The sequence below is a fragment of the Dendrobium catenatum genome, unplaced genomic scaffold (assembly GCF_001605985.2).
Source record: "Dendrobium catenatum unplaced genomic scaffold, ASM160598v2 fragScaff_scaffold_1344, whole genome shotgun sequence".
Lineage (NCBI taxonomy): Eukaryota > Viridiplantae > Streptophyta > Magnoliopsida > Asparagales > Orchidaceae > Dendrobium > Dendrobium catenatum.
In genome coordinates, this window is record NW_021319806.1 from 510868 (window position 1) to 582956 (window position 72089).

The 72089-nt window shown below is 35.7% G+C and overlaps 5 protein-coding genes and 1 pseudogene across 5 annotated transcripts in view; 3 read left to right on the forward strand and 3 right to left on the reverse strand.

Annotated features, from left to right (window-relative positions):
• LOC110096875 (cytokinin riboside 5'-monophosphate phosphoribohydrolase LOG1-like) overlaps positions 1 to 1623 on the forward strand; it is a 1949-nt gene extending 326 nt beyond the window's left edge. The window contains exons 1-7 of the mRNA XM_028699584.1: positions 1 to 43; positions 143 to 240; positions 331 to 361; positions 440 to 539; positions 610 to 680; positions 769 to 912; positions 1424 to 1623. The exon at positions 1 to 43 is cut by the window's left edge and continues 326 nt beyond it. Of these exons, the coding sequence (XP_028555417.1) occupies positions 1 to 43; positions 143 to 240; positions 331 to 361; positions 440 to 539; positions 610 to 680; positions 769 to 912; positions 1424 to 1522 (586 nt within the window). The 3' untranslated portion in view covers positions 1523 to 1623. The remainder of the gene's footprint in view (positions 44 to 142; positions 241 to 330; positions 362 to 439; positions 540 to 609; positions 681 to 768; positions 913 to 1423) is intronic.
• A 10136-nt stretch (positions 1624 to 11759) lies between these two features.
• LOC110096868 (histone H3.2) lies at positions 11760 to 12491 on the forward strand. The gene has a single exon (XM_020822995.2). The coding sequence runs from the start codon at positions 11819 to 11821 to the stop codon at positions 12227 to 12229; it is 411 nt and encodes a 136-aa protein (XP_020678654.1). The 5' UTR covers positions 11760 to 11818; the 3' UTR covers positions 12230 to 12491.
• Positions 12492 to 14844: 2353 nt separating this feature from the next.
• On the reverse strand, positions 14845 to 31039 carry LOC110096867. The gene is made up of 3 exons (XM_020822994.2): positions 30368 to 31039; positions 15201 to 15272; positions 14845 to 15125 (listed from the first exon to the last, which is right to left on the reverse strand). Exons 1-3 carry the CDS (start codon positions 30983 to 30985, stop codon positions 15123 to 15125), a joined length of 693 nt encoding a protein of 230 aa, XP_020678653.1. The 5' UTR covers positions 30986 to 31039; the 3' UTR covers positions 14845 to 15122.
• An 11293-nt stretch (positions 31040 to 42332) lies between these two features.
• Positions 42333 to 44647, reverse strand: LOC110096870 (WAT1-related protein At3g18200). The gene is made up of 7 exons (XM_020822999.2): positions 44399 to 44647; positions 44224 to 44286; positions 43995 to 44111; positions 43659 to 43899; positions 43367 to 43525; positions 42873 to 43024; positions 42333 to 42752 (listed from the first exon to the last, which is right to left on the reverse strand). The coding sequence occupies exons 1-7, from the start codon at positions 44590 to 44592 to the stop codon at positions 42629 to 42631; spliced, it is 1050 nt and encodes a 349-aa protein (XP_020678658.1). The 5' UTR covers positions 44593 to 44647; the 3' UTR covers positions 42333 to 42628.
• Positions 44648 to 45922: 1275 nt separating this feature from the next.
• LOC110096873 lies at positions 45923 to 49174 on the reverse strand (annotated as a pseudogene).
• A 17202-nt stretch (positions 49175 to 66376) lies between these two features.
• Positions 66377 to 72089, forward strand: part of LOC110096879 (ubiquitin-NEDD8-like protein RUB1) — a 32787-nt gene continuing 27074 nt past the window's right edge. Inside the window, exon 1 of the mRNA XM_020823017.2 lies at positions 66377 to 66575. Within this exon, the coding sequence (XP_020678676.1) occupies positions 66483 to 66575 (93 nt within the window). The 5' untranslated portion in view covers positions 66377 to 66482. The remainder of the gene's footprint in view (positions 66576 to 72089) is intronic.

The window sequence follows — 72089 nt, forward strand, 5'->3', positions numbered from 1 at the left end:
GCCTTCTTTCAGTGCTGCAGCTCTTGAGCTTGGCAAACTACTGGTCAGAAACAAAAAAAACTTGCCAACTTTAGCTTCTTTGCTCTTACGATCTGTGCATTTTATGCAATTTGAAATTATTAAAATGCCATTCTGTCTTCAGGTTGATAGGAAGATAAATTTGATTTATGGTGGTGGGAGTATAGGTCTCATGGGTTTGATTTCTCAAACAGTCTTTGATGGTGGCTGTCATGTCTTAGGGTGATAACTTTCACTATATCTTATCGTTTTTAGTTCTGTTTGCTTCATATTTCATCAAACTAACCAAAATTTTCATTTATTTGTATACAGAATTATACCAAGAGCCTTACTACCTCATGAGGTAAAGAACTCTCAAGCTTTTAAAAACGCTTCTTCTTACAGAAAGAGTTACAGAAAAAACAAAAATAAATTTTTGTAGATTTTAGGAGAAACTATTGGAGAAGTTAAGACAGTTGCAGACATGCATGAGAGAAAGTCAGAAATGGCTAAACATGCTGATGCTTTCATTGCCCTTCCAGGTGAGCAAAAATGGAAACTCTTTATTTTTTTTATTTAAATATTTTAAAGTATTTGATTTTTAAACTTTAGGTGGGTATGGGACAATGGAGGAGCTGTTAGAAATGATAGCTTGGTCACAGCTTGGAATACATGAAAAACCTGTGAGTAGTACTTTTTCTTAACAAATTTCTATATATATATATATATGTGATTTGATTGATTACTTTACATATTTTATAAATTGGGAAGGTGGGATTATTGAATGTTGATGGCTACTACAACAGTCTTTTAGCATTGTTTGACAAAGGAGTTGAAGAAGGCTTCATAGAGAGCTCAGCAAGGCATATTGTGGTTTCAGCAGAGACTGCAGGGGAGCTCATTAGAAAAATGGAGGTAATTTAATTTAGTGAGTGAAAAATCTAACAAAAAATAGGAAAATTTTGCTACTACTGCCCAAAAAGTATATTTTTTAAAATAATTAAATATACTAAATTCATTATTCATATTTTGTTATTTATAAACCTATCTCAAAAATACTTAAATATACTAAATAAAGATTAAGGCTTCGTTTGTGATGTCTTTCTATAGCAACTTTTTAGTACCAATTTTTTTTGAAAATAGCGAAAGATCAAAGGCTGTCTCAAACTAGAGAAACTATTATGTGCGGATACCGGATGGTCCAGAGACTAATCAGAACATGCCACGTCATCCGGTACATAGCGGTATCGAGCATCGGTACGAGCAAAAAAATGATGCGGCGCGTTCTAGTTGGTCTATGGACGCCGTTCAGCATCCGCACAAAATAATTTTTTTCCCAAACGAAGCCAAATCCTCTTTACAGTGAAAATATATAAGAGTAAATTATTTAGAACTTATGGATTTTTTTTTGCTGTCATTGATGCAGAATTATGCAGCAATTCATGACAGTGTGGCACCCAGACAAAGTTGGCAAGTAGACCAATTATTAGAGTCTCCCCCTACTGATCATACTCCCAAGACTTGAAATTACTAAGTATTTTATATGCCTTTGTGTTCAAATAGCATATATTTTGTCAGTAATTTATGGAGAAATAGTCAAAAGTACATGATTTTGGAAGGATTTACATGGGGAAAAGGATGTGCTTTTTATATATTTCTCTATTTTCCTTCTGTGATGATTGTAAAATTGTGTTTTTTGTATGATTTTAATGTGTGGATTTGATTCTCTGTGATTAAACTGCAACTGTGAGGATGGGACCATTGAGAAAGAGATTGTTTTGTTGCTTGTGAGCAATTGGGCATTTAGATCTCTTCAACAAACTGTCTATGGTTTTAGTTAGGGATAATAATTAATCTAATTAATATGTGTACATAAATGTGGTCAACTATAGGATATTGTCAAGAATCTTAGCTAGAGGTAGCTTGACAAAGCTTAATCCTATTATCTACAAAACCTAATTAAGGTTAATCAAGGTTAGATTAAAAATATATGATGCATGTGAAAAATGATTTAAAATGGTTTTGTGGTGGGCCGCTAACTTGCGCAGGAACGTTGGTGATTGGTTCGCTGGTCTTTAATATGGGGCCTAATTATCGAGTAGTTACGGGCATATCGAAGGCAACATCGAAGTTGGGTTTGTATGCATATTATAAGGCACGGTTCTAGTTGAAATTATTTGAGGAAAGAATTAGATGAGGTTCATCTTCAATTCTAATTTTAATTTTACCAAAATATTAAAAAAAAAAAACTTATGCATTTTAAGATGAATATAATATAAGAGTTAATTGATTATTCGTGTTTTATATTCATCTAAAAGTGAATATAAAACTTTAAAATTTCATCAAATAAAGTACATAGAAATTATTTTATTTTATTTCTGTTATTTGCATATCCAATTTACAAACAACTAATATATCGTTCAATTTTAATTGTTGTTAGTATTATTATTATTATTATTATTATTATTTTATGCTTTTTAAGCATGGCATACCTCTATTAACGACTTGATTTCACAAACAAGTTCTTATGAAAAAAAAATGTTTGAAAATTCAGATCATGATGAGTTTTAAAGTCATTAATCTGCTTGGAAAATAATTACATTGTAAAACTAATCAATCAACAATTATAATATATTAATTATCTCAATAATAACAACAATAACAATATCAAGCTTTTATTCCACAATAAAATTCATACAAAATTATAACAATGTCGTTGTTAGGACTTAGGCCCTCGATGAGAAAAATTGAAAGATTATATTAGATAATGCACAACCAGCGTAAAATTTGTCGAACAATCTTGACGTGAATATCATGACAATATTAATTACCAAAAATAAATTAAAAAAAAAATACTATAATTTGTCTAATTATCAATTAAAAAGCAATAGTTTTATGTTCATTTTATTATTTCCAGTATTTTCTATGCTTTTATTTATCATTATTTTATTTTTTTTTTTCATATTAACCGCTACAAAGCTCCTATACTTGTATTCGTTGGAAAGGGAATTAGCTGTGATTTTAACCGGTGCTATTTTGTAATTAATTTAGTGGCATATGCATCAAAAGCATTTTATTATGATTTTAAAAAACCAATAAGAACATAATTAAAATACAAATTGAGTGAATATTATCATCATACGAATCTTGTATCCAACATCATACAATTAACGAGGAAATAATATTATAAGCAATGAAAACAACTTATTCATTACATTGTATTATTTGCATTTGTAATCAACCCTTAATCAAAGATGTTATGAGAAAAGCAAATCAAAATCTAAAAGTGGAATGTTGCAAATAAATAATATCAATGGCAAGATAGTGTCCATCATTTGTTTTTGTTTCAAGTAATTTGAGACTTAAAATTTTTGTGGTCCTTTGAAGTTACATAAATTAAGCATCACATCAAGTATTTATAATATAAAGGAGACATTAAGAATTTAATTGGCATTCAAATAAAACTAATTTTTTCATAAACTTCAAAAGTTTCAATGAGTCGTTTATAGTCATCTCTATTTCATTGTGTAGCATGCCAACATCTCTTCTTTAGATTTTTGGGTTTTAAGTAATCTTGGTAGTCTAGGAATCAAGGAAAAATATCGAACAATTTTAAGCAGCCTGCATTTGTGTTGTTTTTCCTTGTGTAATATTGCTCTTTTGGTTAAAATCTCATCTTGATGCTACACAAGCTGCCAATACATTTTAATTAGACTTATCACCCCAAAATAACATGCAATCGCTAGGGCATATGTGTATATATAACAAAGATAAAAAACCTTCATGAATTTTTTAATCTCTTATGTATTTTTGGTCAATTAAATCTCCTTGGAAATATTTCGATCAATAACTTTAACAACATATAGAAAGATCGTGCAATCCAGGAATCTAGACATTTCAAACAAATAATTGCAATATGAATGATATATTCAAAAATGTCTTGCATCCTGGATACAACTCTACTGCTGCACCTTCTAATAACTTTGAGAGTTTTTCACCTTCATTTGTTGAGTCTTGAGTAAGGTTTTGATGTTGATCTACTAAGTTAATTGAGTAATTGATTGGAGCAAATGCATGTATCTCTCAATAATCATTCAATATTATCTATATCAGATTGCTCAGTTTGAATATGTTTTGATATCAAATCAGAGGCACTACCAACATATTCATTTCCTGCATCCAGTGAATACTTGATGATCCTCTCCATGTCAATTCAAACAATATATCTAGTAAAAAATTCATTAGAGATAATGTAATTCTTGACATCTTTCATTGAATGAAAGTATATGTTGATGTATGATTTACATAAGCATAATATTTTTCCCAATGAATTCTTGCTTCAACTAATGAATTCTGAAAAAATTTCAACTCTATTATATTCGCGACTCCATCTTGATTTGATTATCCAACTCTTATCCATTTAAAAAGTAACCTGCAACCTTATACCATACACAATAATTAAGAAATTGCTTTAGTTAATATATAATTACTACAGGAAAACTCGGTATTACGGGAGAAACAAATCCGCCGGTAATACAGAAAATACGACGGAAAGTTATGTTTCCGACGCATTTCCGTCAGATTTTCATGCACAGGTTTGGCACGCGTTGGAAAAAGTTTTCCAACGTATCTAATACGTCGGAAACCCAAAAACCCTGCCTAGAACCCCTAACACTTCGTTCCTGCCAACCTTGCCATGCTTCTCTTGCGAGCATTTCTTAGCGCGAGGGCCAGCTGCAGATTCGCCCACTGGAGAGCGGTACGAACGCCAAGCTTACCGACGAATAAAAATCCACTGGAACCTCTGACGGTAACCGCGTGTTTTCCCATAGTGAATTCAATCAATCATTATAATCTCATATTTATAATACATTATAACTGCTACAAACTTAAGACCTGGAGGGCTAAATGTGCCCCCTACTTTGCCCTCTCAACTTTGCTAATGATGAATACAATAACCATTTATTTTCAAATGTCCTTAATGTAATACATCATGTTGATCAATATAATCAAACTAAAAGCTTAGTTATATGAGCTCAGGTAATGCTCATGAAAAAAATGCCTAGCTATAAGAGTCAAATCAGGAGCCCAATATAGAGCCCATATATAATTCATAATATTTTGAATTTAATTTATTTTTTATTATTTTATATTGCTTTTTTTTTCTTTAATCAAGCATAATATGGTTTACTAAGTTTCTAGAACTCATAATATGGTTTGGAATGAAGAAAATATTAAACATAGGTGGCTAGAACTCATCATTAATGACCATCAATTAACTTTTTCTCTGATTATTTTTCCTCCATTATTTCACTTCAATGGTGGTTGCCTAAGTGCCTTATAAATATGGGCTAGAATGGATCGTAATTTTCAACATTGAATAAAATATTTTGGTAAAAATGTGAGAATGAGTAGTAACTTTATGTTTTTTTAATTATTTACTTCTCTATAATACATGTTCTAAACTCCTTGCACATATCTAATCATTTTATAAGCATTTAGGACAAATTTCTTACAACTTTATAAAGCTATTTTTTAGTACAAATCTCTTTCTAAACTCTAAAAAAAAAAACAGTGACCTAAAACTATCTCAAACGAAACCTAAAAGCAAGCAACTTCAAACTATGGACCCACTGTGATGATGAGATGAATATTCTCCTTGCTAATTTGTTGTGTTTTCTTAGTTTATATTTCTTTTTGTTATGAGCACTCATTTTATTGATCGATCTTTTTATTTCCGTTTATAATTTGGTTTTACAAAATGCATTTTTTTTAGATTCTGATAACTTTTATCTGTGTAACTTTTGATATGATATCGATATGATTGTTCTGATCGTTTTAAGTATTTATTCGTATTTTTTTGCAGGTGATTTTTTAAAAGTAGGGATTTTTATCGATTTGGAAATTCATTCTTAAATAGCATTTTCTTTTGCATAAATGTTTTAAATGTTTCATTCTTATGCTTTGAAATATAAATCTAGACTTTTCTAAAAAAATCATCAATAAAGAAGATAAAATATCTTCCAACACCCAAAGTTAAAACAAGAGTAGATCCCCAAATATCTGAATGAATGTAATTGATAGTGCAACGTAGAAGTTTGATGTTCTTTTTTTTCAATACAGTTGGGCTTGCTCTCTTTTTTTTTTTTTCTAGAAAATAAAACATTGACTAAGATTATAGGGTTGGGCTTTGAAGAAAATGAATATTTGGCAAAAATCAAAGCCAAATTTCTGATAGAATTATTCTTAAATCTCCTAAAAAAAACTATTCAAACCCTTCAGGCATAAGATTATGATTTCGTTTGGGATAATTTTTTTACACTAAAAAGTTACTTTAAGAAGTAATAAGAAAGTCGTCACAAATAAAACCTATGTCAATTGATAAGATCAAAGTTTTCCTAGTTTGCTTTGGCTTGCCAATTATGACCATCGTCTGATGTTTGATGCTTTGACATTTTTTATGACAATCGTGATCTATTCATACCCATCTTTTCATAAAAATGCCACATCCTACTCCATTAAAAAGAAGAAATTATTCTGTATGGAGGCTGGACATATCTTTACGTTCAGAGGCGAATCAGGTGCAACAATGTCAGCAATGCCGAACGGTACTGAGAAGTACCGAGCCGCTGTACACAACAAATGAGTGACATGACACATTTTGATTGGTCTCCGGACGAGTTCAGCATCCATACATAATTATTAATCATTACAAAGAAAGGATTTTCACTCTAATCTATATCATTTACATTGCATAAATATCTTCTTCGGCTTTCTAAGATGGTGCCTTATTATAATAAAAGACTTATTAATAGAAGTTTCTAATGAAAATGCTTTGTAGTTTTCTCTTAGCGAGTTTTTCATACCAAAAAAAAAATCTGATGCTCCTTTTTCTTCTTCAATTGATAAAGAGTCCGGCTATTTATTAGCGTTGGGAAAAGAAACCACACCATGAAAAATAAACCAGAAATAAAAAGCAGCAAAAAAGATCATTGAATGCTAAAAATTTTAAAATAAGAAAAAAATTTGTTGATCCACATCACACCAAAAAAATTCATTATGAAAATGAGATAAATTGTGCGGTTCTCTCTTCTTATTACTTGATACATCATCAAAAAATCATCTTGATCGGGCACAACTCTCGAGACAAAATCAAGTTGTAAACTTTTAAATTACAATCTGAGCCCAAATGAGTTCAAGTTGAGGACTCAAAGCGCTACTAGATGGCTCAAACCACAATTTGGATTATCAAACGGTTCCAAAACATGGCATGCTTTTAGCCGAATCGAGCTACTCGATGAGACAAATCCAACGAGCCAAAGATCACTAAATTTTGAAATCACTAAGATATTTAGATGTCCAGTAAACGGTTTATGATCAAGGGAATCAACATCGGCCGTCCATCCAAACCACTCCAACTTACCATTGATTTTCCTTCTATTTACAAGACATGCCACTCTAGAAAATATATAAATAGAGCCCCAAATTCTCATGAAATTGGACCCAAAGCAAGGAATCAAGAGAAATATCGAAGATCGCTCTTGGCACCTCGCTCCTCCTCGACCACTGCCCGGACTTCTACTGGATCGCCACCCGACGCCGAAGTTCTGCCGGGCCACCATCCATCGGCGGACTTCCGTCAAGACCTCCACCTGACGTCGAACTTTCGCCGGACCGCCGCCCGATGCTAGATTTTCACCAGATCACTACCTAACACCGGAGTTTTGCCAAACCACCACCGTACCACCGACTAAGGCCCAAACATTCACCGAACCACCAACAGAAGTCAAAGTTCCGCCGAACCACCACCTGACGATGTACAACCGACTGAGGCCCGAACTTTCGCTGGACCACCGACATAAGTCAGCGTTTTTCCATATCAACGGATAATGTCCGAACTTCCGTCGGACCACCGCTTTATAACTATAGTCTTTTTGACTATGTCTCCTGCCGACTTTGGTCCTTCTGACCTCTGTCTCCTATTATGGTCCTTCCGACCTCCATCGCTAGAAAATGGTATTTCTGACCATTATCTCTTGCAGAATACAGTACTTCCGACCTCCGACGCCTTTTACGGTCCTTCCGATTTCCATCACCGGATAATGGTCTTTCTGGCCCCTATCTCCTGTCGACTATGGTCCTTCTGACCTTCGTCGCCTACTGTGGTCCTTCTAACCTCCATCATCAAACAACTGTCTTTTTTACCCCTGTGTCCTTCTGACCTCCATCGTCTACTACAGTCTTTCCGACCTCCTTCGCGAGACAATAGTTTTCTTGACCACTATCTCCCGCCGACTATGATCCTTCCGACCTCCCTCATCAAACAACTGTCTTTCTGACCACTATCTCCATCTGACAACAGTTCTTCTGACCTCTCTCACCCGACAACGATCCTTCCGACCACCGTCACCCGTGACTATGGTTCTACCGACTAAACGAACATTTCAATACCAATTCTTCCAAATCCCACCATGTAATATGATATAAATTTGCTACATCAACCCAAGGCCTTCCCCCTAAGGAAGGGCATCATTTGTAATCGACTGCAAATAATAGTTGATTTATTCAAACTGGGCTAAGCCTCATTGTTTTTCTTCCTTTTTAAGGGTTTCTACTTAAAAACTCTGATGTCTCTTATGAACGTCACACCCTCTCTTTTATTTGCTTGTGTGTTTGATCTTTGTTCAAAGCTAAGACATTAAATTTTATATTTCTCTACCACCGCGAATATTAGGACGCAACATTACTTTTTCCTTTTCACATTGTTTTACCAGATAAAAAGAGAATTTACAATTACAACAAAGGGCACAACCTTTCAAGTAAAATAAGAAAAAATACTCAGTCAGACTCGTAGTGCAGTGCCTTTGCACTGACTTCATTGTCGGTGTTGTGGCTCTGTGTTCTTTATCTCATAGGATTTTCACCGGCAACATCTTAACACAAGATTTACGACACCACGATGTTGTATAGAAAAACAATTTTTAAGATTTGAGTCAACAATACAACCCAATTTATTGATCCAATTAGAGTCCACACAATACTAACAACCAGAAGGCAAAATGGTAAGAGTCTCTCTCTCTCTCTTCGATTTATGTTGCACGCAACGATTTTAACCGTTTTTCCAACATTTGGAGTTTTTTTGAATCCCATCTATATCAAATATGACCAATGAGAAATTTAAGGGTGAATAAGAAATAAATACATAGCCATTTCTCTACAAACTGCTTGCGTGCCAGATCTCATGTGGAAAAGCAGCCACAAGTTATAGTTTGAAGATAACAGCAAGCAACAGGAATGTGTTAACTCTCATTTTGACATCCAATCCGGCGAAGCCACGTCACCCAAATACACTGAATCCCGGTGCATTTTGATGACGTGACAACACCAGACGCAATAATTCGCCCTCATTTTTCTTATCAATACTCCATCTTGCTGAACCTCCTCTTTATATTTTTCTTATCCAACAAAACACAGCTCAATCAGCTGCAGCAGAAATTAAAAAAAAAAAAAATTCAAAGCAGATCCCTTTATAATCTTATTCATGCTGAATCACAATACTTCGATCTTAATTATATACATGATCAATCATTAGCAAATCAAACAAAATCATAAAACATAACAAGCTCAAATTCAGATAAACTAAAAGTGCTTATCGATTGTAGAAATCCAAGCACAGTAAGCGCAAACTATCCTCTGAGAGATGTAGACATAGACAGCAAAAGAGAAGCTCATGAGAGCAACATCCTTCCAATCTCCTTTCTGCTTTGGGCTCATAGTCTCCTTCAACTCCTTGCCTAACTTCTCAGCCCGGCTGTATATTTGGGCTGGTGTCCAACGGCGTCGGCTCTCCTTTTCTTTCCTTTCTTTGCTTCCCGGCGGCGGTGAGAGGTGGCTCCGGCAAGGTAAGAAGCCCGGCTTGGTTCTTCGATCTGGTCTGCTGAGATGGATTGGATTGATGGTATGGAGAGAGTGGGAGAAAGAGAACGAGGCCATTGGGAGAGATTGGACGCTGAGATTGCCAAATAAGAGTGGATTAATTGATGAATCTGAATATCTGATTAAGAGCAGAGAGAAAGTTTTTATGAGTTGAAGATAAGAAAGAGAGAGCAGTAAAAAAAAAGGGTTGCTTGCAAAAATATCTTGGTGGTGGGGCAGGCGTGACTTTGTTTTTTATTTTTGAAATAATTACAAGTCATGGGATCATAATTTTTTTTAGTTTGATTATCATAAATTTGACCTCAAATCATAACTTAAATTCTTTTTATAATTTATTATTAGCCAAAGCAGTGGTGATGATCACTTATTTAAGGATTAGAGCTGAATACCTACAAAGTACCAACCCTTCGACATCCTCCTCTCGAGGATCCTTTCTTGGCCTCAATTCGCATCAAAACTTATTGGATTTTATGTAGTTCGTTTTTGGTATATGTGAAATTCATAAATTTTATGTCTTCTTGGGATGCTAATTAATGATATGATATGAAAATTTGATTCAAAGCAGGCACGAAAAATTTAAGTTCAGGGTCCTAAATCCTGACTTGTTTGAAAAATCATATCATGTCTAGGTAAACCCGCTAACCCGAAATGACATGAATTTGACTAGTGTCCCACATTGCGTCATGCTCACCTATCTCGACCCCACACCCCGCAGTCCCACATTATAGCTCGAGCTTGCACTCACGGCCTTGTAGGCTTGCACTTGTGCTTGCGTTACGTTCGTACCCTTGTTGGCATAGTCGCGTTGTTCGCCCGCTTGCAACCACGCACTCACCCGCATTTGTTGCCCATGCTCGACACTTGCACTTGCATGTTAGCTGGTATGGTTGAGTCAAACAGATAACCCAACGGGTTGGTTTATGAATGAATTTATGACTTATTTATCTAATTGGGTCGGGTTAAGGCTTGATCAGTAGAGGACGCGTCAATTTCAAATTAGACCCCAACCCAACCTGAAAACTCATTTTAATACTTCTATGCCCTTTAAAGAATCTTATGGTGTTAGATTGTTTTCAAGAAAATATTACTAGAACAAAAGTTAGAGATGTGCGACCAAATTGTACGAAAAAATATGCTTCGAGTTATGAATAAATTATGAAAGGATGATTATACATGCTAACACATCAAAGAAATAGAGAATGATCTATCCCAATCTGATATGTGAATTGCTCGCAACATGTTTAATTCCTAATAAAGCTTCAATAAGTTGATTCTATTATGACATGAGATATGAAGATGTAGACTTTATTTGGGACGATTTTATTACTGTTTCTTAAAGCAATTTTTTAATACAATAAATAAAATTTTTATACTAAAAAGTTACTTTAAGAAACAAAAAAAGTCATCCCAAACTAAGCTATAATAAAATAACTTATTAAACCACTCTTTTAGGTCAAGTAGAATAGGAATCACTATTAAATTCATAAAATAAAATGACATTTCACTATTATAGTAATTTTTTTAATCCATGTTATGTAGAAATGCAAACCAATATCAGGCCTTAGTAGAAGTGGAGGCCCAAAGGCCTCAAATCCGGTCCTTATTCACATTTCACTATTCCAGCTTCAAGCCTCGCCGGCGAGAATCCCGCCAATCCAAGGATCTCCACGCTGCCGATCCGCGTGACTTATCAATCTAACATCTAAACCGTCCATTCAACCTAAATCCAACGTTCAAAAAACTTCTTCCTCAATCCCGCCATAATTTTCCCATCGCATTAAAAATAGATGCGCCCTATAAAATTCCCTTAACACTTTCTTCCTAAAGAAACAGAATTCAAGAACTAAAGCGATCGCATTATCGTTTCCAAACCCTAATTACATTAATGGCGAGGACGAAGCAAACTGCTCGCAAGTCTACCGGCGGCAAGGCCCCGAGGAAGCAGTTGGCCACCAAGGCGGCGAGGAAGTCTGCGCCGGCGACCGGCGGCGTTAAGAAACCTCATCGTTTCCGTCCTGGAACAGTAGCGCTGAGGGAGATCAGGAAGTACCAGAAGAGTACCGAGCTCCTTATCCGCAAACTACCCTTCCAGCGCTTGGTCCGTGAAATTGCTCAGGATTTCAAGACTGATCTCCGATTCCAGAGTTCCGCCGTTGCCGCCCTTCAGGAGGCTGCGGAGTCTTACCTAGTCGGTCTTTTCGAGGATACAAATCTCTGCGCTATCCATGCAAAGAGGGTTACTATTATGCCCAAGGATATTCAACTGGCTCGCCGGATCCGGGGCGAGAGGGCTTGATATCTTGATGATTGATGTCAGGGGCTTTCTTTCCCGTTAAGGTTATTTTGCTCTGTAATATTTGTTTTTAAAAATCTTTCTGGTCGTTTTATTATCTAGTAATGTAGCAATGAACGCAAGGGTGGTTGCTTGGTTGAAATTTCTGGTAATTGGAATGGTGTTAGATTGTTGTCGTTGTTCAGGACTCAGTGCCAATTATATGGAATCAAAATTTCTGGTTATAATGTTGTATAAGATCGTATTCTTCCCTTTGCTTCAGTTATTAGTTTGTTTTCCATCTGATCAACTAAAAATCGTCTTTTTAAACGATTAATTTAATCGGATATTGGAATTAAGTTTTTTGTACTATGTTTATAAATTGATAGTTCATTAGTTCAATTTTGATTGTATTAGCATTTCTTGTTATGCTAGCTTTTGATGATTTAACTAGTAGCTTAGACAATGTATTTCTATTTTCATTATTATATGCAGTGTGCATTTTTGTATATCAGATTTTGTTTTTGAATTTTTTTTTTAAAACTATTACTTTAGCTAAAAATAGTATACTCAGTGCTAATACTGTACAAATGAGAATACTTAAGCTCAATTGAAGAACTTTTACAATATATATAGTAACAACAACAAAATTTGGGCATACTAATATAAGGAAAAACAAACCCAATGACTTCAAATAACATCAGCACAAAAACATTCAATTAGACATTTCTAATTATCATGTGTATGTGAGCTTAGACTCTTGTTTGAGTTGGATAATATTTGAAGTGGTACTTTAACTCCTTGAATATATTGTCATCCTTCTGCATTCAAGAACTCAATATCTTGTTTCACAACTATTCTCATTAGCTTCTTAGGGCATCTCCAATCGAATGCTAAACGAGTGTATGAAGTTGTTTCTCATTAGCTTCGCATTGTTCACTCACGCCATTTTTTACTCTTAATTGAAAAAATGCGCGAAAGGGAGAGCAATTGTTACCTTCTTAAAAACATCTAAAATGGTGTTCGATTGGAGCATCACTGCGACATTTTGAAGTTTTGCGTTACTTTGCCATGAAAAATGAAGTTTTTTTCGATTGGAGATGCCCTTATAAGAATTTATCCTCTCCACGACATCATGTGTGATATAGAATATTCTGATCTATATTGGCCATTGAGCTTTCAATGATCTTCAAAACACAATCTTTTTTGTCGTGTTGATTTCATGAATCCTCTTGAGAAAGTGCAATGAAACCCAATGCCCACTATTATTCAGGAACATATGTTGTATATATTTCCACCTAACATCTCTAAGGTCATTATCCGCTATGTACAACATAACTTTCATAACTTTGTCATACATGTCAAAATATGCAATCTTTATCTTTGCTTCAAAATTGCATATAACATCAAAAAAATTTCATTAGATTTGGCTTTTGCTTTGAGGATGCCATTTAGTATATAGCACTAATCTTATCAAGTGATTATTACCCTTTTAGATAATTTGATTCGTGGGTGTTGTCCAAATTAAATTTATAATCGGTTAATATATTGTGAAGTACTGTATAAGAAGTTATAGAATTTTTTCAAACTAACTTAAGCATGGGAGAGCCTTTTATATTTATACTCAAATGAAATATTGTTGAGCAAAAGTGCTTAAATTAAAAAATATATATAATAATTGGCAACAAAAAATATAATGACAAAAATAATAAAGATAACATTGAAAATATTTATTGATAGAACAACATAATTTTACATCTCAAGTCACATTTCTTAAATCAAACATGTGACAATTACAACATTCAATGTCATCAATTATGAATATGCAAGATTTAAATGTGTATGACAGTAACTATAAAAAAATACTAATAAAATTAGTAACAATATACTATGGCTCTATAATATCATAATAATAATAATAACTAATCATTTATTATGACTCATTACAATTAGACATAACAAATATTCATCATGTTAATTGCAATGTAACATTCATTTACAAACTCAATCTTATATTAATTCTCTCTAGTTATATAATATATGATCTTTAATAAAATGCTTTCTTTATTAATTCTTAATAAAAATAGCTATTTCTTTCATATATATATAAGACCCCGATTTCATGGGCAACTTATATAAATTTAATTTTCTTCTGATAACAATTAGCTTAATATATGTTTTAATCAAGCTAATTTTTAAAGTTTTCCCAAAAACTTATTTACAGTTCTAAAATGTAGTAAGAGCCATCAAACAGTAATTTATTTTCAATGGAGTTCGATTTTTAATATTATTAAAAAAGAATATTTTATGTATATTTTTCTCTACTTTTTTTATAAAAATATAAAAAAACTGTGTTGGTGAAAATAATTTTCTGAATGTGCTTGGTTGAAAAGAATTGTTTGGACTATAAGTATACACACTATGTACAAATATGTATATAGTTTGTAGACTCAAATTAAGGTTCACTTGAGCTATTCATAAAAAAAAAAAACAAATCATTTGTAGATCAAATTTTAAATCAGAATGCGCCACATCATCCAATACATAGTGATACCGAGCAAAAAAAATGACGCGACGTATTCTGATTGATTTCCGGATGCTGTCCGGGATCCGCACTGAATAAATTTTCGATAAAAGAATACCAGTAAAGGCTCATCGTAGTTGTCAACTTATATTCTAATAAAACATACAGCTTATTTATTATCACAAGCTTCTCTCTAACGTAATGGCTTTCAGTAACTACTTACAGTATAGAATAAAGTACAAAACCACAAATCAGAAGTAACTACGGATTACGATAATTGTATTATTTCCACTCAGTAATTTTAGTATTGATATTCTAACCTTCTCCAGTGTTTATCATTTATCCGAACTCCGTCGCATCAGTAATAGACGTGGCCAGCAGCTTCCATAAACATTACTGCAAGACCAGAATATAATCGGATTACCACAAAATTAGAAAATTTTTTTTAAATATGTCAGATTTACAACTTGCCTCAGGATAGCAATCTTGTCTAACGATTGTTTGGTTTGCTGGATTGACGTTAACAGAACAAGAAACTCTACCCTGCAGCAAATGAAAAAAGGGAGATCATTGGTCGATCAGAGCTTAGGCAAACATAGAAATAGTAAGATAAAAGATGAACTATCATGGAAGCAATAGAAACTGATTTAAATTGGCCTAAAGAACATTCGAACTGTTTAATATTCATGAAAAACGATAAAATTATATTTATTTATTTATTTTTATTTTTTTTCAATTTTGGTGGGAGTTGAACACATTTCTCAGGAGACCCAAATGACGCAGTTCTCATTTGTGAAAAACTATAACGCAGATTCATAAGATAGGCAAAGTTTTCTTCCACGCTAAATGATGAGTACCAAGTTTTAAATCAAGCAATGCCATCGAAATAAGGACAAAATTGATTGCCGGTAAGTAAAATAATTAGGGCATCTCCAACCGAAAATCTCATTTTTCACTCCAAAATAAAGTGAAACTAAAAAATGATGTGATTCATCTCCAATCGAACTCCATTTTGCGCGTTTTTGGGAAGGTAACGGTCTTTCACATCTTTCACATGTTTCTTCGGCAAATCCGGTTGAGAAAAAATTCGCGTAGGTGAACAGTCGCACTGTTCACTCTCCACCAATTAACGATTTTTTTGCAGTTCGAATGGAGCAAACCAGCTACGCCTTGTTTGGAGTTCGGCTCGAGACGCCCTTAGAATTACGACGAATTTTGGATTGGCAAAACCCCCAAAGATAAAGATTGAGTCTCATACACAAAATATACAACCAAAATCACAAGAAACAAAAAGTTAAGATTACGTTCTATCAAATAAGTATATGCATTGAAATTTATAATAAAGATACTTCCAATGAAACATAATGAATAGGTGTTAGAATTACAACATTTCAAAAATATGACAATTTCTTGAGGATTTTGATTTGGATTCAACCAAATGGGCTCTGAGTGCAGTTTCTATCAAAACTTCGCGAAACATTATCAGAAAGTTTACTCAATCATCACAATTTACTCCCTTCCGAACCTATATCTCGCTTAATTTAACAACTTATTAAATTGCTTGAACAGTCTAATTATCTTTTCATTGATGATTTTTCTATCTCAAAATTATTGCACCATACATTCCATGATTGAAAATTTTTAGGGCCATGGGGAGAAGATTGTCAGGAATCACCATCATGGCATTCAGCATATTCGTGACCAAGCATCCTCAACCTAAAAAGCTTCAGCTTATTTGGCATGGGACATCTTAGGATCCACAGATCCTTAATAAAAATTGTTATGTGTGAAATTTAATTTAATTAACTATTTTGGATAAAATTAGCCTAAAAAGCTTCAGTTTATTTGGCATGGGACATCTTAGGATCCACAGATCCTTAATAAAAATTGTTGTGTGAAATTTAATTTAATTAACTATTTTGGATAAGATTAACTCTCAATTTTTCATATTTTGTAGCTACAAACTTCATATTTATTCACTTAATTTTTTAAGGTGACGGCTATATAAATCAATTCATACGTGATTTTTCAAAATGATGCAAACTCAAGTATCATTAAATTCAAGCATATCAACTACTACGTATAAGCACAATATAAAGAGATGACTACGTTGTTTTCAAACATTCCACATAAAGAAACAACACAAAAAGAAGAGGAAGATGATAGAGGAGAGGGGTGTTATCCAAGAAAGAAAATTATAAATTTTTTTAGAGCTTCTAAGAGAAGTTCATCAGCTTTTTCAAGAAGGAAGAAGTGTAACTATTTCTAGCTATACTAAGAGAAGAAGCTCATAGTTATGATAAGAAATAATTCTCATTTGGACTCCTATAATAGTAACTGTGGATTGTAATTAGAGCAATAACAGCATCTCCTTCACATATAGCCCTCAAATTCATAGCAAATACATGCAATTTCTCTCAACTGGATAAAGTTATATTTTTATCAATATATCTAACTTTGTCTGAAGCGTGATCCTTGATATACTTCTCTAAAATTTAGTGGATTATTCAAACCCTATGCGGCCATTGACGTAGACCTAATTTGAGCGACATAAATTTTAGTGTTGTCTTTTTGTGCTGCTTAATCTTTTTTGTGGCTGTTTTGTGATTCATCATACTTCTTCCAAGGTTAACGAACACTCCCTTTTCTTAATAGTTGGTATTAAAGTGAGGTTATAAAAAGTATGATGGTCATGAAATTTTTTATTGAGAAGTTTGATGGCTCAAAATATTTTGAGCCTATAGAGAACCAAAATGTGTGATGTACTTGTTTAATAAGGATTTGTAAAAGCACTCATGGAGAATAGCAGAAAAACTTGAAACAATGAGTTAGGAAGACAAGATAAAGATGCATAAGAAGACTATATTAGTGATTTGACCGCATTTGGTGGACAAGATCTTGACAGAGGAAACAGGGGAAATAACTGTAGAAAGTTTGTAGCTCAAGATGGAGTTTTTATATATGATCAAAGGCGTTCCCAACAAACATTATCAGAAGCAAGAACTCAATTTACTTCACATACAAAAATGTATGCTTATTAAGTCACATCTGAATGATCTTAATCACATCATGAGAGTTTTAAAGAATATTGATGTGAGTTGATAATGAAAAACAAGCTTAGTTACTATTATGCTCTATACCCTCTTACAAGCACTTCAAGATACTATGCTATATAATCGTGATATAATAAGTTTAGAGGATGGAAAAAATTCGTTTCTTTCAAAAGAGATGATTACTAAGCTCAAGACAAATGATAAACCAACAGAAGGTTTATTGTAGGTTAAAAGAAGATCATTTGAGCGCGGGTTCTTCTACTTATGCTAGGAGTCAATATCAAAATAAATTTTAAGAGATTGCTTGTTTCTATTATAAGAGAAAATAACACATAAAGAAGAATAATTTTGTTTTGAAGAAAAAAGAGCGAAAAATATATGATGACTAGAAGAAGGATTAGCCAATTCATTCAATTACTAGTGCAAATTTTTCTACTTATGAAATTGATAATGCACTTTTGGTAACTAAAGATAATAGATGTGAAGACAGTAAATTCTTTACTTAGCTTATTCTATGTTCATGTCTACTAATTTAGATGTGTTTTGCATGCATGACCCAAGTTCTAGCGGTTATGTCTAGGGTGTAAATGAGCCGACCAAGTCCGAGAACCGGCTCGAACTCGAGTCGCTAACAAGCTCATGAGTTGATCTTACCGAGCCATGAGTTCAAACTTGAACTCATATATTACATGAGCTCGAGCTCAAACTGGTTCAGCTCGACAGCTTGTCGAGCTGCTCAATTAATTTAATATCCATTCAAAATTTGAATTCAAAAAAGGCGATATTCATATCTGATTGTGCATTTCCCTTCTTGAGTCCTTTAACAAGTAGTGAATAGCAAGTTGCACCAATAGCATCTATGAGGGAGCAGCAGTGTGGAACTCATCTTGTTGCCCTAAGCCCTAATGTTGACATTTCATTTCTTTTCCAAAGCCCTAATTTCTACTCACAATTTCCTGAGTTGACAATACCCTTCTCAAACAGGCGAGCCTTCGTACTTCAGCCATGCTTTACAAATCTTGATTTTCTGGCATACACAAGTTGAGATGAACAAAGGCCTCATGCAGGGATGCTTCTTCTCTAAGGTAGATGTTTTCCCTCTCATATCATTTCATTCTTTTTTTCTAATGTAAATTAGAGATCTTTTCATTCTTTTCAAGCATGTATATCTAACTTTCTTGTATTCACCACTTCTACTCTAGATTTTGATTTATTTTTCTCTTGATAGAAGTCCTTCATTCATATTTTTCTCTTAGGGTTCATTGGATTTTTTTTATGTTGTTGGATGCAATGTGAAGTTTTTTTTCCTTTTTTTTTTTTAAGTTGTTGTGGTTTTTTCTAAAGAGACTTGATCATCTTGCTTTTCTTGAAGATATTTATTGATGACAATAATGTTAAATATTTTTTTGTTATGATTTATTTAGCATGTCAACACAAAGAATTATAGGAATGAAAATCTTGAGGATCAACTTAAATCTAAGATTTATTTTACCATTAGTTTTATTAAAATTGCATGCAATTTTGATGATCCAGTTGAGTTCATTTTTTTAATTCTCATGTAACTTGAAAATTTTTCTTTTCAAATTAAAATTTAAAGCTGACTACAAACTTTAAATAACTAAATTATTTATTACAAATGCAAACAAAATTTTAATTGTATGTTGAAAAATTCAAAATCTAAGAAATTAGAAAATTTTGATAATTAAAATAAGAAATCAAGCTCAATAATAGAGCAAATCTCGAGCTTTTCAATCGAGCTCGACACTAGCATTATTTGTTAAGTCAAATTTAGCTCAATAAATGAAGTTGGGTTGAGCTTGGGCACCAGTTCGAGCTAAATTAAATAATCATAATTCAATTTAGCAAATACTCAACTCAACTCGTTTACACCTCTAGTTGTGTTTAAAGGCAATGTGCATTGTTGGAGGTTCCAAGACTATGCAGTTCAGAGCATACTATGGTGTAACTATATCATTGGTTGTGGTTAAGCATTTACTAGATTTGAAGAAAAATATAATACTTTTTAAGTGCTCTTATATTGTTGCAGGGTATAAATTCTTTAGTGGTGTTGACACCCTTAAGGCCTATAAGGCTATGTTGGTTGTGTTGAAGGAGAATAGAGTTAGTGAACTATATAATGCATATGTTGAAGAGTGCAATATCATGCGTTGATGTATTAAATTAAAAATCTATAATAGTAGCTTGTTAATGTTAGAATGGTGCTAAGTATATGATGTCGAGTTCTACAAAAATGGGAGCTATTATGAAATTTATTGTTCTCACCACTATCTTATAAATTTTTTCCTAAAATTTAATAGGTACTTTTCTATCACACAACAGGCCCGATGCATTCAGTTAGCTCAACCTCGCGGGATCGCGACCCTTATGGGCTGGCCGATTTTATTGGGAGGAAATTATGAAGTTTCCTAATGAAGAGGAAGTTGTTTAGGGAGGTTCTTAATCAAAGGAGATTAATTAGAAGATGCTTCCTAATTAATGAGAGCATATTTGGGGGTTGATTTAGAGGGGATTATTTCAAAAATATTTTTTAATTGAAGGGGGCAGATGTGGAGGGGATTAATTAGGAGATGTTTCATAATTGAAGAGATCATATTTGAGGGGAGGGGATTAATTAAAAAATATTTTCTAATTGAAGAGGACAAATTTAGGGGTTGATTTGAGGGCTGGTTTGGGAGGAAAATAATTAAGGAAATACGAGAAAATTGGGGGAGGGCTGTTCGGGTATTTGTTGTTTATTATTTGCTTTAAGTATGGTGTTTTCCTTAGGGTTAGGGTTATGTGTTGTTTGTTGAAATTAGATTGTTCTTAGGGTGTTTGGGCTCTTGCCAGCAACTAGAGACTTGGGAGAGTTGGATCTTCCTCTTTAATTGATAATCCACTTGTATTTTGTCTTTTCTTTCATAAAACTTTCAATAAAAAATGTTCTTGTGTGTTTTATTCCCGATTTTCTTGTCATTGGTTTTTCTGAAATTGTTGAAATCGGATTTCAACTAAGATTTTTCCTAAATTTATGCAAGTATTTCATATCAAATTGGTATCAGAGCACTTTTTTGGGACCTATGACGGCAAAGAAAGTGGATGCCTTGGAAGAGCGTCTTAAAGAAAAAGTTTGGCAACTTAAATCGGTATTTGAGGACATAATGTCATCAATAGAGGAAAATATTTTCAAGACACTAGCATTATTTGTTAAGTCAAATTTAGCTCAATAAATGAAGTTGGGTTGAGCTTGGGCACCAGTTCGAGCTAAATTAAATAATCATAATTCAATTTAGCAAATACTCAACTCAACTCGTTTACACTTCTAGTTGTGTTTAAAGGCAATGTGCATTGTTGGAGGTTCCAAGACTATGCAGTTCAGAGCATACTATGGTGTAACTATATCATTGGTTGTGGTTAAGCATTTACTAGATTTGAAGAAAAATTTAATACTTTTTTAAGTGCTCTTATATTGTTGCAGGGTATAGATTCTCTAGTGGTGTTGACACCCTTAAGGCCTATAAGGCTATGTTGGTTGTGTTGAAGGCGAATAGAGTTAGTGAACTATATAATGCATATGTTGAAGAGTGCAATATCATGCGTTGATGTATTAAATTAAAAATCTATCATAGTAGCTTGTGAATGTTAGAATGGTGCTAAGTATATGATGTCGAGTTCTACAAAAATGGGAGCTAGTATGAAATTTATTGATGATGATTCCTAAATAGTTGTGCAAAAAATTTATGTCAAATGAGCGCATTCAAAGGACATATAGGCATTGCATGATAGACAAAAATAAAGAAAAAATGAGTAACCCAATAACAAGGAAAATTTTGACAAGTTTGCCACAAAAGAACTAAGGTATTGCAAACCTAAAATAGCCGATGACCGGATGACATAAAGATGTTGCACAAAAAAGTATACAAACACAAAAATTAACCAGCACATTAGAAATTCAAACTCCAAATGAGAAATTGTTAAGCGTGGAGTATAATTTTATTGACTGTCTTGGATAAGATTTTCTCTTGATTTTTCATCATTATTAGTTACCAATTTAAGATTCCTTTATGCTTTTTCAAAGATAGTGATTAAATAACTCAATTCACACTTAATTTTCAATATAAAGGCTACACAATTCACATGTGATTTTTCAATATGGTACCTACTAAACTTGAGCGCCATTAAAATTAAGCTTGTTACCTACTATGTTTAAAGATCGTAGAAAACATAGTGCATATAAAACTCAAGCTTCGTTAAGTATAAAGATAGTCGAGCTCAAGCTTGTTGTAACTCTAGCGAGCCGAGCTCGAGCTCACCATATGAGCTCGACTCAAGCTTGTCTTTGAGTTGATGAGCCAAACTCGAGTTTGCCCAAACTCAAGCACGGCTTGACTCGTTTATACCTCTAGACCAAACCATCTAAAGAGACTCTTTCTAATCTTATATGCCACTAGAGCTACTTCAACCTTTTCACGTATATACTCGTTTCAAAGACTATCTCTAAGTATAAGGCCACTAATCTACCTAAGCATCCTCATCTCTGCAACACTTGATTTAAATTTATGCTTTTCCATTAAGAGCCAACATTTTGTGCCATAAAGCATTGCAGGTCTCTCCACTATCTTATAAAATTTTTCCTACAATTTGAGAGGTACTTTTCTATCACACAACAGGCCCGATGCATTCCTCCACTTTAACCATCCAATTTGAATTCTACTAATAATATTGACGGGCTGACCGATTTTATTGGGAGGAAATTATGAAGTTTCCTAATGAAGAGAAAGTTGTTTAGGAAGGTTCTTAATCAAAGGGGATTAATTAGGAGATGTTTCCTAATTAAAGAGAGAATATTTGGGGGTTGATTTAGAGGGGATTATTTCAAAAAATATTTTTTAATTGAAGGGGGCGGATGTGGAGGGGATTAATTAGGAAATGTTTCATAATTGAAGAGATCATATTTGAGGGTTGATTTGGAGGGGATTAATTAAAAAATATTTTCTAATTGAAGAGGGCAAATTTAGGGGTTGATTTGAGGGCTGGTTTGGGAGGAAAATAATTAAGAAAATACGATAAAATTGGGGGAGGGTTGTTCGGGTATTTGTTGTTTATTGTTTGCTTTAAGTATGGTGTTTTTTCTTAGGGTTAGGGTTATGTGTTGTTTGTTGAAATTAGATTGTTCTTAGGGTGTTTGAGCTCTAACCGGCGGCTAGAGACTTGGGAGAGTTGGATCTTCCTCTTTAATTGATGATCCACTTGTATTTTTTCTTTTCTTTCATTAAACTTTAAATAAAAAATGTTTGGTGTTTTATTCCTGGTTTTCTTGTCGTTGGTTTTTCTGAAATTGTTGAAATCGGATTTCAACTAAGATTTTTCCTAAATTTATGCAAGTATTTCATAACAAATTGGTATCAGAGCACTTTTTTGGGACGTATGGCGGCAAAGAAAGTTGATGCCTTGGAAGAGCGTCTTAAAGAAAAAGTTTGGCAACTTAAATCGGCATTTGAGGACATAATGTCATCAATAGAGGACATTTGGAATGATAAAGAAGGCGTTAGATCTTCACATCAAAGGACATTATCAGCAACAACGACATTCAATTCCTGTCAAGCAGAACTTTCAACAAAGCATAAATAAATTTGCTAGAGTAGCTAAATCTGATGCAAATTTTTGTTTAATAAATCATGTTAATATCAGGCAAGATTACAAAGCCTCTGTAGTTTATCAATCTCAAGTGAACAATAATTCAATGACCTCACCTATGGAGAATCTGATTCCTGTCAGCTCAATATTATCGGTTACATTGACAGATGACAGAGAGGTGATTTTGGAGCCACTTCCAAAGAGGGAAAGGGTGAATGAATGAGATTTTTAGTGGAGCTACAGAGTTTGGAAGGCAAAGAAGATGGGGAGAAGATAGAAGCACCAGATAAGTTCAACCACTCCTACAACAACATCGAGAGGTGTTCCAGCCAGTTAAGGGGTTGCCTCCTCCGCAGGAACACGAACATTCTATCATCTTGAAGGAAGTACTCTCACCTATAAGTGTTCGTCCATACTGTTCTCCCCAAATCCAGAAATATGAGATCGAGGGATTGATCATGGAGATGCTGAAGGAAGACATCATTCGACCCAATGTCAGTCCAATTTTCCGACCAGTGCTATTAGTCAAGTGCTTCAGTAGTTGTTTCTTTCATTCGACCTTGAGGACAATGTGACACTTTGGGAGGGGAGTATTGATGGACATTGGTGAATGATTAATGAAATTATGAGAGTTCTACAAATTATGTATTGGATGTGAATTTCTAAAAAAAAGAAATGAAAAAAGAGAATAATTCAACATTGGTGAATGATTAATGAAATTAAATTAAATGATGAAATAAGCACTCAGCTAATTGCATTGCATGATATTATATGGCTCAACTTATAGAAAATTTCTTAAATGATCTTTAAGGAAAATTTTCAAGATTTAGAAATATCATTATTTTATTATCTTATTCATATCAACAAGAAGTTTATATTTGTTATAATTAACAATAAAATTTCTATTTATATTTTCAAACAAATGACTAATATGATATGAGACTCACAATCAAAATGCTAAATATTAATATGAAGCCTAATAGATACTAATAAATATACTATTAACTAATCCTATTAAAAATTTAAAAATAGATAAATCACATAAATATCATGTCTTTATGGGATAAAAAATGTCATTAAAGAAACTAACCAAAATGGCTCGAATGCTTGTCGTAATGAATTACACACTATTAGATTTTGAGGTGCTTAGTTATAGGTATTTTGGGTGAACTACATTTCAAATGCAAATGCTTAAAATATTTAAGTTTTTGATTGAGAGTAAAATAAACCTAAGGTATTTCTCTGAAGGAGTTTTAATACCTCAAATAATTTACTTTTGATGAATTTGCATTACAAATACATTGCAACACAAGACGTGATGTCCTGTGCTCAAAAATCACACGAGATGACCTCACTTGCAAACAAATGAAATGATTTCGGCCGAGAACTCACGTAATGACCCCTCTCCAAGATCATAAACCCACCCTTGCAATCACTTGATAACTAACTCAAGACCTCGTTGGCTCCCTGTGCTCGTGACCTTGCATACAAGATCTCCAACTTTCTCATCATTGTGTTGCCACCATACCCTATGGCTATTGAACCATCTACCACATTGGTCTCGTAAAGGCATCATGTGCCCTAAATCCATTTAAGAAATATTCAAATAATATATTAATAAAATAAATATGTTTTATTCCCAAACAAACAAACAAAAAATAATTTCGCAAAATTTATTTTACAATCAAAGAAATAATTTTGAGTATTTGATTTTACACTACATTTAAAATACATCTGAATTCTAAATATGTACAATCAAACAACACCTTAATTAGATATATACACTTGAAATTTTAGGCTTTATTGAGTCATTTGCCAGTAACAAACTCAATCAATTGATGATGCAATTTAACTTTATCCATAAATTTCTAATGTTGAATAGCTCATGTTTGGCTTGATAGTTGACCATATTTGGCTCATTCATTAAATAAACATGCCAAACTTGGAACGAAGCCATCTCAATTATGTTTGGCTCAATATATCTATCTATATATAAATATATACATAAATTTATACATGTTCATTCATATATGTCAAAGGCTAGTTTAGTGATGACTTCAACATTAAAAATAAGCATTTAATATAGTCATACACATAATAGTAATTGACAATACATATTTTATCTTTTATGATGCTCAACAAATTTATTTTTTTAATCATAAATTATTTTTCATAAAATTGAAGCTAAGAATAACAAAATTACTAATGAATTAGATGTGCTTCTACTTGACGTCTTGACTATTTATTCATGCTTGGCCTGTTAAAAAATTAGCATAAGCCTTCAACAACAATAACATCATCAAGCCTTTGTCCCACTACGTGGGGTTGACTACATGAATCGTTTTTCTCCATTGTTGTCATGTTAAAAGTCAAATTCTCATTTAAATCTAATAAAGAAAGATCATTTCCAATATTTTCTAACCAAATCTTTTTAGGTCTACTTCTATCTTTCTTAACATAAGTCAAATCTAATACCTCTACTTTCCTAACTGGGTCATCGGAAGACCGTCATTTTATGTGACCAAACCATCTAAGGCGACTCTCTCTAATCTTATCTTCCACTAGCGCTACTACAACCTTTTCACGTATATGCTCATTTCGTATCCTACCTCTAAGGGTAAAGCCACTCATCTACCTGAGCATCCTCATCTCTGTAACACTTAACTTAGTATTATGCTTCTCTTTTAATGGCTAATATTCGGCATCATAAAGCATTACAGGTCTCACCACCATCTTATAGAATTTCCTCTTAAGTTTGAGGGGGACTTTTCTATCACACAACAAGCCCGATGCATTCCTCCTCTTTAAACATCCAACTTGAATTCTACTGATAATATCCCCTACTCTTATCAATAAGAATATCATCAACAAAAAGCATACACCAAGGTACATCTTCTTGCAAATGTCTAAGGAGAACATCCATGACTAAAGCAAAGAGATAATGGCTTAAGGCTGATCCTTGATGTAATCCAACCGAAATAGGAAAATACTTGGTCAAACCACCTTGTGTTTGAACACAAGTAATAGCTCATGCATACATATCTTTAATGATTTGAATATAAGTGTTATTAATTCCTTTCTTTTCAAGAACTCTTCATAGCACTTCTCTTGGAACTTTATCATATGCTTTCTCTAAAATCTAAATCAATAAATATTATATGCAGATCCTCCTTATTATCTCTATATTTCTCCATCAAACCTCTTAATAAATGTATGGCTTCCATAGTAGACCTACCGGGCATGAATCCAAATTGATTTAGAGAAACATTAGTATTACGCTGCAACCTACGTTTCATAACTCGCTCCCATAGTTTTAAAGTATGACACAATAACTTAACTCCTCTATAATTTGCACAATCTTGTGCATCACCTTTATTCTTAAAAATATGAATTAACACACTCATCTGACATCTTTATAAACTTTTTTTTTTAATTTAATTTTATTTTATTTTATTTTTGACATCTTTATAAACTTTAAAACATTATTAAAAAGTTTAGTAAGCCAAAAATTTTTTTCATCTCTTAAGCATTTCCACACCTCTATTGGAATATCATCAGGTCCAGTAGCTTTTTCACACATCATTTTCTTTAAAGCCTCTCTAACTTCGGTTTTATTAATGCACCGATAAAAATAGAAATCTTTATTTTCATTTAGGGTGTTAAGGTCACTAAAGTCAATCGTATTTTCACATTCTTTATTACAAAATTTAGAGAGATCTCATCCACCTTTGTTGAATATCGTCTTTTAAGAAAAGTACTTTTTGATCTTCATCCTTAAAGTTGTTCACAACTAAATTCTTACTACTCTTATCTCTTTGTTTTGCTAACTTATACATATATCTTTCTCCCTCCTTAGTATCTAATATATTATATAAATCATTAAAAGCTAAGATCTTTGTATCACATATTATTTTCTTAGATTACTTATGTGCCTCTTTATATCTTTCCCAATTATATGAATTTTTACATCTAAACCAATTTGCATAACAAATCTTCTTATTTTTTATCTTTTCTTGCACATTTGGATTTTACCACCAACTATTTTTACTATTATGAGTTTTTCCCTTTGATACTTCAAACACATATTTTATAATATTTTTAATATAACTAGCCACTTTTTTCCCACATAACATTAGCATCTTCATGCACATACAAAATCTGAAGATCTAAAATATTTCTCTCAAAAGTATTTTTATTAATATTCTTTAAATGTCCCAATCCAATACTAGAATATCATTTTACTTTATTTTTTATTTTCGGCCCATTAATCTTAAAGTCTAAAACTAATAATTGATGTTGGGTACATCAATTTTTACTTAGAATTATAATTTTTGCAATCTAAACGATTTATTTTTTTATGAAAAAATAATCAATCTGAGTTTTAATATATCCATTTTTATAAATGATGAGATGGTCATCTCTTTTCTTAAATAAGGTATTAACAATTAAAAAATTATAAGCTAAAGAAAAATCTAATATGACCACTATGAATGATTTTAAAATCATTTACCTCTCTAAAACACATGTCCATTTAAATTTTCTCTAAAAGAACTCTTTCTTCAAGAAGTATCTTTTATATTAATTCTTCTAAATCATTCCAAAATTTTACTTTTTGAACTCATATCCAAACCTACTTGAAGAGCATAAACACTTATAATATTAAGAATCTTAGCATCAATAATAATCTTTAAAGTTCTAATTCTATCGCAAATTATATTAATTTGTATAACATTATCCTTCAAACTCTTATATATAATCACATCTACACATTTTCCAGTATGACTCCTACCCGAATATCATAATTTAAATCCTAAACTACAAATCTCCTTAGCCTTCTCTCCAACCCATTTAGTTTCTTAAATGCACATAATATTTATCTTCTTATGAATCATAATATCTATTAAATACATTAATTTTCCTATAAGAAAACCTATATTTCAAGTTCATATCCTAATTTTAGTTTCATGGACTAGCTTCTTTGCTCACATCTGTCTTTGATGTGAGAACCCTTGCCTATTTAACACTGCACCTGAGCGCCTATACAGCAGCCCTTACACACTTGTCGTTGTATTCAGGTCATACATTGCGTTGTTTCTAGGGGACACCCTAACATTAACACATTTTTTAAAGGATTCGTGTCATGATTATTCGACAAGTTTTATACTGGTTGTCGACTACCTAACACAACCCTCCACATTTTTCATCCAAGACTTGGGACATAATAATGGCAGTGTTAACAAATTAGCTAAAGTCAAACAATATATTTTTAGCTGATTAATGAAATTGAGCTTACTTGTATTTGGCTCAGTAGTTAATGAATTGAGCCAAAAATGAACCAACTCATCCACATTCAACTTGTTTGAAACTTTAGAACATATGATGAATGGTTCCCAAATGTGGATGACCCTGTTAGCTTGAAAAAAAAATTAGCATCACAAACATAAATCATTAAACAATTAAATAGAAAAAAAGAATATAATCACTGAAAAGAATATTCATGCCCCATGCCAATACAAGGAGATAAGTCAATATAAGGAGACGTTCCTCAAAAGTGGTCTTCAAAACAGCAAAGAAAGCAAAAAAAATACACATCCAACAACACAAAAAAAAAATTAAGAAAAAGTAAAATTTTATTTTAATACTCAATGCTCAAAAATTTTGCATGCCTCTGGGTTTTATTTCTAACCCAAGAATGACAAAAAATTCAAAAAAAAAAAAAAATTCATCAAAATCCTTTCATATCTAATTAAAAATTGCAAGTTTTACCACACATTTAAATAGTAAGAAACTACGGCAACAAGTAGCTCATGATTATTGTCGTTAATAGATGCACCCATACATATATACCCGCAAATTTATTAAAAAAAAAATCCAAGAGGTGGCAACAAGTAGCTTTTAAAGGCTTCCAAGTGGCACTTATAAAACTTTGGCAATAAGTGCCCTTGGGACCAAAGTAATTAGCAGAATTCCTGGTTCAAGGCTATAAAGTCAAAACATTTCAAAATTTCTTAAGGGCCGTGATTATAGTAATTAGCAAAAATCCTATGGTTAGACATCATAAGCTCCTTGATAAATGTTTTTCTCATCATCATAAAATCATGAAGGAATAGGTGTGCACCCATAGTCCTCTGGGCAAGGTTAATCAAGTCACGTTATGAATATATTTTAGTAATTTATCATCAATTGAACAAAGTCACTTAACTGTGTTACTTGACCATTCACCTTTAAACTCAACAAATCAATTCAACATTTATTACTCAAATCAATCTTGCCAGAGAAAGGGTCTATTTGCTAATGATTTTGTCAATTGAAGTAATTAAGATTACTTACCATCTTAGAATGAAGTTGCTAGGTACTTCGTCAAGGAATTATTTTCGAAGAATCTCATCCTTCATGTAGAAGCTCATCAAAAGTTATCCATGTAATGATGTAAACATATACCTATAAGCTAGTTGGACTTGTTTATTTTAAAACAAGCATTTGTTAAATCTTGTTATATAATTTTACTAGGATGTAACTTGTAAGCATTCATATAGCATTGAATCTCAATCTAAACCTATAAATGAGGGTTCAGAGGATGAGCCTAGGGTATTACATAACAGCAATCTAGTAAAATCTCAGATCTTTTCTATCTAAGCTCTCTTTCTCTATCTTCTTTTTTCTCTTGATGTTTGTCCATTCTTATTCAGAAGGTTCTGGCATAACACACGACAAGTTAATATACAACAATAGATATAATTTAAAATTTCTTTCAAGAAATAACAACACAAAATAAATTTATAACCCACGAGATTTGTGAAAAATAAAGCAGATAAGGTCATATTTTCTCAAGGAAAACCTAGCTTCTCCATTGTCCTTACTTCCAGATAATCATCAACTGTAAGCCACTAAGGAGAACAAGGAACCAAAAACTATAAATAAAAGGGATAAAAATGGGGTTTAGCTTGCCTTAATGGGGATATTGAAGAAGAAAAGGTGCAATATCCCCTTGACCTCACTAACAGTATCGAAGGGGATCGATCCTCTGACGAAATCCTCAATCAAGTAGAACACATCATGGATCACCTGGACACCGTCGATCCGTAACTCAGCGTCCACGTAAGAAACCCCTCGCGTCGGTATTTGACCACCGGCAGACTGAATGGATCCGAGAGGCTCGCTGCGGTAGCCGATGCCAACATCTACATAATCGTAATGGAGAGAGAAGAAGTTAGGGTTGCGCACGCGGATGCGGAGGCTGAGATCAATCGAAATGGTGTCGTTGGGGTCGGCAAAGACGCGGACGCGGTCGATGCGGATGCGGGCGACATGGAGGTCCAGGTCGGTGGGCCAGATGAGGAAAAGGGTGAGGCCGACAAGGGTCACGATGGCGGCGGATATGAGGAGGTAAGAGCTGTAATTGCAGCAGCAAGGTCGGCGGCGAATATGGCGTCCGGGGAAGGCGGGGAGAAGGATGTAAGGAGGGGGATGGGAATCTTGCGGTGGTGGACGAGTTGAAAAGGGGAAGTGCGGCGCTGGTTGTGGAGGAAGGAGAGGATCTGATGCTTCGGGTCCCAGCTTCGTCATTGATGCGGCATATCCCCGCTGAAATTACAGTCTGATTCGAGTTCAGAGGTGAAAAATAAAACATAAATAACATTTCTAAATACTATATTTCTTCACATAATAAAATAATATTAAATTATTTACTTATTATAAAAATGCCACCTCTCCTTATCTTGTCATTAATGCACACATCTCCAACCCTATCAGTTCATTTCCCAACAATATAAATGTATAATTTTCTCACATAACGGTAGATTTATTATTCTGCGCGGAATACGGAGAGCATTTGGAGATCAATAAAAATGCATCATATCATCTCATTTTTGAATATACAGCTCAGTATCCGCACTCGATACCACTTAGTACTCAATATTTAATTGGACGGTTCTCCCATCCGGTATCCGTAAAGAATACTCCATAATGGTGATATTTTTATTTTTATGATATCTTAATAATCTATGCATAAAAAAGGTATATTCCTCTTTACATAAGATAATATTAGTGATATTTTTATGTAATTTTAAAATTAGGGTGTTAGATGTATAAATATAAAAGAATTCATTATTACGTATATAAGTTATCCTTTTTCAAATTCATATAAATATTTAACTAACAATAAAATTTTAACTCATTTATCACAATAAATTTATCATAACACATAAACCCTTTTGAGAGATTTATTATTATGTGCGGAGTCCGGAGAGCGTCCGGAGACCAATAAAAATGTGTCACCCCATTGCTCGATATAGAGCTCGGTACCTGTGCTGGGTACCCAGCGCTTAACCGGACGGTTCTCCCGCAGTTCTCCGCACATAATAAAAGCTCTTCTCGAGAATCTTAGAGACACCCACATTAATATTAAAATTTCGTTTGGTACGACTTTCTAACTACTTATTAAAGCAGCTTGCTTGTACAAATTTTTTAATTTTTGTACTAAAAAACTGCTTTAAAAAATAGTAAGAAAGCCTCTCAAACGAAGCCTAAGTCACAAACCCTGTCGAGAATCTTAGAACACCCAAACTAAACAAACAAGAAGTCATAAGCCTCTCAAGTTAAATATCGACAAAAAATTAGGACATAATAAAATAAGATTGATCATTATCAATTGCTTTCCAGCATTTTCACAAAATCTTAAGATTGATTTATACTTTGATTACTAATTAAGCTTTCTTGCTTCAACTTATATAACCACCAACTAGTGCAATGTCCCTTAACTCATATTCAAAATATTACATACTAAGTCTAATAATTACCTCACATGTGATTCATATATGAATATTAAGTCAATACTAAACTAACTTTTAATCTTTCGTGCTCTATCCTGTTTGAACACTTTGAGCTGTTCAAAACTCTCCAAATAAAGAACAAAGATGGGAGATATAAGAAGGGGAACTTTTACTCTTTATTCATCATGCACTCATACTCTCCAATTGGAGTTATTTTTTTGCTTGCAATGACTATGTTGTACTAATTATGCTACTAATTAATCCACCATCATTAATAAACTAACACAAATGAATTCGCATCATTACTCACCGTGTCACGATGGAACAATTATTAGGTCAGGTGACCTGACGTAGCTCTACGTTAGGACGCCAATAACATGTCGTCACGTGCTCTTACTATTTATCACGCAGCCCGACGACCGGACCCGGATCGGACCTCGGGATTGCTATGTTCGCGTATTGCTAGGTATTGCTCGACAATAACGAGAAATATCATTATGTGAAGAGCAATACATAGCATAACTCGGTATTGCTTGGTATTGCTCGATATTGCTCGGTATTGGTCTTCACAGAATGGTATTTCTCATTATTGCTGAGCAAAATCGATCAATACCTAGCAATACGCGAACATAGCAATCCCGGGTCCGTTCCGGGTTGGGTTGTCAGGCCGCGCGTTAAAGAGTAAGAACACGTGGCACTATTTTACAAGCGTCCGAACGTAGAGCTACGTCAGGTCACCTGACCAAATAAAAGTTCGTCACGATGGCCTCATCCTCAAGATCAAACTTCCAAATTGATCCAATGGAGGCAGGGGCCATCCATTTAGCCATAATCTCTAAAGCACTTTAAGTTTGTGCGTTAAATTTAATAAGGATGTTAACAAAAAAATGTTGAATAGTAGGTACATGAGAAAACTATGGGGTTCCTCTCTTGGTAATCATGAATATGGTGGTCATTTGTTTGGCTAGGAACATGTTCGATCAATCTTGTCCATCGATTGCGTTGCTTCAACCGTTTGCCTATTCAACTTTTCTATCGTCTCTTTAGACAAACTTCTAAAGTTATGGTCAACAACCAATAAGGGTTGATTTTAAAGAATAAGTTGAGAATTTCATGACGATATTGATGATATAAAGAGTGAAAAAATATCAAATAATATTTTTTTTAAAGAATTACAAAAATTCTATAATTTGTTCGAAGGCGTCCACTGGTGCTAACAATTATAAAATGATGTGTAATTGATAGATTATGACACTAACATAAATGCTCAATCTTGGCAAGTCATTCAAGTGGATTATCCCAATTGATTTTAGGAATATCTATTGAAATTTCATCAAAACTCAACTTGATTGGGAACAAATCTCTATGCATATTTAAATTGGAAACTTCCAAACACTATTTTAGCAAAATTATAATCAAATTGCATGACACTAAAAGTTATCCAATTTGAGTCTGAATAAACCCAGATTAAGCACTGAAGCATAATATAAAATCTTGGGATTTAATTGGGGGATCAAATGAACTTTAAATTTCACATATTTATAGACAAATCAAGCATCTAGACGAGATTAATGAAATGAACCTAAGATCACTTTATTTTGATATCGTTAAAGCACTTGAACACTACAGAAATGGTCAATGATTAAGGAAATTAATATGAGTTATCCAATCGAGTGTTCTAGGTTTTGATTATATTTATAGGTCATGACAATCTCAAAAAACTATAACCCTTCAATCTCTATATGAAAAGGGTCTTAGGACTTGAATTTTGGCTTAAGATTCAAGAGAGCTCATAAGCTTAAAGAATCATGAAGTTTCACTTAGGCATCACCGCTCAATTGTCATTAACTTACTACCGCCCTACCATCACTATTTGACCACTACTAGACCTATGCTTGACTGCCTCCGTTACCACTGACTGACTATCATTATCAACCCACTAATATGTGAAGAAATTGGGCACCATATCATAAACAATCGGAAAGCATGTTATAAGGAAAATCTGTTTGATAATGTTAAAATCAATAATGACAAAATTATGAGAGCAAACACCCTTTCAATTATTAAAACATTTTCCCTAACCAGCTTTTAGTTATAAATTTGCTTCTAGGTGATCTTTACCTTCATTAGTCTTTGTGGCTAAGTGGGATAGGTGGTTTCTCTAAGTTATTTTCTTTTACATTAAATTGCTTATTCTTTCTTAAGCAGATGCACCCCTTTCTCCTTTTAGTTTTGATGGTGGAGTTAGTAATGATTGTTGTGCTTTTATTTTGGCTTGCTGAAAAATTTGGATGATGAATTTATGGAGTTTATTTTTTATCTCTATTTGGAAGCTGGTTAGATTTAAATTCTTGGTCAATTGATATCTAAGATGAGTTAATAGAAAATTTTGTGAGTTTCTCTTTTTTGAGAAATGAAGAACAAGAGAATGATATTTCAATATTAATTGTAAATCATTTGATCCTAAGTGATGGAGCCAAATGAGTCTGATTATCTCACATGACCTCAACTCTTTGATAGAGCCTATGTTATGCATTATGGGCATATGAAAATGGAATTGTTACAGATATGCAAATCTTTCAGGGTAAAATGAAGCCTTTATATATATATATATATATATTGATGAATTTTGGGGTGCTCTTATGCTTTATTGAATTTCATTCCTACTCTACCTTAGTGATGAAGTATTAGGAACTCTTGCCTTCTTTGGGAGATTTCCTCCTTAGAAATTGTAATTGAATGCAATAATCTTTGTCATGCCATGAAGTTTCATTCTTTATTTGAAGTATTGGAAAAAGTATTATAGTGGTTAAGTCTCCTCTAAAGCATATTTCTATCATTCCTACATGATCGTTAGATTAGTTCAAGATCCGGGTGCATTGATAGATTTGCTTGCGAAAATGAATAGATGTGTCGCCGATTTATTTAGTTTCTTGGGTTGTTTTCTATTATTTTTTGGTGGAGAAATTGGTAATTTGGATTATCTTGGAATGCAATGCTCTCATGCCATGTGATGTATATGGTGTTAAGTTCAAATCATTATTCACATATCCCTTTGTTTAATTATCACATGTTATGTGTATTTGATAAAAAGATCTCAAAGAAATATTGTCTGGAAAGTGTTTTGGAAACATGTGGATTGGCATAATTTATTTATTCTATAGATTTTTGACATGAGAGTGTTTTTTTTTTTAATATGATTCTTAAGATCTGTCATGCATTGGATTATGATCTCACATGTATTCGATGCTTTTAAAAAAATGTATTTCAAACATTTAGAGAAATGTTTTGCTCTCAGTTTTTTGTTGTCATACTATTAATATTATGCGGTAGACCCTCCTTGCAATGCGCTCTCCGATGATTTTTGATATGATGTTGAACCGCTTTACATATTGGAGACCTTGACTTTCATTAGTCTTTATGACAAGGTGAAAGAGGTGAGCCCTCTAAGTTCATCTCTCTTGCATCTAATTACTCTTCTTCCTTAAGTGGATGCATCTTGTCCATCTTTTACTTGGCGAAGTTTTGTTGGTGTAGAGAATAGTGGTTTCCACACATAGATCTTTTATGTTGTTTTAAAACTCTTAGAGGCAATGAATGATTTATTTTATGATTGAAGAGTTGATGTAGCTTGATATTCTCTTGGTGGTTAAAAGAAATGATCCATGTGGTAAAGATTTAACTTTTGAGGAATATTTGTTGTTGTTGCTATACCTCTTGGGTTGGATTTTGATTTTCTTCGCCATACTTTATCTAGATATGAGCTTTATCATTATAACATGAGATATTGTCATTAGCAAAAAGCATTCTTGTGAGCATATGAATTTTACCATATTGAAAGGTTGGCTCAACATATGAACCGTTGTGGATTCTTTTGTTCTATGAATTATACACTTGCAAACTCTCTTGAAACATTTGACGATGCATAATATGGAAGTTGTTGGAGAGTTTGTCATTTTCATATTTCAAATATAAATTTTCTATGGAATTGATTCAACGATACATTGGGGTGTTGGGTTATTCTCTTAAGCACAAGCAAAATGTTTGGTCAGTTATATTGTTGTAGCATTTTATCGGAGGTCGGGAAGGTGAAATGGCATCAAAATCATTCTCTTCTTATTTGCATTTGGCTCAAGTTGGATTGAAATGAAATGGTGAGATTTCCTTGTGCTCTGTTGGATATTTGGTGGCATGCAACATAGAGAATAAGAATTTGTTAAGGAATCTTATGAATCGTTTTATGACTTAAAAGGCTTTTATGATTTATCTTATATCAAAAAATCTCATGACTTGCTTTATGATTGGAAGGTGTTATGGGTTGTTAGGGGTGTTTATAAATCTTTTTATAAAACATTTTTGGAGAGGGTGTTGGAGAATGGTTAAGTGTTTTAAATGTGAGTTTTGTTTTTTTTTTTTTGCATAGATCCATGCTTCATGTGCATCGCTGTTTTCTCACACGAAGTGGGCACCGTTAATATGATATTCTATTATGGTGTGATGCGGGTACCTTGCCTGGAGGGTACCCTTGGTGTGTTTATTTATTTTATGTACTCTAGATGTCATGCATATATCTTTATATACTTTACTTCATAGTGCACTTTGTCTACATACATGCATTATATTAGCATTGCTCAAGTGAAATGTCAATGTATAATGTATCTAGGTTGCTTGTAAAAAAAGAAGATTTAATGTACAATGTATCTAGGATTTCATGTAAAATATTCATCATATTTATATATGTTTTAGTCTCAAAGATTTGTAAAAGGGTTAAATATGACTATTCCAGAAGTAGTTGATTGGCATAATTATAGAAAAGCTTCAACCGTACAAAATACTAAAGGGGATTTGACTTACAATTACAAGATGTTGTTTGCTGGTATGGTGGCCCGACTAAGAGGAGAAGCCCAAAGTTGAATGAATGGAGTGGAGGGTGATGAAGTTGATAGGTATTTACAATTATTTTTGAGGTTGAAATCTACTCATTGCGATGCCAAAAAATCTAAAAGGAATAAGAATAAAAAAATTATTTGAAGTATTCCAAATTGTTGTAAATAATTACTTTGGAGAAAATGTGAATTATTATTTTGGTACCTCAATTATTTTTCTTTTAAATTTTTGATATTTTGTAGGCTCTAGTATGTCATATATTGAGGTTGAGATAATTAGGACCAGTTTCAATTTTTCCATTAGACACTAGGGTGGGTTGTCCACTGAATTCAAACCAATTTTTCCAATTAACCAGGAATTTGTGCCAGCATCTCGGACAATCTAAATTGATTAATATATATATATATATATATATTCTTAATGTTAACGATGTTGTGGATGCAATGATGCAGTCCGTTTCATGATCAGACGTCATGTTGTCTCCGTAGAGACAAATTTCCTCGATATGTATGCCTTCGCATCATATTTGAATCGCCTCGAGATTTATACTACCACCTCAGATGATCCAAATTGATTAAATAAAATGTATATTCTTAATATCGGCGATGTTCCGGATGCAATGGTACTGTCCGTTCGTCGATATGACATCATTTAATCATCGACGAGGCTAATTTCCTTAATATGCATGTTGCGCCTTGGAATTCGTGTCAACTTTCCGGATCATCCAAATTGAATATAAAAAAATGTAGTTCTTAAGTATTTGCATTATTCTGACTGCAATAGAGAAATCTGTTTCATGAACAGACATCATTTGGACAGTGACGAGGTCAATTTTCCTCGAAATTTGTGTTATTGCCTTGATATCCGTGTCCCAATATGGATGCTTCAAATTTAATAAGCAAAATACAATTTTCAGAGGTTGATAATGTACTGGATGCAATGGTGAAGTCTATTTGCCGATCCGACATCGTTTGATCAGCCTCGTACTTTAATTTTGGGTGTCGGTCATCCAATTTGACCGATCTCGTCCGATTCGACTATGAGGGGCCTCGACCTAGCAAAGCTTGATGTCCTGATCGCAACGATATCATCTGTTTGGCAATCATAGGTCGTTTGATCCTTCAAGTGATGTGTGGCACCAAGGCATGTATTGCTTTATTCACCTGCTTGAGTCCTTTCTTGCGTGATTGAGGTATAGGGGTCAACACTTTAAAAAGGTAGCCATGCCTAACTTAATAATCATCTACATGATCTCTTTGAATGCAACATTGCCAAATTTCAGCAAAATCATGATCATCTGAATATAATTCATGTAGAGATTATAGGCCAACGAGTTTCATTTGTAGCTGAGTGAGCAAAGCAGTATGTCGGCTTAAGGCATCCGCTACTCTATTTTGAGCACCGCTTTTGTGTTTTAACACAAATTTAAATTTTTGTAGAAACAAGATCAAAAGTGAATGCATTCAATTGATGTTTTTTTTTATTTATTTATATATTGCAAAACCTTGTGGTCGCTACAAAGAACAAAGTCTTAATGGAGTTAGTGTTCCCATTGTTTTAGGGCCCTCACGATGGCATATAGCTCTTGTTCATAGATTGTCCACCACTGCCTCGAGGCACGGAGTTTCTCGCTGAAAAATTCTATAGGCTTGTTTTCCTGAGTTTAGACCGCTCCAATGCCAATTGAGGAAGCATATGTTTCTACAGCAAATGGTTTTTCAAAGTTAGCTAAAGAAAGAAATGGTGCTGAGGTAAGAGTTGTTTTGATGTTTTCAAAACTTTGCTGCTGTACGGCACCCCACTCAAATTTTTTTAGTTTCAACACATCGGTGATTGGAGCCATACAACTACTGGATCCCTTAATAAATCTTCGGTAAAAAATTGCTAGCCCATGAAAACTTCGTATGTCTGTTAGAGTTTTTGGTGTCGGCCACTATTGAATAGCCGAAATTTTGGCAGGATCAGTACTAACGCCATTAGCAGAAATTTTGAAACACAAGAATATCATCAATGGAGTTGCAAATTCACATCTTGACAGATTTAGATACAATGTATTTTTCCTCAATGTTTCAAGGATACTTCTTAGATGGCCAATGTGATCACCAAGTGTGGAACTAAAAACCAGTATATCATCGAAATGTGCCACACAACAACGATTGAGGAAAGGTTTTAGCACTTCATTCATTAGCTGCATGAATGTATATGGAGCATTACATAAGCCAAACGGCATTACTTCCATTCATATAAACCTTCACGAGTTTTAAAGGCAGTTTTCCATTCATCTCCTAGCCTGATTCGGATTTGATGGTAGCCACTGCGAAGATCCAATTTAGAAAAAATAGTATACCCTGCTAACCTTTCGATCATTTCTCCCATCCTCGGCAGCAGAAATCTGAACTTGACTGTAATCTTATTTATAGCTTTGTTGTCCATACACATCCTCTAATTCCCGTCTTTTTTGGGCACAAGCAGGACCGACACGGCACATGGGCTTAAACTGTGTTGTATCAATTATTTTTCCAACAATTCATCCACTATTTGCTGTAGGATTCGGTTCTCATTAGGACTGAGCTTGTAGTGAGGCCGGTTAGGCAGTGTTGCTCCTGGTATGAGCTCAATCTGGTACTGGATGGTTCACATAGGGGGCAATTCAGCGGGTTGAGCTTCTGAGCTAACATCTGAGTATTGTTTAATCAAATTATCTATTTCCTCAGGTAGTGTTGTCTTGCCCACAGTAACATTTGTCTCTTTTACCACAAGAGCCAAAATTCTGGAGGCCTCCTTCCAGGCGTTGAGTAGTGCTGCCGTTGAGGCAGTGGACAAAGCAGTCTTATTTTTCTCAATACTAATTTCTGAACCGACATTACTTGGTAACAAGGGTAGTCGCCGGCCGTTCCACTCAAATGCATATGTATTGGCATGACAGTCGTATATAGCCCCTACATCGTATTGCCACAGCCTTCCCAAAATAATATGGCATATGTCCATCTCTAGCACATCGCATAAAACTTCGCAAGTATAATGCTTACCAATAGAAAAGGACACCCGACATAATTCGGCCACTGACATTTCCATCCCTTTTTTCACCCAGCTAATTTTGTATGGATTTGGATTCTTTGTGGTCTTTAATTACAGTGCTCGCACCATGGCTCAAGAAACTACATTTTTGGTGCACCCGATGTCTATCAACGGCTCACAAACCTTTCCGCGGATTGTGCATTTGGTACGAAACACAGCATTTCGTTATGTCATGTTGGGTTTTTTGGGGGCTAACAATAATTTCTCCATGATGCACACAAAGGGTTTTCCAACATCTCCTTCTACATCTTCCATTGCAAATTCACCTTCAGCTTCTAACTCAATCCCATCTTCATCCATATCAGCTTATAGCAATTGTAATTGTGGTCTCGTAGGACACTCATTTGACTTGTCTCTCGGCCTTCTTCGCGCTGGGTTACAATTTCTTCTTCGGAATCTGAGATATCCAGGTTTCCTAGTCGATCCAGTTCATTATCTCACTCTGAAGCTTCAATGATTTGTGAACCTCTTTGTCGTCGTCAGTCTCCATCAAAACCCCTCCTCGCAGCCAAACCTGCATTTGGAGCCGCGACTTGCACCGGATGCGTGCGATCCAATTTGGCGTTAATCGCCGTTAGCTCCTGCCGAACCTCTCCGAAGAACCGATGAACTTCAGTCGAAAGGTTTTCAGCTTGTTAAGCCAAGCTTCGATGTTCCACTATTTAGCAATGACTATTTAGCAATGCCCTAATTTTTCTATCTTTTCCCATTGACAACATTGAGATTCTCACTCTATATGACATTGTACAATACAGAAAAGTAAAGTAATTAAAATAAGTTGCACTTGCAAGTGAATTAAGATGTAATAACAAGAAGTAGAGCTAGTTTTTTTATTAAAAATATATGATATAGATACATATTGATTATAATATTATAATATTAAAAATTTGAATTAAAAAATGATATAGTAATTTTAAAAATAATAATAATTTATTTCAACAGCTTTTAATATATATATATTAAATATTTTAATTTTAATTGAAGTAGAAATAATAACACGATATTATAGATTGTTAGCTTAAAGTTACAAAATTAATTATTTAATAAAAAACAAACATTATGACAAATCATAGATGCATAGAGCAAAATAATAAAAGGATTTTTACATACATAACACCTAAAACTATTGAAAATACATATCTAACACCTAAACATTAATATTTACTTATCTACCACTCCATTACACATAATGTCACATCCCATCACTCTCAGTGGCCACCTTCACCGCAGTGCCCTTCGGCGGCGGCATCCAGCTCAACAGCGGCCAAACTTGGATCATCGACGTCCCAGCCAGGACCACCGGCGGCCGCGTGTGGGTCCGCATTCTGATGGAAATGGCATTAATGAGGTTAGTACCGACAGCAGCAACATCACATAGCCTTCTCCCTCCTAGCCTGCATCTCCAAGGCCTTCTCCATCCTCGATGTCGTCGCTGATCTCAAGTCCTCTTGTTCTGATTCCAGAAGCTATGAAGCAGATTTATTTGGCAACAATGGTGGGTTGCTAGATGGGATTTGGAGCCCCAGGAATTTGTTGGGAGCAATAGTGCCAAGATACACTACAAGCTAAAATCTTAGCCCAAACAGGTCCACCGCCAATATTAACACACCTAAGTGAGTCTGGCTCCTCGCAAGCGCCAACCATTCCCTCGTTCCCATATCATCTCCACCACAACGCAAGCCCAGCGCGCTCGAGAGAAAAATAGCGAGGAAGACAAAGGATATTAAGAAAGGGAGTGAGAGGAACGAAAGACGATGAATGGAAATGTTCTGATGCCTGTACCGACACTTCCGGCGGTGAGTCACTTTGAGCTATTTTGATTTGTTTATGGGTTGTAAACTTCCTTCGCGCGAACGAACGGAAGAGGACACGCATATAAACGGAGTGGTAGAGTAGAAGAAAATGGAGATTTTAAGTGGTAGATAAGTAAATATTAATGTTTAGGTGTTAGATATGTATTTTCAATAGTTTTAGATATTATGTATGTAAAAATCCCAATAATAAAATAAAAATTAATATTAAATGGCCATTAAATTATTTAAGTAGTTTTTTTTAAATAAAATGGAAATATTGTCTTAACTTTGTGTAATATATTTTAAAATATATATATTATTATTTATGACACATTTGTCAAACATATATGATGTATCCAATACATGTCAAGCAAGTACCCGAAATGACACGCTTTATTATTATGAAATATTAATGCATCATAGAAAGTAAATAACTTTATCATTTTTTCATGCAATAATGGCCAAGCATGAGTCCTTGATGCTGAAATTAAGATATTATCAACTTCATGGAAGCTCATTTTATCTAGCTAGCTTTATGCATGCATGCTCGCCCCCCCTTCATAAATTCAACATGGATATTCAGTGCATGTTCTTATGATAACATTAATAGAAAGCTATTGATAATAAAATGTCACAAGAATAATGTCTTAATGCCTTCATGTCTTGACTTTCTCAGACTTTTATTGCTGTTCAAGAAGGTGGTTTGTGAGATCCTCTGTTTCCAGTTTTCCAACTTTGTTCTCCTCATTCTTCCCCCACAGTACAGAATAAAGCCCCACCATTATAATTATGAACCCTATAAGCCTGCATTCATTAAAAAAATATAGGAAATTACTAAAATTTCTGTGAAATTTAGAGTCATATATACATAATTTTGGCAGTGTAAATGAGTAAAAAATCTATGGTTACGGCTATTATAATTACCCTCCAGAGTACAATTGATCTCCAAGTATAATGGCTGCGAGGATGGCCACCAAGACAGTCTGTACTGGTTGGAAAATAGCAACGATTAGTGGGCCTGCCCTATCAATGCACCAAGTCTGAAGAGAGAAGGTAATCCCTGAACCAACTAGGCCCTGAATATGACAAAAATACATTAATAATTTTTTGTCACTCATGGATTATTAAATTAATAAAAAATCTGGCTTGTTCAACGAATCTGTCCCCTCTAAAACATAACTGATGAGATGTTAGATACAATATTAGTTGTTCCTATTAATATCCTTCTCGTCAGCCTATCAACTTCAATAAAATATAGAATAATAAATGAGGGAGAGACAAGTGTCTACGTTCTTTCATTTTAATTTTTTAGCTTGAATTGTGATAAGCATGCCAATGGGAGAAAATAAGGAGAAAGATAAGTAAAATATCAATAAATAAATAGCCAACGGCTGGAGATTGAAAAGTTAATTGCGTACCGCATAAAGAACGGCAAGGAGCTCTTCTCCTGAATGGATCTTCCACCTCTCAACATCCCTTTCAGTGAATGCTGCTATGACAATAAACTGTATTACACCAAAAAAGCATGTGAGTGTCGTTACTGAGAGCCTAGCTGGGTAGTGCTTGAGCACCGGTACCTGAAAATTAGGATATTATTGAAATAATCAATATTAATTTTCAACGAAGAACCACAAACATCTAATAAATTGATTATTTATTTAACATGAGGAAGTTTTTGGAAGAAATTAAGGGTTTGATCATCATCAGTACCTGGAAAACCATCCAACCAGACCAAGCAACGCAGTTCAGTAGAATATAGACACAGCCTAAGGTCCAATGCATTATCTGGCTTGAAGAGATGAAGGATTTTCCCAATACTGTGAGGTTTAGGTGGTTTTTAAGAAGAGGAGAACCCTTATACAAGGTTAAGATGGTTGCTCCACTAATACAAACTGCAGTTCCCATCACTTTTGCAATGCCATACCTCTTCTTAATATTCAATTGTTCAAGCCTGCAATATTAACTACTGCCCATTATGTTACCAAAACAATTGTAAAGCAAGTCAAATTGAACTAATTACTACTTTTGCTGAAAAGTTGGAATCACCTTAAGGCTGCAGCCATGGCAAATGTGATCGCTGGAGTTGAATTTTGTATTGCAGATACATATGTTGGAGACAAGTAGTACAAACCCAGTATGTAAGACCCTTGGTTAGCTGCAATTCTACAAGGCATTCAGTGATTAATAAACATGGTGAATTTTGAAAAAAACCACCATACTTGTCTGTATAAACTGCTGGTGGGTTATTTGATTAGCTGAATTATTGCCTAATTACCCACAAAGCGCAAGAAGAAACAACTCAATTAGGATCGAGAAGGTAAGAGGTGGCCTGTCATTCCTGAAGAGAAAACAGAATGGAGTATGCAGTCATTAATTTGCAGGGAAAAAAAATAGTATTTTACGCTCCATTACACTTGCGTGACATTCAATTAAGAAATTCAATGCCTTACTTCTCTAGAAAATAGGCAAAGGGAGCCAGCAAAACTACAGCAATGATATTTCTGTAGACAAGGAGTAGGAGTTTGCTTATCCCCATGTTTAGCGCCACTCTTGACACTATGTGAGATCCTGCATAGCACAAGTGAAGCAAAAATACGGTTATGAGGAGTTTCAACTTCTTAGAAAATTGAGACTCTCTTCCCATCTTTTTTTTTTTTGGTCACACTTTAGTTCTCTCCCTCAACTGCTCAAGAGCTTGGCTTAATATGGTGCTTGAATAGAGAAGAGATAAGGGAACATATATATACGAACCATCTTTATTATTTAAGTAAAAAACAGGGAGAAACTGGCCATGTAAACATTAAACTAATGGGAATGGACGGTATGCAGTAATACGCACTCTATCATCTTACAATTGCAAACCAACCATATTTTTGTTCAAGGTATTTATTGCTTATCAGCTTGGCTGTCATGATAAAATTATAATAATGAGTTTGAGTAAGTTCATGATCTGGCTCATTTGTTATGAAAAAAAAATTATGATTTCAATGGAAACTATAAAATAAAAAAAGAAATTAAAAGATAAGTAAGAAAAAAAAGTTGAGATAAATTGATCGAAATTCTTATAGCATTACATTTAAACCCCTTGAATCCTACTATGAAAAAAAAAAAACTTTACATTAGATTATTAATAGATTTGAGCATTTTTTTTTTCTTTTTGTTTTTCTTTTTTGAGTGGAGATCCACAGTGACAAAGCCAAATCATTGGATTTAATGAGAATGATTGTGACGTTGCGGAACTTAATTTGTCCACTATTGAGCAATGACTATTTAGCAACGCCCTAATTTTTCTATCTTTTCCCATTGAGATTCTCACTCTATATGACATTGTACAATATAGAAAAGGAAAGTAATTAAAATAAGTTGCACTTGCAAGTGAATTAAGATGTAATAATAGGAAGTAGAGATAGTTTTACTATTAAAATTATATGATATAGATACATATTGAATATAATATTATAATATTAAAATTTTGAATTAAAAAATGATATAGTAATTTTATAAATAATAATAATTTATTTCAATCTCTTTTAAAATAAAAAATATAAATCTATTAAATATTTTAATTTTAATTGAAGGAGAAATATTCACACGGTATTATAGATTGTTAGCTTAAAGTTACAAAATTAATTATTTAATAAAAAATAAACATTATAGCAAATCATAGATACATAGAGCAAAATAATAAAATAAAAATTAATATTAAATGCCCATTAAATTATTTAATTAGTTTTTTTAAAATAAAATGGAAATATTGGCTTAACTTTGTGTAATATATTTTTAAAATAAAATATTATTATTTATGACATGTTTGTCAAACATATATGATGTATCCAATACATGTCAAGCAAGTACCCAAAATGACACGTTTTATTATTATGAAATATTAATGCATCATAGAAGTAAATATTATCATTTTTTCAAGCAATAATGGGCAAGCATGAGTAAAAAATCCATGGCTACGGCTATTATGCTTACCCTCCAGAGTACAATTGATCTCCAAGTACAATGGCTGCGAGGATGGCCACCAAGACAGTCTGTACAGGTTGGAAAACAGCAACGAATAGTGGGCTTGCCCTATCAATGCACCAAGTCTGAAGAGAGAAGGTAATCTCTGAACCAACTAGGCCCTGATTATGACAAAAATACATTAATAATTTTTTGTCACTCATGGATTATTAAATCAATAAAAAATCCGGCTTGTTTAGCGAATCTGTCCCTTGTCCCTATACGTTAAAAACATCCAAAACATAACTGATGAGATGTTAGATACAATATTAGTTGTTCCTATTAATATCCTTCTCGTCAGCCTATCAACTTCAATAAAATGAAGAATAATAAATGAGGGAGAGACAAGTGTCTACGTTCTTTCATTTTAATTTTTTTAGCTTGAATTGTGATGAGCTTGCCAATGTGAGAAAATAAGGAGAGAGATAAGTAAAATATCAATAAATAAATAGCCAGCTGCTGGAGACTGAAGAGTTAATTGCGTACCGCATAAAGAACGGCAAGGAGCTCTTCTCCTGAATGGATCTTCCACCTCTCAACATCTCTTTCAATGAATGCTGCTATGACAATAAACTGTATTACACCTAGCTGGATAGTGCTTGAGCACTGGTACCTGAAAATTAGGATATTATTTAAATAATCAATATTAAGTTTCAACGATGAACCACAAACATCTAATAAATTGATTATTTATTTAACATGAGGAAGTTTTTGGAAGAAATTAAGGGCTTGATCATCATCAGTACCTGGAAAACCATCCAACCAGACCAAGCAATGCAGTTCAGTAGAATATAGACACAGCCTAAGGTCCAATGCATTATCTGGCTTGAAGAGATGAAGGATTTTCCCAGTACTGTAAGGTTTAGGTGGTTTTGAAGAAGAGGAGAGGTTAAGATGGTTGCTCCACTAATACAAACTGCAGTTCCCATCTCTTTTGCAATGCCATGCCTCTTCTTAATATTCAATGGTTCAAGCCTGCAATATTAACTACTGCCAATAATGTTACCAAAACAATTGTAAATTAAGCAAGTCAAATTGAACTAATTACTACTTTTGCGGAAAAGTTGGAATCACCTTAAGGCTGCAGCAATCGCAAATGTGATCGCTGGAGTTGAATTTTGTATTGCAGATACATATGTTGGAGACAAGTTGATGTAGGGATCCTGCAAAGAAGGTTAGAGCAAGCAGAACAAAACCAATAAAACAGAGCTCAGAACACAAGTTCTAAGAACCTGTAGCAATTCTATGAAGTTGTAAAATCAAGTTCCCTCTTCTTTCCCGTCCCCAATTCCTATATTACCTTGCCTGATAAAAAGCTACTAAAAAAGGTGTAAACAACCACTATTTGCACTCATGTGCAGCAGAACTAATAAAATGCAATAAAGTAGTAATCCTAACTAACTATCAGTAGTAAGTGGCAATAAGTTGTGCTGCCGGATAATGTTCATTAAGATGCTCCGCATCATTCGCCCCCACCATGAAGAATGCTGTCATCTCCTAATACAGATGTCACCCGGCCGTCATCAGGTGGTGAGTATGGATAAAGGTCAGCTTTCACGTAGCCGTTTTCATTAATTCTATGGAGGATTGGAAAAGGCCCAATATTTCTACGACTTAGCTTTGAATAAGTTCTCGGTGGTCGGCGTTCCTTGGTCAGGGGAACTAATACCAAGTCACCCGGATGAAAGATTTTTTCACGCCGATGAACATCTGCCCTGTTGCTTATAATAAGCATTGGCTTGATGCAGTTTTGCACGAACAGTAGATAGCTTATCTGTAAACTATTCAGCCATATTGGCAGCAGCCTTATTTGCACATTTTGGAATAACTGCAACATCCACAATAGTGTTTGGAAATTTGGTATAAACAATACTAAAAGGGCACATACCAGTTGGCCGATTTGACATTAGATTGAATGCAAATTCTGCTTGAGGAAGTACTTCATCCCATAGTTTCGGTTTTTGCTGTACCAAGTAGCGGAGCAAGTTCCCCAGTGTGTGGTTGACTACCTCTGTCTGGCCGTCAGTTTGCGGATGATAAGTCGAGCTAAGTTGTATTTTAGTATCCAATCATTTCCAAAGTTCTCTCCAAAAATGACTTATGAACTTCATATCACGATCCGAAGCTAGGGAGCGAGGAATGCCATGCAATCGTACGATCTCGCGAAAGAACAGCTTGGCAACGTTCAAAGCGTCGAAAGATTTTTTACATGGCACAAAATGCGTCATTTTTGAAAAACGATCTACGACCACCATAATTGAGTCATTGTCTCGACGCGAACGAGGTAGGCCAAGTATAAAATCTAGGCTTAAGTCTTCCCAAATAGAGTCCGGTACAGATAGCGGCAAATAAAGTCCAGTGTTCTGTCCTCCGCTTTTGTAGGCTTGACATATTGGGCATCTCTCTACAAATCGTGTCACATCTCTTCTTAAGTGAGGCCAAAAAAATTTGTTTTGTAACTGTAGAATGGTGTTGTCACGGTCCAAATGGGCGGATAAACTTCCGGCATGTATTTCCTTGATGATCTGCTGTCGCCAGGACGAATTAGGAATGCCAAGCAAATTTCCTTTAAAAAGGTAGCCGTGCCTGACCGAATAATCATCTACATGATCTCTTTGCATGTAACGTTGCCAAATTACAACAAAATCATGATCATCTGAATATAATTCCTGTAGGGATTCTAGGCCAACGAGTTTCGTTTGTAGCTGAGTGAGCAAAGCAGTATGTCAGCTTAAGGCATCCGCTACCCTATTTTGAGCACCGCTTTTGTGTTTTAACACAAACATAAATTTTTGTAGAAATAAGATCTAACGTGCATGCATTCGATTAATATTTTTTTGTGTATTTATATATTGCAAAGCCATGTGGTCGCTACAAAAAACAAAGTCTTGATGGAGTAAGTAGTGTTCCCACTGTTTTAAGGCCCTCACGACGGCATATAGCTCTTGTTCATAGACTGTCCACCGCTACCTCGAAGCACAGAGTTTCTCGCTGAAAAATTCTATAGGCTTGTTTTCCACTTTTCCTGAGTTAAGAGTTAAGACCGCTCCAATGCCAATTGACGAAGCATCTGTGTCTACAGCAAATGGTTTTTCAAAGTTAGGTAAAGCAAGAACCGGCGCTGAGGTAAGAGCTATTTTTATGTTTTCAAAACTTTGCTGTTGTGCGGCACCCCACTCAAATTTTTTTAGTTTCAGCACATCGGTGATTGGAGCCATACAACTACTGAATCCCTTAATAAATCTCTGGTAAAAATTTGCTAGCCCATGAAAACTTCATATGCCTGTTAGAGTTTTTGCCTTTTTTTGGTTTCGGCCACTGTTGAATAGCCGAAATTTTGGCAGGATCAGTACTAACGCCTTCAGCAGAAATTTTGAAACCCAAGAATGTCACCAATGGAATTGCGAATTCACATTTTGACAGATTTAGATACAATTTATTTTTCCTCAAATGTTTCAAGGTTACTTCTTAGATGGCCGATGTGATCACCAAGTGCGGAACTAAAAACCAATATATCATCGAAATATGCCACACAACAACGATTGAGGAAAGGTTTTAGCACTTTATTCATTAGTCGCATGAATTTAGATGGAGCATTACATAAGCCAAACCCCATTACCTTCCATTCATATAGACATTCGTGAGTTTTAAAGGCAGTTTTTCATTCATCTCCTGGCCTGATTCGGATTTGATGGTAGCCACTGCGAAGATCCAATTTAGAAAAAATAGTAGACCCTGCTAACCTTTCGATCATTTCTTCCATCCTCGGCAGCGGAAATCTGAACTTGACTATAATCTTATTTATAGCTCTTTACACATCCTCCAATTACCATCTTTTTCAGGCACAAGCAGGACTGGCACGGCATATGGGCTTAGACTGTGTTGTACAATTGTTTTTCCAACAATTCATCCACTATTTGCTGTAGGATTCGGTTCTCATTAGGACTGAGCTTGTAGTGAGGCAGGTTAGGTAGTGTTGCTCCTGGTATGAGCTCAATCTGGTGCTGGATGGTTCGCATAGGGGGCAATTCAGCGGGTTGAGCTTCTGAGCAAACATTTGAGTATTGTTTAATCATATTATCTATTTCCTCAGGTAGTGTTGTCTTGCCCACAGTAATATTTGTCTCTTTCACCACAAGAGCCAAAATTATGGAGGCCTCCTTCCAGGCGTTGAGTAGTGCTGCCGCTGAGACAGTGAACAAAGCTGTTTTATTTTTTTCAACACTAATTTCTGAACCGTCATTACTTGGTAACAAGCGCAGTCGCCGGCCGTTCCACTCAAATGCATAAGTATTGGCACGACAGTCGTATATAGCCCTTACATCGTATTGCCATGGCCTTCCCAAAATAATATGGCATACGTCCATCTCTAGCACATCGCATAAAACTTTGCAAGTATAATGCTTGCCAATAGAAAAGGACACCCGGCATAATTCGGTCATCGACATTTTCATCCCTTTTTTCACCCAGCTAATTTTGTATGGATTTGGATTTTTTGTGGTCTTTAATTGCAGTGCTCGCACCATGTCTATCAACAGCTCACAAACCTTTCCGCCGATTGTGCATTTGGTACGAAACGGAGCATTTCGTTGTGTCATGTTGGGTTGTTTGGGGGCTAACAATAATTTCTCCATGATGCACACAAGGGGTTCTCCACCATCTCCTTCTACATCTTCCATTGCAATCTCACCTTCAGCTTCTAACTCAATCCCATCTTCATCTATATCAGCTTCTAGCAATTGTAATTGTGGTCTCGTCGGACACTCATTTGACTCGTGTCCCTGTTGAAAACAGCGGAAACATTTGATGTTGGTTGGCTTAGCATACGAATTTTCCTTGTTTGGATCTCTTCCTTTCTGTACCACCTTTGTTTCTGGGGACTTGTTAGTTACATTGATTGGTCCCAAGTTCCCGGTGCTCACAATTGGAGATTTGTTGGCTTGATGCGAAGCTGTATTAGTGGAATTAGCAACTTCAGTTGCAGATTCATGAGATCGCCTTACTGGATGACGACGAGAATGCCTAAGCAGTTGCAACTCTACTTTTAAGGCATAATTCACCGTTTGGGATAAAGACCACATAGTATTTAATTCTAATTTGTCTTGAATCACCTCTCGAAGCCCGCCAATGTATCTGGCCACCAATTGATTCTATGATTCGTTTAAGTAATTTCTAACTCTTAAACGGTAGAATTCTTCCGTATATTCATTGATGGTCCTATTTCCTTGCACACAATGTTGATATTGTAGGTACAACATCTGTTCATAATCAATTGGTAAATAATGGCCTCGCAAAAACTGCTTCATTCGATGCCAACTGCGAACTGGGCCACGTCCTTCCCGGCGCCGTGTTTGAAGCACTTTCTCCCCCTGGAGTCTACAAGCCACATACTTCACTTGCTTTTCTGGGTTAATCTCCATGTATTCAAAAAACGTCTCAATTGACCTCTCCCAATCCAAGTAGTCTTCAATGTGTAATTTGCCATCAAAGTAAGGTATGTCAAGTTTTACCTGGAATTCATAGCGCGGATGTTCAATATTTGTCGGCATTCTTCGACGCTGTGTTACAATTTCTTCTTCGGAATCTGAGATATCCAGGTTTCCTAGTCGGTCCAGTTCATTATCAGACTCTGACGCTTCAATGATCTGCGAACCTCTTTGTCATCGTCAGTCTCTGATTTAATTTTTTATAAAAGTTTTAAAATCTCTAACATGTAATAGTGTTAAAAATTTGATTATAAATAGGAGTGTAAAGAGTACAATAAGAATAAAGCTTGATCATTGTCATTGGCATATAGTGTCTTGTTTTGATTCTCCTAATTTATGATTTAGATCAATGTTGTGTTTAAGTAGATTAACAATCAAATTTTCTTTTCCTTCTACTGAAAATTGAAGATTTTTTAACGTGAGTGCGTAACCTCAAATCCTAGGAAATATTTTAATTTATATAATTGCTTTATCTCAAATTCTTGATGAAACACTACTTCAGATATTCTTTTTCTCACCAATTATTTCTTATTTTAATTCTATCTTTCACATACACCAATAAAACGATGACTTCCGCTCCATTCAAAGTGTTTAGTGAACAAAGTGTAATCTCCTTGATATCATCAAAAAATTAAATCAGAGACCATCTGAACTCAGATTTTAGCAAATTTATATTCGAACTGAACGTATAAAAAATATGAACTCAACGACACCAAATTCGACTCAATCTTAGCCCAAATGAGTCCAAATCAAAGACCCAAAGCTCATTTGGAAGGTTCAAATCATAATTTAGACTATCATACGGTTTCCAAACTTGACATGCTTATAGTCGAATCGAGCGGCTCGACGAGATGAATCCAACGAGCCCAAGATCGTCGAATTCTGATATCATTAAATGCCATCAATTTTTTCTCTCTCTTTGCGATTGTAGTGAGAGAACCTCTGGGTATGGCGGGGTGGTGACCAAAGGTCACCTCCCCGCTCAAGCGGGGGCAGTGGTGACAGAAATGCTAGAGGCGACGAGCGACATCGATCAGGTGTTGCATAGGGAGGATTGAAGAAGTTAGGAGAGTGTTCTCCTAGTAAATCTGTGATGACTAGGGAGAAGGGGAAAGCTCAGAACTCAGTTAAAACTGGTCCAGATGGTTTGGTGGAAGGGCGCTGCGAGGTTAAGCCTCAGAGCGTTGATTCTAAAGGGGCGCAGCAGCTTGGGAAGGCTGGCTCTAGTCAACTTAGATCTGACGGGGCTAAAAAGGAAGTTTCTACCCCGAAGGAGGCTAAGGAACCGATCTCAATGTCGACGGTGAGTATGACGCTTAATCCAACGTTTAATGAAGAGGATTCTTTGATGGAGGTGGAAGAGTTAGATCATTCTGCGGAACGAAGGGTAGATGGGGAGGAGTTTTTTTATGTGAACGCAGCTATGTCGGGACGCTCCTGTCCGATGGAGGTTAGCTCGGATCTTGCGGATTGGAGTAATGGTGCGCTGGATAATGCAGCTACGGAGGGACGTATTTCGGCATTGGAGATGGACATTATTGTAGAAGACGCCGATGGTGTGCACGGAGCTGGAAGCTTTACCCCTGGCTCGAGGAAACCATCAGGTAACACCTCGACATGAGTGGAAATGTTGATTCTGGCCAGTCCAGTGTAAAATGTGGGGAGCTTAAAGGGAAGAGCGTGACCCAAGGAAGCTTGTTTTCGGCTGGTGTTGGGAACCCGTGGAGGAAGCCGGAGCATATCCCGATTCCGCGTCCCAAAGAGATAAATGCTATATCCGGGGATGGGACCTCTGTGGATCTCAATCTGGAGCTCGTTAAGGCCAATATGGATATGCTAGAGCATGCGGTTGTGGGGAAAATCCTGGGACGAAAAGCTTCATACTTCTTGTTGAAGTTGAAAATCCAACGGCATTAGGGAAGATTTGGTGAGTTTCAGCTAACTACTAAGGGCTTTGACTGATTCATCTGCATTTTCTCCTCTATGGAAGCTAGAGATGCGGTTCTATGTGGAGGTCCCTAGTTTATTGGGGGTAATTTTGTTGGATTGGATAGGTGGACGCCTTGTTTCTCCCCGGGGTCTATGGAAGGGTTGTCTTCCCCGGTTTGGATACGGTTGCCCAATCTCCCCTTGCAGTATTGGGATGATTGCAACATCTCTAGAATTGCTTCACGGATTGGTATCCCTCTCTAGATCGATGCGCAAACTAGAAACTGGGGCAGAAGAGAGTATGCCTGGGTGTGTGTCCGATGAATATGGTTAACAAGCTATAGGCAGGAATTTGGGTAAATGGTTTGAATGACAGATTCTACCAGAAGGTGGAGTATGAAGGCATTGGACTCATGTGTTATGGGTGTGGAAGAATTGGGCACCGAAGGGATTTCTGCCCCTCTAAGGTGGTGGGACAAGACAAACTAACGAACAAGCGACCGGGAGAGCTATTGGAAAAGAGAGAAGGAGGGGAGAACAGTCGACCTGGGATTTCTTCGGGTTGTCTGGAGAAATCTGACTTGGAGCAAAGAAAGAAAGGAAACCCGACATTGGTTACGAATGAAAACAGTAGCCTTTCTCGGGCTAATGGCAATATTGATAGAGACAAAGGTGTGGAACCACATCCTGAACAAAGGGGGGATACTACTGCAAGGGAGGCTAGCTCGCAGGAAGTTGAGGACCATCTGGGACCGTGGATCCAAGTTCCTCCTCGTCGCAGAAGGAATGTGAAGGCGCAAGGAAGAAGTAGGGAGACCAATGCTAGTAAACTGATGGTGAAACCCCCCACTTAGGTGGATTTGAGCAAAGTTAAAGAACCATCAAGCCAGGGGAAGCCTACTCGTAAGCAGGCAAAGATGGGTTTCAAATGACCCTTGTTGTTTACTGCAGGTATTAAACCTGTTTTTCCTACGACTACCAGGTTTTGATTTGGTAAGGAGCTTAGTCAAATGGGTCCCATTAGGGAGCTCCCAAGGAAAAGGAAGAAAGAGATGTTAGGTGAATATGGCGGCGAGGACACTTCCCCATTGGTTGTTTAGTGTCGTCCATCATTATCTGGAATTGCAGGGGTGCCCGGAAGAAGCAAACAGGTCACTACCTACTCAGCCTCATTGGTGGCAATGAGGTCTATTTTGTCGAATTAGTGGAGACGATGATTGAGGATATTTCTAGACCCGAGGTGGATACTCTCATTGGTAGTTGTTGGGATTTTTTTCACTTCCCAGCTAATGGTCGATCGGGTGGACTTCTAGCTTTGTGGAGAAGGGATATCACTCAGTTTGAAGTCATCAAGACGATGGACCAAGTTCTCGTTGGCCATCTGGTGTTACCTAACTCCCAAAAGTGGGCTATCGCTATAGTATATGCAAATAAAGACTATCATGCTAGACGTATTCTTTGGAATATGATTAGCTCTAGTATTGATGCTGACCTCCCGGTGATTGTGGGAGGAGATTTCAATTGCTGCCTTGGTCAAAGTGAGAAGAAAGGTGGCAGAAGATACAGCTACTCGGCGTTGCTCAGAAGATGGCATATTTTATGGTGGATAATGACTTGCACGATTTGGGGTTCTTAAGACCCAAATTTACTTGGTCAAACAACAAGTCAGGTAACAGTAAAATATAGGTGCGGCTAGACCGGATGCTGATGAATTCCGAAGGTCTTCGGTTGGCTCCCTTGGTCACGGTCAAGCATCTCTTGCGGTTGGCCTCCGATCATTGTCCGTTACTGCTAAACTTAATAGTTGCCATTCTGAGACCTGGGAGTAAATGGATCAGATTTGAAGATATCTGGAGGACATATCCTGCTACGTGGAAGCTAGTTTGGAAAAATTGGAACAAGGATGATCACGGACAGCCAGATGAAGTGTTGAACCGTAAGTGTTCTAGGACTCTCAGGGCTTTGTTTTTCTAGAGTTGTAATCGACTGAAGGAGCTTGGGGCGTTGAAGATGTCGCTGGAGGGTCGCATTGAGGAACTCCAAATGCTCGAATGTTCCAATGAGGAACTGGATGAAACCCAAGACTAGGAATTGAGAAAGAAAAGCTGTTAAGCTGAATGCTACTCTGGCTCGGTTAGCGACGTGGTGGAGTCAAAGGGCGAAGACCAAGTGGATTGAGGAAGTAGACGCTAACTCTCACTTCTTCCACTCGTTTTCTTCAGCACGACGAAGGGGTAACATGATTGTGGAAGTCCAGAAATCTAAGGGGAGAGAACTTTTGAACCGAACCTTATTCATGATGAGTTCTTAAAGTTCTTTATGCTCAAATGGAAAGATAGACATGTTTCCTTGGAAAACTGGCCTAACTTTCGGAGGGACGATATGATCCCGGACCTTATGAAGGCGGAATTGGAGGCGGAGGTCACTGAACTAGAGGTCCTGCAAGCTGTGTTCAGCATGGGGAATAACCGATCTCCAGGTATGGATGGTATTACAGCTTCTTTCCTTAAATTTTATTGGGAAATTATTAAATGTGATGTCACTCGTGCTATTCTTCACTTCTTTTGTACTAACTCTATGTGCGAAAGATGGAAAGATACATTTGTTGTCCTTATACCGAAGACTAATAATGCTATTGTGCGGGCGAAGTTTAGACCTATCAGTCTTTGTCAATCCTTTTACAAAGTGGTAGCCAAAATTTTGATCACTCGGATCAAACTGGTGCTGGGCAACATTATCAATGAAGAGCAAGGAGCTTTTGTCTCGGGGAGATCTATCTCTAACATGGACTATTAGCTCAGGAAATGATGTGTAAATTTCAATATTCATCCCAGAAGGCTGGAATGCCGGATTTGAAGTTGATATGGAGCAAGTATACAATTGTATGGCATGGGATACGCTACAGATAGTCATGGCTCTGATGGGGCTCTCTACTCGTTTTATTCAATGGGTCATCCAGTGCATTGCGAGGCCTCCATTTTCCCTCTTGATTAATGGTATTAGGACATCGTGGATTCATGCTATGAGTGGGCTTCGACAAGGGTGCCCCTTGTCACCTTATCTGTTCATACTTTGCTCCGAACTCCTAACTAAAGCTTTCAGGCAGAAAGGAGGACAGCCTGGGATACATATTGTTAATAATGTTGAAAGTATTTCGCATTTGTTGTATGCAGATGACATCCTTGTGTTTGCTGAAGCTAATAGATGTAATGTTGTCCGGATTATGAGTATCTTAGATGATTATTGCAAATGGACGGGGAAGAGCATTAATGGGGAGAAGTTGGCCATCCTTTTTAACAAGAGGTGCCCAGGATGGAAGAGGATGATTGCTAAGTTGATGGGCTATAGAAGGGTGAACTCTTTTGAATATTTGGGATTACCCTTGTTTATGAGGAAATTAACCTCTGCTGATTTCACCAAAATCATCTAGTGTGCGCACGAGAAGACAAATATCTGGGGGAAGAAGCATCTTTCATATGCGGGATCTCTACTGATCCAAACCTCTCTTCTAATTATCCCCATGTACCTGATTACACACACGGAGGTTCCTATGGTGTGTTATGCTCTTTGGAGAAACTGGGTAGACGTTTCCTGTGACAGAAGGATTCTAATAGCAGAGGGATTCAACCTCGATCATCCATATAAACCACTCCCAAAGTACTCTTGATCTTCCTTCTATTAACAGGAAATGCCACTCTTAGAAATCTATAAATAGACTCCTCACTTCTCATGAAAGGGGGGGACCCCAAGCAAGAGGGCAAGAGAGAGATCAGATATCACTCTTGCCTCCTCGCTCCTCCTCGACCACCGTCTGAACTTTCGCTAGAGTTCAACCGGACCACCACCGGAAGTCGGAGTTCCGCCAGACCACCACCCGACGTCGAACTTCCGTCGGATCACCGCCTGAACTTCTATTAGAGTTCCACCGGACCACCGCCTGACACCGGAGTTCCGTCAAACCACAACCCAACACCGGACTTCCATCGGACCATCATTTAACGCCGGAGTTCCGGGGACCACCACTTGATGTCAGACATCCGCCATACCACCGTCTAACGCCAAAGTTCTACCATACAATCGCCTGACGTAAGAGTTCCATTGGACATCCATCCGACGCCGAAGTTTCGCCGGACCACCACCCAATGTTGAATTTTCGCCGGACCACCGCCTAACGCCGGAGTTTTGCCATACAACAACCTGATGTCGTAGTTCCGTTGGACCACCGCCCAAGGCCGGAGTTTTGCCGGACCACCACCCAACACCAGACTTTTGCTGGACGACCACCTTATAACTATGGTCTTTCAGACACCTGTCTCATGCCAACTATGGTCCTTTCAACCTCCGTCACCTATTACGGTCCTTCTGACCTCTATCGCCTACTACGGTCCTTCCGATCTCCATCGCAAGACAACAGTCTTTTTGACCCCTATTTCCTGTCGACTATGATCTTTCCGACCTCTGTCGCCTACTAGGTCCTTCAGACCTCCATCGCCAAACAACAAACTTTCTGACCCTTATCTCTTGCCGACTACGGTCCTTCTAAACTCCATCGCCTACTATGGTCCTTCCAACCTCCATCGCCTACTACGATCCTTCTGACCTCCATCACTAGACAATAATCTTTCTGACCCCTCTCTCTAACTAACTATAGTTTTTCCGACCTCAGTCACCTACTACAGTCATTCCGACCTCCATCGCTAGACAACGATCTTTTTGACCCCTATCTTCTGTTGACTATGGTCCTTCCGATATTTATTGCCTACTACAGTCCTCCCGACCTCCATCGCCAGACAATAATTTTTCTAACCCCTGTTTCCTGCTAACTATTGTCCTTTCGACCTCAATTGCCTACTATGATCCTTCTGACCTCCATTGATAGATAATGGTCTTTCTGACCCATGTCTACTATCGATTATGGTTCTTCCGACCTCCGTCGCCTACTACGGTCCTTCCAACCTACATAGCCTGACAACGGTCTTTTTAACCTCTGTCTTCTATCGACGATGGTGCTTCCTACCTATGTCACCTACTATCATCCTTCTGACCTCTATCGCCAGACAAATAACCTTTCTAACCCCTATCTCCTACCGACTATGGTCCTTCCGACCTCCGTCGTCTACTACGGTCCTTCCGACATCCATCACCAGACAACGGTCTTTTTGGCACCTATCTCCTGTCGATTATGGTCCTTTCGACCTCCGTCACCTACTACGGTCCTTCCGAACTCCATCGCCAAACAACAAACTTTGTGGCCCTATCTCCCATCGACTACGGTCCTTCCGACCTTCGTCGCCTACTATGATCCTTCTGACCTCCATCGCTAGACAAAGATATTTTTGACATCTGTCTTCTGCTGACTATGGTCCTTCTGACCTCCATCACCTATTACTATCCTTCCAACCTCTATCGCTAGAAAACAGTCTTTTTGACCCCTGTCTCATGTCGACTATGGTCCTTCTGACCTCCATCGCCTACTACGTTCCTTCCAACCTCCATCGCTCGACAACAGTTTTTTGGCCCCCGTCTCCTGCCGACTATGTTCCTTTCGACATTTGTCGCCTACTACGGTTCTTCCGACCTCTGTCACCTACTACAGTCTTTCTGACCTCCATTATCGGACAATGGTTGTTTTGACCCCTGTATCCTGCAGACTATGGTTCTTTTGACCTTTGTCACCTACCACCGTCCTCCTGCCGACTATGGTTCTGCTTACTAAACGGACATTTCAATACTAATTTTTTCAATTCACATCATGTAATATGATGTACATTTGCTACATCAACCTAAGGCCTTCCCCTCAAGGAAGGGCATCATTTGTAATTAACTGCAAATAATAGTTGATTCATTCAAATCGGGCCAAGCCCCGTGATTTTCCCCCTTTTCAGGGATTTTCACGTAAAAACTATAGTGTCTCTTATGAACTCTACACCCTCTCTTTTATCTGCGTGTGTGTTGGATCTTCGTACAAAGCTAAGACATTGAGTTTTATATTTCTCTACCGCCGCGAATATTCCAGAATGCAACACCTAGAATATTTTTTGTTGTGTTAGAAATGAAATTCAGTTGAAGATGAATTAATGTTTGATATGTCCCTTAGACTATCTCCAACTGAACTGCATACAGTAGTATGTCGTCCGCCATTCGCTCTATTTGAAAGCTAAATCATATGCAAAAATCACTACAGGAAAATTATCTATTACCGGCAGATTTTCATGCGAAAAATTATTTATTTTCCAGCGGATTTAATAGTTTTCTGACGAAAAAATTTTCGCCGTTAAAACGAGCGTCGGAAAAAAATTTCGGCGGAAACAATGCGCTGGACAAATTTTTCCGGTGGAATCGGGCCGCCGGTAATTTCTTCGGCGGCTGTCCGGCGGAAAAATGTTGCCAGAATAAAAAAAATAATAAGAAAAATCTCATTTGACCAGCCAACCGACCCCAGCTAGCAAACCCGCACCCTACCTTGTGAGCTGCCGCCAGTCAGCCCGAACTTGGCCCAGCCAGCCAACCCGAGCCCTCATCCAGAGAACCCAACCCGCCTGCCCGAACCCACGACCCCAAGCTAGCCTGATCCAACACACACGTTTACGCCTGGATTCGAACCCCAGCCACTTCGAAGAAGTTTAGAGCACCTTCCACTTTGCTGCATTGCATAAAACATTAAATTATATATTTTATATTTAAATACTATCAGCGATATTATATTTTAAAATAATAAAAGAACATCTTCTTTACTATTTCTTAAAGCAGCTTTTTAATACAAAAATTTAAATTTTTTTATTAGAAAGTTGCTTTAAGAAACAGTAAGAAAGCTGCCTCAAGCAAAGCCGATGGATTTAAGTAATATGACCTAAATTTAAAGCAATCGTTTAATTGTGATGAAATTTAACTATAACTTTTTTAGATTTGATGCGAGCAAAATTGTCATTTGGGAGATTTAATAGGGAAATTGATGGATTTTTTTCCCGTATTTATAGTAGGGATAATGGATAGGGATATCGATTTTTTTGTGCGGAGCAAGTATTGAGATTGAGGACCAATTACTCGTCTTTTGAATCAACTATAGATTCTGTGACATGACGTGCTCGAGACTTTTATTCTCCCATGGCGTGGAAGCATCCGCATGACAAAAAAGGTGGTAGGATCATGACTGATTTTGTTTGAGATAACTTTCTGATTGCTTTATAAAATATATTTTTAGTATCAAATTTCTTTTACTAAAAGATTGTTTTAAAAATAAGAAAGAAAGCTATCCGAAATAAAGCCCAGTCTATAAAATTTCAAGCAAATGCTATAAAATTAATCATTCTTATACTTCTTTGGATAGGATGGCTGCCAATAACCATACTATATTTTGGTTTATTAGATCAAACTTTGATGCCTACTCCATTTTTGAAATTCTAATTGTATATTTATTTTTCATTTTCTATTAGTAAAGCTACAACAATAGAGACTGCATATTATACCTTTTTTTGATATATTGTACTTTTGATGGATTGAGTTGGACCTCACTTTTGAATATCAAGAGGACAAATGAGACATAGGTTTTGAGAGGTATTTATTTAGTGAAGTTGTAAAATAGAATCTATGAGCTCATATATTGTAATGTTTTTATCGAGTCAATATTCCCTGTAATTGTGATCCACATATATTCCCTAGCTACGATGTGGATAGATTCTATTCGGGCTTCGTTTGAGATAGCTAGCTTTCTTACTATTTGCAGTTTTTTAATAAAAAATTTCTAAGTAAAAAAAGAATTATGTACTAAAAAATTGTTTAAAAAAGTATAAAGAAAGTTACCTAAATGAAGGCTTAGGTTTGGTCTAACAAGAGAATATGTTGAGGCATATTTAGTATATTAATTAAGAAACTCATTTCTAATATGTTGTAAATTTGTCTAAATAGTTTGATTGGACTCGAAATTAGCACAAATATCATTTGTTATGATCTAGAATCTAATCAAACCTAATTTAAATATAAAACTAAAAAAGTAAATAAAAAATATATATTTTCCAATTTCAACATAACTTATTCGAAGAAATTTTTACGCGTGGAGTTCGGACGGGAGAACCATCCTAATTTTGTGAGGGTACACAACAAATATAATATAAAAAGTAAAACTGTGGACTCTCATAGAGTCCAGACAGTTCTCCACATGTAATAATCTCTAGTCCGGACTCCACACGTAATAATCTCTCACTTATTCGACTCAAAATGTCTTGCTGCATTGCAACTTGCAAATGCTACAAGATGGCTTTCTTTGTGAAAGGTTGACTGCTTTGGATCCTGAGGAAAAAAAGAAAAAAACAAAAGGATTAGAAAAAGGAAGGCTAAAGTAAAGATAGAGATGCTGCATGCATTATTGCCCGAGGACTTATTGAGTAGAAAATAAATAATTATGCGCACTTCAAACTGGTGTTGACCACCAAATAATTTAAGAAAAAGGTTGCAAAGGAATGTGATTGGGGATATTCTACTTTCAAATTTAGACAGAAGCTAAGCAACCCTTCTGTCGTATTTAATTTAAACTTATTTTATTTAATAATTCTCATTTAGTCTCAGAGTATCACGTTGCTCTAATTTAATCTCTCAGCCATGCAAAATCGATCCAAACTAACCCCTCATATTATAATTGTGATATGAAATTGATCATAATTTAGTCTCAAAGAGACTACAGTTGAGAGAGTAAATTGGAGCAATGATATACTTTGAGATTCGATTTGTCATATTTGAATAATCAGGAGATTATTTTGAAATTTAATATATTATACATCAAAGAACTAATAAATATATACTATGGATTATCTGCAGATACTGTAATAATTGTGGAGATATAGTTTCTACCTTCCATTTGTTTCTTTTATTTATTTTGGACATTTGTGATGAATTCCACTGAAATTCAAAGTAGTTTTAAAAGAGAGTGGGATATTAGATTCATCTATTATAATGTTGGTGTTGCATTGACATTTGTCACGTTCCTCATAAATAAAGTGTTATTTGTTCACCAATTATATGCATCATCGACAAATACGACAAGCAAAACTATGGAAAAATCATCCAATACCAACGAAAATTTTCGGCGGTTAAAACCCCGCAAGAAAAATCACGTAGGAAATTGAAACCGATAATCCTTTTTCGGCGGTGATATCTGCTGGAGGTTTTCTGGCGGCTATAATTAACCACCGAAAATTTCTGACGCCAAGACCGCAGGTAAACCGCAGGAAATTACCGACGGTCAAACCGCTATTTATTTTTTGGCGGCCGAATAGCCGCCAGTAATTACTGGAAATTTCGGCTGTCAAAGTGCTCGTATAACCCCCGCTTTGTACCCAGTGGCGGAGCCAGAAAATATATTTAGGGGGGGGGGGCCTAAATTATATATATATTTCTAATTTTCTTTTAACTTTTTACATCCAGGCTTAGGACCAATATAATCAGTATTAAAAATGATAAAACTTTGATGGTGAATTAGTTTATTTTCTTCCTTCACAAAATGACTTCAATCATCAAATCACTCGATTTTTGCTAGAACATGTTTAATATATTAACTAAATACGTGATATTAAAAATATCATTGCACAAAAAAAAAATTATAAAATCTCTTTAAGATTGAATCAACATAGGATTAAGCTAATATCAATCAAGAAAAAAATATAAATGAATAGGAAATTAAATTGTGAGTGATTTGAATGGATGACCGATGTCAAATTTCTTGATCGTGGACCATTTATTGGGCATTTAAATGTCTTAGTGATATCAAAATTCAACGATCTTGGGCTCGTTGGATTCGTCTTGTCTAGCCACTCGATTCAACTATAAGCATGTTATGTTTGGAAATTGTTTGGTAATCCAAATTATGGTTTGAAACTTCCAAATATGTTTTGGGTCTTTGATTTGGAGTCATTTGGGTTCGGATTGAGTTGAATTTGGTGTCGTTAGGTTCGTATTTTCGAGACGTTCAGTTTGACTGTAAGTTTACTGAAATCGGAGTTCAAATGATCTCCGGTTTAATTTTTGAAGTTTCCAACTTGATTTTGTCTTGAGACTAATGATTATCACTATCTTTCCTTTATAAGTTCCTTTATCATACCTATATTGTATAACTGACGCTACTGATGAGAATGACAGATACGATTTATAATCAATAACAATCCAAAATTAAGACAATAACGACTGTAAAACTCATCTCTATCAATTTTGTATTAGAAAATTAATCCTCAACATAAGTACAAAGCTAATAAACATTAAATTTTAAAATATATACGAAAAGCATGTAAAAAAGGGAAACATATTAATTATTATATATTAATGCTAACAATAGTGACGTGCTCTGTATTGTCCTACAATAGCATATATTTTTAACTTGCAGCTAGGGGTGTCAATATTTGACATGACATGAAAACCTGATCCGAAGCCGATCCAGAAATTTCGGGTTGGACCCGACCCGATTTCAAAACGGGTCGAGTTCGGGTTCCCAAATTCGACCTGTTTGAAAAATGGGTTGGGTTTGGGTAGATGGGTTGCCGGGTCAACCTGAAAACCTGTTTAAAATGAGCTGCCCGTGCTGCCTGAGACTGCCCGAACCTGCCCCGGCTGCCCACACCTGCCGGCTGCCCACGCCTGCCAGCTGCACCCCGAGCCCAAGGCTGCCCCCGCACCTGCCCGCTTGCGCTAGCAAATGTCCGCGCTGCCACGTCTTCCCACTCGCATTCGCGCCCCCGTCCAGCTCGCAGCCGACCTTCCCAAGCGCCCGCCATTCCGCCGTCCCTCCGCCGCCATAAGCGGAACCGTGTCGGGTCAGGTCAACTCGGCAACACGACGGGTCGGGTCTGGGTCAAAATTTCTGACCCGTGTACATATCCGTGTCGGGTTAGGGTCGAGCCGTTTAAACCCGGGTTAGTTCCAGGTTCAACCCGAACTCGACTCGAAACCCGATTTTGACATCCCCACTTGCACCAATATAAATCCCCAATTATTTTCTACTAATATATAAACAATCAAGCCATAATATAACTTGAGTACTTGATGTATATCATTTTCATGAAAAAAGCATTAAACCAACATATACTCGGTAACTTAAAACAAAGATAAAACTAATGAAATTTCTAATAAGATATTTTCAATAGCAAAATGATAGCCCAATCATGTGCTATCTTTCTCATATCTACAAAAATTAATATCATTTTATCCATATTTTTTAAGTTAGAATTGATATCAAGTTTACTACTTGCAGAAAACATATATTGCATATTTGAATATGTTATTTTGATCGCAGTATATTTGTATATAGGCCTCTCATTTTTAGATAAATGTGTAAGATTATTATTTTTGGTAACCTTTTGAAACAGTTCTCTCTCATAATCATGGTTGCCCTGCAAATATATATATATATATATATACACTACTACAACTACTATATAAAAGTAGCTTGGGATTTCACCTATAACAAATCTTGAACGTTCATCTCTAAATTTAAAATTAATCTACAATGTTAATATATAACTCTTTAAATTCTATAATTTATCACTTCCTATATAAAAGTGGCTTGAGATTCCACCCATAGCAAATATTGATCTTTCATATCTAAATTTTAAATTAATATGCAGCGTCCATATATAACTCTTTAAATTCTATCATTTATCACTTTCGATAAAATATTTATTTATTCATTTATTTATTGTCATTATTATTCATTTATTTATGATTCCTTTTATTATTTTCTTTCATTTAAAGCTCTTCATGTTCTTAATTTATTTCATTGTCGTGGGTTTAATTTCAAATCCAAACTTTCTAAAAAACAAGCATTTCTATATTACACCTCGTCGTTCGACTGCAAATTCCCGCACGGTTAACCCTAGCTTATACATCTTACAGCCGAATGACTTCCGCAAGCTATCACACCGGGCGTCCGTTCTCCGTTCGTATTTACATTCCTGCCAATAACCCTAGCCGAATGCATACATCTTCCCACTGACCGACTTCTTTATCTCCTCCAGATCATTTCAAAGCTAACACACCCGAGCATTCCACTTCCAAATGCTGCAACAAGTTGTTTCACTTCCGCAACAACGCATGCATTTACACCCGATCGGTTACTTCTCCTTCCCAACCCTTCCAAAGCCTCTTGCCGCATTGACAAGGTACCTTCCCAAACACATGTCCATTTAAAAATCACTTCTTCTCACTTCTTTCGCTTTCTCACTCTTTGACACAGTATTGCTTCTTGCTCATCTCCCTCTCACCGAACACAACCCCTCATCCGTCTTTGTGTCTCGCCAAAACCATCAAAATTACTAATTAATAATAAAAATATAATAAATTAAAGGTCATGATTCAATCTGAATATATAGTTAAAATGAAAAACTAGGTTTTTATTTGAGAAGAAACTCAAGCGGCTTTTATAATAGTAATATAGAATTATTAATTGCTTTAATTTATTATATATTAGTATAGATTTATTAATTACTTTAAATTTTAAAATCGGAGACCGTTTGGTAACTCAAATTGCGGTTTGAACCTTCCAACAGCGCTTTGAACTCTTGATTCGGACTTATTTGGGCTCGGATTGGGTCGATCTTGGTGTTTTTGGGTTCGTATTTCCGAGACGCTTAGTTTGACTGTAAGATCGTTGAAATCGGAGTTCGGATGCTCCCGGATTTAATTTTTGAAGTCTCCAACTAGTTTTTGCCTCGAGATTCGTGCCTGATCAAGCTAATTTTGTGATGATGTATCAATTTTATTAAAATCTTAATTTATTTTAAATTAGAAATATAATTGTTGTTACACTTACTTGAAATGATAAATTTATTTCTTACCTATCTTTATAAAATATTTTGAATTAATTAAATAATATTTACAATTTTATAATATGAAGTAATTATTTAAATTTTATTAATATGTATTTAATGCGTGTACAATTATAGTAGTTATTAACAATTAGAAGATTTTGTTCCAGAAATGCGATATCCAGCACGAGTGCGGTTCTCCGTCCCCGCTCGCTATATAAAAGGTGAGCCTTCAGGACTTACGAACCCACTGGAAAGTGCAGTCGGTCTTCGCTCCAGCTTCTTCGGTCTCTCGACTTTGCAGCGAAGTTAACGACTGAGAAAAGATGCAGATATTTGTCAAAACTCTTACGGGGAAAACCATAACTCTCGAGGTTGAGAGCAGCGATACCATCGACAACGTCAAAGCCAAGATCCAGGTACGTTCCAATTTTTATTCTACTGGGCCCTCGATCTAGGGTTTGACAAACATGTTAGTATCGTAACGAATGAATTTATTTGTATCCCTTCTTGATCTGGAAGTACTTTTCGCCTTCTTTTATGCAGCCTAAGTGGTTGGGGCCTGTTTTCTGATCATGGTTGCACCTTTTCCTTTTTTACGTCGCATGTTTGAAATCGATTTCCTTACCTTTCTGGTTTTGGCAGGCTTTGCCTTTGCCATCTTCCGAATTTTTGGTTGGACTGTCATTAATAGTTTAATTGGGGATATAAATCCAATAGGGTTGCATAACTTGCACTTGGTTGATCGTTTGAAAGATTTCACTCCTTTTGCATTACAATAGAGTTTTAATTTATTTGTTGACATTCAAATGAACATAATTGAGGATTGGAGATTTACGATATATGAGCGGGCGGTTGTATGGAAATCACACGAGGGCTTCTTTTCGCCTTTATTTTTTTGGTCCTTATGGAGGTAGTATCTCGTCTGATATATGCCGTTCTTCAATGGAACCAAGTATTTCCTGTATACCCCATCTGAATACCGGTATTATGTAATGATCCTTCACCTGCAACAGCTGTAATTTGGGAATATTTCACTGGTAGATTGAAAAGGGGAAAATATTGTATGCTTTTCCATTGCAATAAGCTTTTCTATTTCTGAATATATTTGACCTACTTCATATCTCTCTAATAGATGAGGGTATATGTTTTAGAGTTAAGTCTATGTGGTCAAATGTAGAATTTTCCTAGTAATATAGAGTTCTATGCCATAAGAAAATATTATAGAGTTAAAGGAAAATTTTATATATTTGTTGCATCATGGAATATTCACGGCGATAGAGAAATATTAAGTTTTAACATCTTAGATTTGTATGAAGATCCAACACACAATCAGATAAAAGAGAAAGTTGAGTGTTCATAAGAGACTCTAGAGTTTTTACATGGAAACCCCTAAAAAGGGGAAAAACCATGGGGTCTGACCCAGTTTGAATGAATCCACTAGTGTTTGTAGTCGATTACAAATGAGGTCCTTCCTTGGGGGGAAGACCTTGACTTAATGTAGCAAATATACATCACATAGAGTGCATTACATGGTGGGAATTAAAAGAATTAGTATTGACATATTTGTTTAGTCGGTAGGATCATAGTTGGCGGGCGAAGAAGGTTGGAAAGATGGTAGTCGAGTGACGATGGTCAAAATGACCATAGATGGTGGGCGACGGAGGTCAGAAAGACCGTTGTTTGTTAACGGAGGTCAATAGGTTCGTAGTATGGGCGACGAAGCTCAGAAGGAGCGTAATCTGGCGACGGAGGTCGGAAGGACCGCAGTCGGTCGGCGGCCAACAGTGGTCAAAAAGACCGTTGTTTGGTGACGGAGATCGGAAGGACCATAATCTGGTGATGGAGGTTAGAAGGACAGTAGTTGGCAGACGACAGTGGTTAGAAAGACCGTTGTCCGGTGAGGAAGGTTGGAAAGTCGTAATCTGGCAACGAAGGTCAGAAGGACCATAGTCAGCATGAGATAATGGTCAGAAAGGTTATTATCTGGCGACGGAGGTTGGAAGGACCGTAGTCAGTAGGCGAAAGTGGTTAGAAAAATCGTTGTTTGGCGTCAGTTGTTGGGGGGAAGTCCGATGATAATCGATGGCAGGGAATAAGTTCGACGACCGTCGGTGGCTGGGCAAAAGTCTGGTGTCAGTCTATTGCCAGGCTGAAGTCCGGCGACGGTCGGTGGACGAAAAGGAGTTTGGTGGCAAAAGAACTCTCTCTATTTCTTCCTTATTTGCTTTTCTTCCCCTGCTTCCTCCCCCTTTCCATGAGCAATGAGGGGTCTATTTGTAGTTTTCTGATAGTGGCATATCCAGTCAATATGGAGGAGATCAAGGACATGTTGGGATTAGTTTGAATGGACGGCCAATATTGATCCCCTTGATCGTGGACTGTTTACTGGGCATTTAAATGTCTTAATGATATTAGAATTCAACGATCATGGGCTTGTTGGATTCGTCTTGTCGAGCCGCTCGATTCGACTATAAGCATGTCACATTTGGAAATCATTTGACCATCCAATTTGTGGTTTGAACTTTCCAAAAATGCTTCCAGTCTTTGATTTGGACCCATTTGGGCTCGAATTGAGTCGAATTTGGTGTCGTTGGGTTTGTCTTTTTGAGCAGTTCAGTTAGACTATAAGTTTGTTGAAATCGTAGCTCATATGGTCCCATATTTAATTTTGGAAGCTTCCAACTTGATTTTGCCTCAAGATTTGTGCCTGATCAAGATAATTTTTTGATGATATATCAATATTAATATTAGGCTAGATATGCTATATGGATGATGTGAAGTAAAAAAGTCTTTGATAAAAAAGTTGAACATGATGGATATGAGAACGTTATGATTTATTGTAGTTTGATCATGTTCGATGAGGGTTATGATGTACCAATAAGATATGTAGATAACATTAATATGGATTATTAAGAATGAAGATTGGCGGATTTGTGATAGCATGATTAAAAGTCTTGTATATATTGCAATCAATAAATTTTGTATCTCAAGTACACTCAAAATGAATGAATGTCTGAATGGAGAATGAGGATTCATGTGCCAACTCCAGATAGTTGGGATAAAGTTACTACTGATGATATGACTTTAATATCATTGAGGTTTGCAAATTTGGACCCTATGTCCTCAAAATGTTGTGTCTATTGGCTGGTAATAGCAAGGAGGAGGAAATGAATAAAATGACATAGATGAGATAGACAACGAAAAATAGAAGAAGAGGAAAAGGATAAAAAAATTGAGGCAATTTTTTTTTTATGTTTTTTTTCCCATACTTCAAACCCATCATAATACAAGTCTATATATAGTTGTTTGGAAATTTCTAGTTCAAGCATTAACAAATGACTTTTCATTTCTTAAAGTTTAGACTTTCAGACTTTAACCTCTAAATCTTTCCAATGTATCTTCAAACATCTAGAATAGGTTTATTTTCCAACACCCCTCCCCTTGAAATTTGTTCCTCCATTTACCATAACTCCAAGCATCTTCCTCTGGCATTGAAAAACTTCAACTTTAAGTGCTTTTTTAAACACATCAAGAACTTAATCATTTGTTGTACAGTGAAAAAGAGTTTCAATGTGCTTGGATCCTTCATGTAGAGGGTTTTTGGCTAAAGAAATTGTTGACTTCTTATCAACATAAATCTTTGTTGAAAGTTATTATTGTAGCTTAAGATACTAAAGTAATCTTTTTTATCCTTATAACATGGAAAACATAAGAAGTTGCAGTTATATATACTGCTTCACATGTTGATTCAACAACAGTAGATTGCTTCTTGGGAGACCATGCAAAAGCTGCATTAACTAGATAAAATACAAACTCAATAGTGCTCTTGCAATCATTGCTGCTTCCATATATTCACCATCACTGAATCCAACAAGATCCATCTTTTTTGTTGATGAATAAAGGAGACCATAAATGAGAATCATTGTGTGGCCACTTTCAAATGAGAATTCTTAAGGTTTTCATGTACTTGATGACCAATCTAACTACAAATATAATCTTAGGTTGGATGCATGTTTAAATTTTTTCATACATCCACCAAACTTTTGTAATAAGTTGGATTCACTAGTTTACCTTCTTTTGTCATTCCAATGCCATAGTCTATCAGGGTATCAACAAACTTACAATCTTCATTTTTTTAAATCTAAACCCCCTTTTTAAAATCTCATCAATCGGCCTAAGTTGAGAATTCCCAATGACTATAAAAGATTTTGATGAATCCTTCATATTTGGAGTTGTTTATTTAGTTTCCAAATGTGAAGTCAATGAGGCATGCCAATATACCCTTTGGACAAATTTTAATGGAGAGAATTTTGGTGTATTTTCTTGTATTTTTTCATCTGTATCTGCAACACTTCATTATTAGTTATTTAAACCCCCTTTTTTCATCTCTTGTATTTTTTCATCTCTTTATACAACACTTCATTGATTTAATGAAAAAAATTAGCTTAGATCTCTTGCAAAAAACTTGTGTTCATAAGGAGTTTATGTTACCGTCTTTTAGGTTGATTTGTGAATCCTAACATATCTCTCTAAACTTGTTCTCCAACAGCCTCACTATATTCCTAAAGCCTTACAACATTTCAAATTTCGTAAAAATTGAGTCATACCTCTCCAACCTCTAATCCCATGTTTCCCACTGCTTTTATTAATCTATAGAAAAATTCATAACTTTCTATCCACATCAATAGTGTCCTAAAATCACATTCGTGATTTATCTAACATCCCAACCCTCTGATCAGGTGTAGAAAGTATTTTTTTTATGCATCGCATAAAGTAATTTAAGTTTTTGGAAGGGGCACAAATCAAACTTTTATTATAAAAAATATCAAATAACAGGAGTTTGATGGTATTTATCTATTATATACAAAGACAAATTCGTGAGTCTTTTAAATTCAATCTCGTGACTGGATGTCCTCATCCATTTCCCCCCAAAAGTACACAACCATCTACTGCATGAGGCATCAGTTGGAAATTTATGCATAATTCCTAAGCTTGTCAAAAATTTTTTAAGCATTCCACTAACCTTAACCCATCCTAACAACCTTTAAAGCTTATTATCTATTAATCGCTTGAATTCTTTAATTATGAATGAAATTGTCTATTAAGTTAGATCTTCTTTATATCGACACACAAATAAAGCATCATTGAATTAGTTGTCAAGCACAAGGAATGCTCCTAAGGGCACATCATGAAACCTTTGCGAACAAAATACTCATTAATTATTGAATTTCAAGTTATCGGTGCTAGAGCCTATAAATAGGCCTTTATGGCTTGTAAACCTTCTCTTGTCCTTCAACAATGCCCTAGCGGTTTCAGCATTGACCTCTTCCTTATTATTCTCATTTAGAAATATTGATTTCATGTCCATTTAAAATATCTTCCGTCTCTTTCATCCCAAGTCACGTGTGCAAATACTTATTTAAAGTTGATGTTGTGTTCTTTCACCACCAGCCTCACTTTGTTCTTACCCACCAGTTCTTTTTTTTCATATCATTTGGTCATAACTCTACTTCTTTTGGAAGTGAAGTGAGCACCTATGTATTATTTTTTTCCATAGCATGCATTTCCTCCTTTATTGCCTTTCTGGTCTCTATTCCTTTTGAGGCTTCTTCTTATATCTGTGGATGATAACCTGCAAAAAGATGCAATTGATAAACTTTTAATCTATATCAATTTTCTGGCAAGAGTTATGTATGACTTGAATGTTTCTCGTCTTCCTTGCAACCATCTTTTTCTTCTTGAAAGCTTAATTGCTTCAAAATTAAGATTCCCATGGTAAATATGCCAAACGGTGGAGTTGTCCACAACAATAACTTAAAGCTTTGCAAAACATCTTGCTCCTGGCCATTTTTTCAGGGGTGATTAGGTTATTATTTTTACCATAGAATGTAATTGACACTAGAAAGGTATACTTATTATTATTATTATTT

What these genes read in the sequence shown, in the direction of transcription:
- LOC110096868 (XM_020822995.2), top strand. Translation starts at nt 11,819, where the DNA reads ATGGCGAGGACGAAGCAAACTGCTCGCAAGTCTACCGGCGGCAAGGCC.
- LOC110096867 (XM_020822994.2), bottom strand. Translation starts at nt 30,985, where the DNA reads ATGACGAAGCTGGGACCCGAAGCATCAGATCCTCTCCTTCCTCCACAA. An exon ending in TCTTCAATATCCCCATTAAG is followed by an intron (nt 15,273 to 30,367) that starts GCAAGCTAAACC and finishes CATTTGCTGCAG; the next exon opens with GGTAGAGTTTCTTGTTCTGT.
- LOC110096870 (XM_020822999.2), bottom strand. Translation starts at nt 44,592, where the DNA reads ATGGGAAGAGAGTCTCAATTTTCTAAGAAGTTGAAACTCCTCATAACC. An exon ending in TTTGCCTATTTTCTAGAGAA is followed by an intron (nt 44,287 to 44,398) that starts GTAAGGCATTGA and finishes TTTTCTCTTCAG; the next exon opens with GAATGACAGGCCACCTCTTA. An exon ending in CTGGTTGGATGGTTTTCCAG is followed by an intron (nt 43,526 to 43,658) that starts GTACTGATGATG and finishes CCTAATTTTCAG; the next exon opens with GTACCGGTGCTCAAGCACTA.